Genomic DNA, 60,948 nt, shown 5'->3' with positions numbered 1-60,948 from the left:
GCCTGTTACATGCATTGTCTGTTTTCAAAATACCCTTTCGTTTTCACAGGAAATGCAGTTCGCATACAGTCTCTTTCAAAATAAATGTACTACATTGGTACAACACTGCAAATTTACCTTTTTTCCTCAACAACTAATGCACATAGTTACATTTTGCCAACACGGGGACATGGTTGGGTTTAGGAAAAAAGAACAGGGTTTGGCTATACAATCACATAGGAACTGAACACCAGCCCACTGGGTGAAAGTCAATGGTTGCTGGACCCATCCACCACCCTTCCACACAGACTGTCCTCCTGAGACCCTGTGTCCTCATATGAGGACATTACACTGGGTTTACTGGACCTTATACTTCATTCTGCTTAATTTAGACCTCTTTTCATTCCCTTTTGTCCCATCTAGTGGTAGTAAGAGCACAACTTATCCATGTTAAAACAAGATGGCAGCCAATCAGTCAGTCTACAGCTGACCCTGATGCAAAAGTGGACAAGGTACAAAACCATCTAATTGTCTAAACTTGTTTATTTAGGACTTAGTATGACTAATATTTGTAGTTTGATATGGCAACAAATTTGAACAATTTTAGCAACAGTAACAAGCTAAGAGGCTGTTTATTAGAAAGTACTCACCTGAAGATACTGGGAATTTATCATCAGCTCATTGAAGGGCATTGGGACTTTATTGTCATCTCGTTTGTGGACATTGGGACTTAATTATCATCTTGTTTGATTACATTGGGACTTTATCCTCTCGTTTGATTACACTGGGACTTTATCCTCTCGTTTGAGGACATTGGGACTTAATTGTTGCCTCGTTTGAGTACCATTGAACCTTATTATCGTCTTGTTTTAGGACACTGGGACTTTATTATCATCTTGTTTGAGGACACTGGGACGTAATTGTTATCTGCCTTCTGTTTGTTATCATTGATAATGTTTAGTTTTCTATACTCATGAGGTCCCATATAGCTAGGAGAAATTAAAAATGCTTACCAAACAAAATTTTGGGTCTCAGGAGGATATGCATGTTGTTCACCTAAGACCAATGTAATTTGTGGGTTGGTTCAAGTTGTCACTGATTAGATATTGTTAGCTAAAGATGCAAAACTGATTTTGATTTCAAAAGTTCCAACTTGAAAATCTTTTAGGCGGTGCAGTGGAAATTGACTCATTATCAGTGTTTTGCTGTCAAAGTGTTTGGATTAAAACTATAATAACTCACATGAACACACGTGTTCCCTTGCAGAAACCATCCCGGCTCTGCATAGCACCTTTCTTTCAAACGCGCTTAAAGATTTAAAGAACTGAATGTAGTCCCCCTTTTTCCCCTGCACATGACCATCAGACCTGTGCTTCATCATATCTGGTAAGTCTTGATTTCCACATGACAGTTAACCCTCCTGATATGGTGATGAAGAGCATCCAGCAGTGGATGAATAATGCGTGCGTGGAATTAACCCCAGAGGATGTGACATGATTTGATTGTTGAGGATGAATGCTTGGCAGATTTCCATTCTATAGCCTCCTTACATTTGGCTCTGCGGCTGAAACTCCCAGCAGATTATGATGTCACAGCGGAGTGGGAATAGCCCTTCATCTAGAGCAAGGGATCACAGTCAGGATTAAGTACATGGGGGTAATGGTCTGCAGCCAGTGAATGCTCAAGAGCAGTAGAGCTGAGTTGATGCAGTCCTGCTGGCTTCTCTCCTGTGGATTTTACAGGAAATTAAATTGTGGATTTTTTTGCTGTCTGAGGATGAAGAATGACACAAAGACAATGAGAGATATCTGAGATTTGTTTTTCCTCCTTTGGTAAGCTAAATGATTTGATTTGCAACTGTTTGTGAGAACTAAAAGAAAGTCTTTGTCAAATGACATGAAAAAACTGCCTGAGAGGTTTGTGCTTTATGCAGGGTTCCCACAGTCATCGAAGACATGGAAAAGTCATGGAATATCACAATAACATTTTCCAGGCCTGGAAAAGTCATTGAAATAGTAAAAATTATTGAAAATTTTGGAAAAGTCTTGGAATTTTGTTGTGTATATTGAAATTGTTACAACAATCTTCTGTGGATAACATATAATGGCACATTTACTTAGGTACCAACATAAATGGTAATGGTAAATGGACTGCACTTATATAGTGCCTTTTTAGTCTTCTGATCATTCAAATTGCTTATTACACTACAAGTTACATTTGCCCATTTACACACTGGTACCTGACTACCATACAAGGTGCCACCTGCTACTCAGTTTTTAACACATTCAAACACAGATGGAACAGTGATCGGAAGAAATCTGGGGTTGAGTATCTTGCTCAAGGATACTTTGACATGTGGACTGGAGGAGATGGGTGTTGAACTACCAATCTTCTGATTAGTGGACGACCTGCTCTACCTTCTAAGCCACAGCTGCCCCTAAAGCATAACATAACGTAGTTATAATGTGCTGATGTGTGACAACATCTTGTTCACCATCACGTTTCTTTATTTTTCTCCCCGCTCTCTGTCTCTCCCCTCTCTTCTCTGTATGCCAGCTAGCTGAAATTATTTTTGAAGAGAGTTTGAATCTAATATGTTTGAAAAAAACATGGGAAAAATATGTGGGAACCCTGTTTATGTTGAGGTCATTCTTCATTATGTTTCAACAAACTTTTTTTTTTTTTAGACTACATCTGCAGCCCATAACAACCAGTAAGCAAGATGAAGGTGAAATGGACCATGCTGGGCATGGTCGTCTTCTTCCTGCTCTCTGTGGTCATGATCTGCTGCTTTATATGGCAGTATACGATGCCAAAGCTGAAAACAGGTAAAGTTTATCCAGCCAACACAGATTAACACCATCAGAACACCCACACACAGACTCTTTAAGACATTGGTATGACTTTCCAATCTGGCTTTTGGACCAGGGACTTCCTTAGCCTGCAGCAGGATTACATAAAGATGGAAATAGTAGCAGCAGGATTAGCAGCCATGATAAAGCAGACTTTAAGTCCTGCTGAGAGAAGTGGAGGGGGGGGGGGGGGGGGGGTTGAGCAAAGGTGGAGCAGAGCTGGGCATCTGAATCTGACAACTGCTGCTTATGTGTTGTATGTGACATAAATCTTATGGCAATCTTCATGGCTCCCAGGCTCAGTGGTCAGGGTGCACTGTCTGACTGACTCCAGTGCTGTGTTGTGCTGTTATGTCAATAAATTACATAATAAGAACACCAGTTTTATAATCTCCTCCCCGTGGGAAAATAAGAGCAGGCTGACATATTCACAGCACTTTATAACACATAGCACAATATGATTGTTTTACAGCTAGTGTGTGCATGCTGGATTTTTGCTTTAGCAGAAAAATGCATTGTGCTACCCACTACCACCTCTGCTATGAATTATGTTTTTGGTGCTGTGATGGAAATTTACAGTATGTCTGTATTAATTCAGCACAGCTATTCTACAAATTGAAGAATATTGTCCTAATAGATTGATAACTTTATTGTCCACCTCAGTGGAAAAACATTCATAGATCACAGTGTCACTGTCACTATAATCAGGAGGCCATGAAATTGGTAGTGACCAAAACAGGTGCTGACTGGCTCTCTTAAAAATGGTCTCAGAGTTTTCATTAAAAGTTAGGGTTTGATTGATAATTGTGGCCAAGTGCTTACATTGTTCTACTCCTTCTACAGGCTGGTTATTGAGTATGGCAGAGAGGATATGACTGGTTCAATTTGGTTTTGTTTGTATCATAAGTTATTTTGTTTTGGCCACATTTGTTTACAGTTTACTTGCCTGACATAAGTCCTGAAGAAACTGTCAATGAAACTGTTGTGTACTGTATTAGTAATATTGTACTAATGTATTAGTACAGATAGGTATTAGATACAAGTAACAAGTTTAGAAGAGTTAGATGTGTGTCATCACAGTTAACCAACCATCCAACTACACAGATGTTTTTCTTACTTTAAGGATCCTGCTAGTGGGGCGCTGGTGGCTTAGTGGTAGAGCAGGCGCCCCATGTACAAGGCTGTTGTCGCAGCGGCCGGGGTTCGACTCCAGCCTGTGGCCCTTTGCTGCATGTCACTCCCTCTCTCTCTCCCCCTTTCACGCTTGTCTGTCCTATCCATTAAAGGCTAAAAAGCCCCAAAAAATATCTTTAAAAAAAAAGGATCCTGCTAGTCATTTACTGTTACTGAAGAGTCAATAAAAAATAATCTAGTGAAGATACAATTTATTGAAAATGTTAAACAAAATTCCACTCACTCCCATTGTATTGAGGTTGAGACAGAGATTTCAGAACGTGGACATATAAATATATAAAAAATATATATAAATATAATTTTAGTGAACCAGGCCTTAAACATGCGTCTGTGTGACAGATGTTTCATGCTCTTGCTAGCTGTGTGTCTGCTTTTTCCTGTCTATTGGAGAAAGCTGATCAAACTAAATTCCAAAAGCTAAATGCTGAACTATTATGTTTTGGTTTCTGCTTGTCGAACACACATGATACAGCATGAACAATAGACAGCACTGGAGTTGTTGGATATATATATCACTTCTGACTGAGATAGGCTAGCAGTTTTCCCCTGCTTCCAGTCTTTGTGCTATGCTATCCTAAGCAGGTGCTGGAACTAGTCTATCATGCACCACGAGATTGACAACAAACAGCTTTTCACATTCGATTAAAACACATTTGATCAAAATCGCAAAGTCCTTCAACATCAAGTTGAAAAACTTATCCATAGTCACACCTGAGACCTGCCAAAACTGTTTAAATTTGTTTATTTGTAAATTTAGATATAGAAGAACAGGGAAAAAGTAAAATAAAAACAGTTTACATATGCAGGTGAGGTAGAAACCCAGACAGGGCTTTTCTTGGTACGTAACCTAAAAGGAAGAATAAAATCTAGATTTAAAAATACAACAAGATGCAAAGTAAAATGTCAATAAAGATACTTCCACACAATCAGCACTAGTGAGGAGAAATAAACAGAACATCAAATAAATCAATACTATGCAGAAACATAGCAGCTACACAACACAGTGATGATCTATACAGCACCAAATCTTTTTGTCATCAAACCAAGTTCCTTTTTGTATTGGGACAAAGACATTGAGTCAGTTAAAAAGTTCAAGTTCATGTTCTATAGTTGGGCTCCATAGCATTTCAATGAATACTGCCCTCTTGATGTACGATACGTTGGTAAATAAAGGTTATTGGTTTGTCTAGTTAGATAAAAATTAACCTGAGATTTACAGATAAAAAAATCATAAAGGTTTCTGATAAGTCAGTGTTCAAATACTTTGAAAATAAAAGTACATATTTGCAGAATGTTAATATCAGAAATGGCTGGTACATTATATTTCAAGAAAAGAGAGGTTGTAGCACATGACTTGGAGCAAGTTGCCATTCTAATAAAACGTTTTTGCAGCATACAAATTTTATCAAGTGCTTGCCCTGACAATATTACAGCAAGTAAGAAATGGATATGTAAACCGTAATACAATCTTAAAAAACAATATGAATGTAACAAAGGGCACATTTTTCGAATATTTCCCAGATATTTTGTGACCTTATTACAAACAAAACCAGTGTGAGTTTCTAGTCAATTAAGATTCCAAGAAATCTTGTTGATGTAACTTTGTAAATTTTTTCCCCATTAATATGTAATTTAGCTTATTAGGGCCCGAGTGACGACGAAGTCGTCCGTGAGGACCCTATTGTAATCGCGCTGTTTATTATTAGGACCCGAGCGATGACGAAGTCGTCCGTGAGGACCCTAGTGTAATCGCGCTGTTTATTATTAGGGCCCGAGCGACGACTTCGTCGTACGTGAGGACCCTAGTGTAATCGCGCTGTTTATTTTTAGGGCCCGAGCGACGACGAAGTCGTACGTGAGGACCCTATTGTAACCGCGCTGTTTATTATTAGGGCCCGAGCGACGACAAAGTCGTCCGTGAGGACCCTATTGAAATCGTGCTGTTTATTATTAGGGCCCCGAGTGACGACGAAGTCGTCCGAGGACCCCATTGACATCGCACTGTTTATTATTATTATTATTATTATTATTATTATTATTATTAGGGCCCGAGCGATGACAAAGTCGCCTGAGGACCCTATTGAAATCGTGTTGTTTATTATTATTATTATTATTATTATTATTAGGGCCTGAGTGATGACGAAGTCATCCGCGGAGGACCCAATTGAAATCGCGCTGTTTATTATTAGGTCCCAAGTGACGACGAAGTCGTCCGTGAGGACCGTATTGTAATCGCGCTGTTTATTATTAGGGCCCGAGCGATGACGAAGTCGTCCGTGAGGACCCTAGTGTAATCGCGCTGTTTATTATTAGGGCCCGAGCGACGACTTCGTCGTACGTGAGGACCCTAGTGTAATTGCGCTGTTTATTTTTAGGGCCCGAGCGACGACTTCGTCGTCCGTGAGGACCCTATTGTAATCGCGTTGTTTATTATTAGGGCCCGAGCGACGATGAAGTCGTCCGAGGACCCCATTGAAATCGCGCTGTTTATTATTATTATTATTATTATTAGGGCCCGAGCGATGACAAAGTCGCCTGAGGACCCTATTGAAATCGTGTTGTTTATTATTATTATTATTATTATTATTATTAGGGCCTGAGTGATGACGAAGTCATCCGCGGAGGACCCAATTGAAATCGCGCTGTTTATTATTAGGTCCCAAGTGACGACGAAGTCGTCCGTGAGGACCCTATTGTAATCGCGCTGTTTATTATTAGGGCCCGAGCGATGACGAAGTCGTCCGTGAGGACCCTAGTGTAATCGCGCTGTTTATTTTTAGGGCCCGAGCGACGACGAAGTCGTACGTGAGGACCCTAGTGTAATCGCGCTGTTTATTATTAGGGCCCGAGCGACGACTTCGTCGTACGTGAGGACCCTAGTGTAATCGCGCTGTTTATTTTTAGGGCCCGAGCGACGATGAAGTCGTACGTGAGGACCCTATTGTAACCGTGCTGTTTATTATTAGGGCCCAAGCGACGACGAAGTCGTCCGTGAGGACCCTATTGTAATTGCGTTGTTTATTATTAGGGCCCGAGCGACAATGAAGTCGTCCGAGGACCCCATTGAAATCGCGCTGTTTATTATTATTATTATTATTATTATTATTATTATTATTATTATTCTTATTAGGGCCCGAGCGATGACAAAGTCGCCTGAGGACCCTATTGAAATCGTGTTGTTTATTATTATTATTATTATTATTATTAGGGCCTGAGTGATGACGAAGTCATCCGCGGAGGACCCAATTGAAATCGCGCTGTTTATTATTAGGTCCCGAGCGATGACGAAGTCGTCCGTGAGGACCCTATTGTAATCGCACTGTTTATTATTAGGGCCCGAGCACCTAGCGGTGCTAGGATTTTTTATTATTATTATTATTATTCCTCCAAATGAATTGCCTTTTTGGGAGGCTTAACATACCCGAAAACTCATGAAACTTTGCACACATCTCAGAACTGGTGAAAAATTTGGTATTTTAAGGGTCTCATGTTCGGGTTCCAAAAAATGGCTCAGTAGCGCCCCCTACAAAAGTTTGAGGAAACAGTCCCTGAAGCTAGTTTAACCTACATATATGAAACTCGGCAGGCTTATGTAACGCCCAGAGACGTACAAAAAAGCTTCTTGGAGGCATGCTCTAAACCCAACAGGAAGTCAGCCATTTTGAATTTACTGTGTAATTTTGATGCATTTTTGGCCATTTCCAGGGCTCATAAATGAACGAACTAGTCCTAGAGATTTCATCTGACTGACTTCAAACCTTGGTCTGTCCCATCCCAAGACCTTGAAGATGAAAAGTTATCAAAAGCTTGAGTTTTCGTCAATGCGTGTGACCGTGGGATGGCGTCAAAGTTAGGGGTCTCGCCACTAAACAGGAAGTAGTTTATAACTCCAGCATACATGGTCCAATTTTGCCCAAACTTCACAGGATTGATGACAGTCCCGCCCTGAACACATCTACATGTCAATAATTAGAGATAAACATAGCGCCCCCTACTGGCAATGGGAAATGTCATGTTTTAGACTTTAATGTACATCTCCTACAGACTTGACCAGATCCACTTCAAACTTGGTGAAAAAACGTCATAAGACATTGATGATGCTTTATTGTGGAAACTGTGAGTTTTCGTCGAAGGGCGTGGCCATGGCCTGGCAACGAACTTTGATGTTTCGCCGTGATGATAAACGTTGCTGTAACTTGACTCCACGTGGGAATATCTTGCCAAAACTTCACACATATGATGACAGTCCAGCCCTGAACACATCTACAGAGGAATTTTGAATCACCGCCATAGCGCCACCTTCTGGCAACAGAAAGCTACTTTATACATTCTTTGATGTCCCGCTTCTAGCAGGTTAATCAGACCCACCTCAAACTTGCTGGTCTAAGTCCTTAGACCTTGATGATGCTTAAAAATGAAGCTTTTGAGTTTTCATCAAACGCTGTCACCGTGGCGCCGCCTTGTTCGCCATCAAACACGATGTTGTTTTGAAGGGACAAGGGATGCTTGAAAACTCACCAAACGTGGCATACACATCACAGGTCACAAGTCCTGTTGTCTGATGTGATTTTTGTGCTTTGATGCACCAAGATGGCTCAACAGCACCCCCTAGAATATTTCAATTAAGCAGGCCCCAAAGCTGCTTTTACCTGCATGTATGAAACTTGGTAGGCACCTGTAACACTCTATTACGTACAAAAAAAGCCTCTTGGAGCCATGCTCCAAACCCAACAGGAAGTCCGCCATTTTGAATTTACTTGTGCCACTTTTGTGCATTTTTGCCCATTTCCAGGGCTTGTAAATTAACAAACTTGTCCTACAGATTTAATCAGATTGGCTCCAAACTTGGTGTATGTAAGCGTGACTACGTTGTGACCAAAAGTTATCACAGGATTTGCCCAATGTTGAATAGCGCGCCCGCTGCTGAGCGTTGAATCTTGAGGTCTCGCCATGAAAAACGAAATTGCTGTAGCTCTGGCATAAATGGTCCAAACTCCACCAAACTTCACATGATTCATATTAGTCCCGCCCTGAACACATTTTCATTACCATATTGCCTGATAATCATAGCGCCACCTAGTGGTGAAAGGAAGTGCTTCTTACCAGACACTTATCTTTGGATTCACCTGAAATTTCAGTGCTGTGGTGTGTATTTGATGTACACAAACATGACATATCATTAGTGTCTATGCGTGCTGCAGAGGGTTTAATTTTGATGTCTCACCATGAAACAGGAAATTGCTATATTGTTACCATAAATGTTCTGATCTCCATCAAATTTCAGATGATTCATATTAGTCCTACCCTGAAAACATTTATATGACCATATTTCCTGATACTCATAGTGCTACCTAGTGGTGACAGGAAGTAGGTCTCAAACACTTAACTTTTGGTTTATCTGAAAGTTAAATGCTGTGGTGTATATTTGATGTACAAAAACATGATGTATAATTACTGCACTCTCCAACTCCCTCTAGTGGAAAGAGGAAGTGACACAAAATGTGAAATATGTCATTCCACCACTGTATCAAGGAAATGCGGAGTCAGTCCTGCATGCGATGTCTAACTTTGACAGAAATTAACTGACGCGTCAGAAGGCGTCCTGCCAGCTCCCCCGAGTTGCATGAAGGTGCGAGGGCCCGTTCATCGCTGCTTGCAGCTTTAATTATTATTATTAGTTTTTACCCGACTTCGTGCCCCAATTTCGCCAATTTCCCAAATTTCAAAATGCTTCTAATTTTCCACATTTGTCCGGCCGCATCCGAAATTCGATATATTTGGACGTTTGCACATGGTTGACGCGAAATGCCGAAATAGTGCCCCCTACAAATTTTCAAAAACCCCTCCCCTTGAGGTTAGTTTGTCGTAGGCAAATTAAATTTGGTACACACGTATCATACCGAGACGCACAAAAAAGTCTCCTGATGTCATAGTAAAATCCCAACAGGAAGTCAGCCATTTTGTTTTGAATTTTTTCGTTACAGCGATTTCCACAACTTAAATTTGAACTCCTCCTCCTATGGATTTCATCCAATCGACTTCAAATTGGCTACAGATCATGCTGACAACATGCTGATCAAAAGTTATTAAAAGCTTTTCTCTACATCAAGGGGTGTGGCCGCTAGGGCGTGACAAATTTTGGTGACTTTTCTTTTTCTTACCATCGTATTTCGAACAGACCTCACGTCCACATACTTGATCTCAGCAGCTTCAAACTTGCTGGACATGATGATGGCTCCAATCCGAACGCCCCGATATGTTAATATCCCACCTTACTCATAGCTCCCCCCGGTGGTAACAGGAAGTGACCAGTTTTTACTTTAACATGTACTAATGCCACAAACTTGACCACATCAACTTCATTCCACTTCTCATGCATGCAGAACAAGTTGGTGAAGCTACCTTATGAACGCTGTGAAGCTACGTCTAATGGTGTCCATGTGGCGGCGTGGTGACTATCGATCCCTCGCCACCAAATACGTTTGGCATTTTGATGGCTTCAACGATCTCATATCCTCATGAAAATTGATACACAGGTCAAGAATGGCGAGCTCTTGCATCTGATAGGGGCGTCGCCCATGGGGGGGACAAAATGCCTCTATAGCGCCCCCTTGAAATTTTCAAAAACCCCTCCCCATAGGGGTTTTTTTGGAGTTGGAACATGAAAATTGGTACACATGTGTATATTGTCCAGACACACATAAAAGTCTCTGGCACCAATGGTCTACTCCAAACAGGAAGTCGGCCATTTTGATTTTGACTTGTCATTTTGGCGTGATTTCCACGTTGTATTTTAACGAATTAGTCCTAGGGATTTCATCCCATTGACTTCAAATTTTTTACAGATCATCCAGAGACCATGCTGATCAAAAGTTGTGCTCTGCATGTCTGTAGGTCAAAGGGCGTGGCTGCTATGGCGCTGCCATTTTTGATCCATCGCCATGCATATTCAAGCAGCTCTCTCTCCCACATAATTCATCCACACTGCTTCAAAATTTCTGTACATGATAAGAGCCCCGCCCTCAATGCCTCCATATGCTCGTGGGCAATGTTGCTCATGGCGCCCCCATGTGGAAACAGGAAATGCCATGTTTTACACTGACAAACACCTACCTCAAGCTCCTGACCTGATCAACTCCATTTTGTGGCCACATGACGATGAAGTGGATGAATCTCCACAGTGACACATGTGTTCTGTCATGTTGCAGGCAGCCGCGGAGGCAGTGGCGACTTTTCATCCTTCGCCACGGAACATCAACTTGGTATAAATCCTTCATGCATTGTCCGATTTGCTCGAAATTTCACATGTGTGATGAGAGTCCACCCCTGAACACACCTGCCCACATCTGGTTACACTCGTAGTGCCACCTGGTGGATGAACGAAACATTGCTTTTTTTCACTCCTGCCAGGTTTTTGTCCCTTCTCGCTTTGTGCAACAGCTCCCACGTGCCTCAGGCCCCGACGGTTGCATGGGGGAGCGAGGGTCCGATCACAGCTGCTTGCAGCTTTAACCCTTTAAAACCGGCGGGAGCATCCGCGATCCCATTTGCATATTGATTTTTAAATGCCAGTAGAATTGCAACCAAATAAGATGGAACAATAATTCTTTTTGCATTTAAAACCGGAGGAGTTACTCTAACTTACCATGCATTCATCATGTCCCAGAGTGCTGTTTCCTTGCACTGACAGGTTTGTAGAAAAACAGTAAAAAGCACTAAGAACAAAAGCATTATAATCCTGATCCCGGGTATTCACAGCATTTCCTATGTTGGACTAAACGTCATCACGTTGTGAGCATGAACTGTCATGTTATTTTCTTGTCTTTCTCGCGACACTACCCGAGGCAACAAGGAGTGAAGTCATTTCCTGGGAAATTCCTCTCTTTCTTCCGTGGTAAATATTTCTCTCAGCTTGCAGTCACACACTCGCTCTCGCTCCCGTTTTGTATTTTACTCTTTCACAACAACACTTAGACACACACAGACACACACACACACACACACACACCAGACACTCACCACACACTCGCACACATATATTTATGGAACCGCAACAACCCGGACGCGCGAAACAGTTTTTCTCCCGGCACGAAGCTTTCAAGCTAATTACAGCGTCGGATGAAGATTCACTCCACTCATCTGGTCCGGATTCTGCCGAGAGTGGAGATGACGCCAACCTCATCCAAGGGAGAGATCCTTCCTATGACATGTATGTATATATTCATGAAATATTGTTTGTTTATGAGTTAGAGTAAAGTAAAGAAAATATACATGTAACACAACTGAAAGCATTTTGCACTAAATACGCACCATTATTGTATTACTCTCATGTTGAACACATCTAACACACTGTAACGTCTGTGTGCAGAGTTGACGATGATGAGGAGGAGGAAGTGGGGGGGGTCTCCTCGCCCTGCACCCCAGAGGGAGGCAGAGGGGGAGGAAGGAGTCAGTCTCCAGCAAACAGAGGCTCCAGGTCAGAGACACTCCCTGGTGATGCAGCTGGCTGGAGAACCGAAAAGGAGCCTGACATCTTGCCACATGCCCTACCACATTTTCTGCCCAAAAGGAGGCCAGGTGTGCAGCCACCTCTATCACAGAATGTGGACAATCCCTCGCCATCTGAGCTGTTCAGGATGTACTTTCACAGGGCTGCCATCAAAACACTGTGTGCCAACACCAATAAAAATGCAGTAAAAATATTGCTCATTGTGGACAGGAACTGTCACAAGACCTATCACAGCTCCCCTGGTGCTATTGAAAAGTAATGTTTGACTTTGAACTTTGGTTGTTCTATTGTAAATAGTTTATTTTGATGTACCTATTGTATTTTTTGCTAATTGTGCACAATGTGCATTTAACTTTAGTTTTTGTCACATTTTATAAAAATGAGTGTATCTCAAAAATTAAGTTATGAAAACACTCAAAATAAATTTTCTGTGGTTTGAAAGGATTTTGTGCAACTTTATTACATTTACAATTTTGAGGGATACAGCCATGATATTTCTGTATTTAGAAAAATATGTGTAAAAACAAAAACGATTTTCATTTTTTTAGTGGTTTATTGCACTTTTTAGCAATTTCTTTAATTAGTATGGACATATGTGCACACATGTTTTTAAAATTTGAAAGGGGTTGTATTGATGTATAGCATATTAAAATACTCCAAAAAATGGCTCTACAGCAGGTAAAATTGTAAAGATATGCTCTGGCGGACTTGTTCTATGGTAGGTCATAAAGGGTTAATTATTATTATTCTTCTTTACCCGACTTCGTGCCCCAATTTCGCCCCTTTCCCAAATTTGAAAATGCTTCTAACTTTCCACATTCGTCCGGCCACATCTGAAATTCGATATTTTTGGGTGGTTGAACATGGTCGGCGCAAAATGCCGAAATAGCACCCCCTACAAATTTTCAAAATACCCTCCCCATTGGGGTTAGTTTGTCGTAGGCAAGCAAAATTTGGTACACACATGTATCATACCCAGACGCACAAAAAAGTCTCTTAACGTCATGGTAAAATCCCAACAGGAAGTCGGCCATTTTGTTTTGAATTTTTTCGTTACGGCGATTTCCACAGCTTACATTTGAACAAACTTGTCCTAGGGATTTCGTCCGATCGACTTCAAAGTTGGTACAGATCATCCTGAGAACATGCTGATCAAAAGTTATTAAAAGCTTTTCTCTATGTCAAGGGGCGTGGCCGCTAGGGCGTGACAAATTTTGGCGACTTTTCGTTTTCTTGCCATCGAATTTCGAACAGCTCTCCTGCCCACATACTTAATCTCAGCAGCTTCAAACTTGCTGGACATGATGATGGCTCCGCCCCGAACACCCCAATATGTTAATATCCCACCTTACTCATTGTGACCCCGGTGGTAACAGGAAGTGACCAGTTTTTACTTTAACATGTACTAATGCCACAAACTTGATCGCATCAACTTCATTCCACTTCTAATGCATGCAGAACAAGTTGTTGAAGCTAACTTATGAACGCTGTGAAGCTACGTCTAATGGTGTCTATGTGGCGGCGTGGCGACTATCGATCCCTCGCCACTAAATACGTTTGGCATTTTGATGGCTTCAGCAGTCTCATATCCTCATGAAAATTGATACACAGGTCAAGAATGGCGAACTCTTACATCTGATAGGGGCGTCGCCCATGGGGGGGACAAAATGCCTCTATAGTGCCCCCTTGAAATTTTCAAAAAAAACCTCCCCATAGGGTTTCTTTTGGACTTGTAACATGAAAATTGGTACACATGTGTATGTTGTCCAGACGCACATAAAAGTCTCTGGCATTAATGGTCTGCTCCAAACAGGAAGTCGGCCATTTTGATTTTGACTTGTCATTTTGGCGTGATTTTCATATGTTGTATTTTAACGAACTAGTCCTAGGGATTTCAACCAATCGGTTTCAAATGTTTTAGAGATCATCCAGAGACCATGCTGTTTAAAAGTTATTAAAAGCTTTTCTCTATGTCAAGGGGCGTGGCTGCTATGCCGCCTCCCTCACCACCAAATACGTTTGGCTTTTTGTTGGCTTCAGCGACCTCATATCCTCATGAAAATTGATACACAGGTCAAGAATGGCGAGCTCTTACATCTGATAGGGGCGTCGCCCATGGGGGGGACAAAATGCCTCTATAGTGCCCCCTTGAATTTTTCAAACACCCTTCCCCTTAGGGTTTTTTTGGAGTTGGAACATGAAAATTGGTACACATGTGTATGTTGTCCAGACGCACATAAAAGTCTCTGGCACCAATGGTCTACTCCAAACAGGAAGTTGGCCATTTTGATTTTGACTTGTCATTTTGGCGTGATTTCCACATGTTGTATTTTAACGAACTAGTCCTAGGGATTTCATCCAATTGGACTTCAAATTTCTTACAGATCATCAAAAGTTATTAAAAGATTTTCTCTATGCGAAGGGGCGTGGCCTCCATGGCACCACCATATTTGATCCATCACCATGCATATTGAAGCAGCTCTCTCTCCCACATACTTCATCCAAACTGCTTAAAAATTTCTGTACATGATAAGAGCCCTGCCCTCAATGCCTCCATATGCTCGTAGGCAATCTTGCTCATGCCGCCCCCTTGTGGAAACAGGAAATGCCCTATTATACATTGACATTGTCCGATTTGCTCGAAACTTCACATGTGTGATGAGGGTCCACCCCTGAACGCACCTGCCCACATCTGGTTATGCTCATAGCACCACCTGGTGGATAAATGAAACATTGTGTTTTTCGCTCCTGCCAAGGTTTTTCTCCCTTCTCGCTCTGCGCCACAGCCCCCACGTGCCTCAGGCCCCCGCGGTTGCATGGGGGAGCAAGGGCCCAATCACAGCTGCTTGCAGCTTTAATTATTATTATTATTCTTACGAACATTTAATCCCCAATTTCACCCCTTTCCCAAATTCAAAAACTCACCAAATTTGGCACACGCGTTCGGTCTGGTGAAAAATTTGATATTTCGGCAGCGTTGAATGTGGACGGGGCCAAATGGCGACATAACGCCCCCTAGAAAGTTTCGTGCCTCGAGCCCCGCCTGTGAGTTTCACCTACACGCTTGGAAATGGGTGGGCTCATAGAACATGCCAAGACGCACAAAAAATCCTCCTGGACCCATGCCATAAACCCAACAGGAAGTCGGCCGTTTTGATTTGAATTTTTGACATGTTTGAACAAACTCCTCCTAGGGATTTTGTCCGATCGACTTCAAATTTGGTACAGATCATCCTGAGAACATGCTGATCAAAAGTTATTAAAAGCTTTACACTATGTCAAGGGGCATGGCCGCTAGGGCGTGACAAACTTTGGTGACTTTTAATTTTCTCGCCATCGAATTTTGAACGGACCTCACGCCCGCATACTTGATCTCAGCAGCTTCAAACTTGCTGGACATGATGATGGCTCCGCCCCAAAAGCCCTGATATGTTATTGTCCCACCTTAATCATAGCACCCCCCAGTGGTAACACGAAGTGACCAGTTTTTACTTTAACATACTGATGACACAAACTTGACCACATCAACTTCATTCCACTTCTAATGCATGCAGAACAAGTTGGTGAAGCTACCTTATGAACGTTGTGAAGCTACATCTAATGGCGTCCATGTGGCGGCGTGGCGACTATCGATCCCTCACCACTAAATACGTTTGGCTTGTTTATGGCTTCAACGATCTCATATTCTCATGAAAATTGATACACAGGTCAAGAATGGTGAGCTCTTGCATCCGATAGGGGCACCGCCCATGGGGGGGACAAAGTGCTTCTATAGCGCCCCCTTGAAATTTTCAAAAAACCCTCCCCATAGGGTTTCTTTTTTTGGAGTAAGTAGATGAAAATGTGTACCTATGTGTAAGTTGCCCAGACGCACAAAAAAGTCTGCCACCAATGGTCTACTCCAAACTGGAAGTCGGCCATTTTGATTCAAACTTTTCATTTTGCCGTCGATTTTGTGATTTTCACACCTTGTAATTTAATAAACTCTACAGATACATAAACAACAATCAGTAGTCATTTATTTTTTTAATGTTGTCAACAACTCCCTTTCCATGTCTGTGTTTCTAATTTGCTGCAACATTAAGGGTAACATTAATAGCCTTTAATGTAGGTCCTGGGGGTGAGATGACCTGAGGTTCTGGGCCCAGTATTTCAAAACTTGTAATCCGGATCAGAATAATCCGGATAATGAAATCCTTCTTCTCTCAGTCAGGGATCAAGGTGATCCTGCTGACTTTATCTGGGTATTTAAAAACATTGGCAGGGTGGATCACTTTGATGCCAATCTGACTAGATACGGATTTCCAAATCTCTCGACTCCGCCTCCGGATCTGAAACGATTCCCCTTTGGGGGCGTGGCTTTCAGATTATGACCCATTGCAATGTGTCTACATGGCGGTCTACTTCACAAAAAAAGCAGTTGGTAGCACAGTTTTCGCATCAAAATGTAAGTATACCGTTGTCTAATGTGTAGCGTTTTAAAGACCATACAAAGGCCACTCACCATCTGATGTGAGCCAGCTATTTGAATTGTCACCTACTTAAAACGTGGGCGTACCGATCTCTAATTGAGCCGAGGTCATGCTAACAGTAGCTAATGTGGCTCCATTGACTGGAGTCAGATGTCAGTCAGTGTTGGAGCAGAGAGGTGGAGGGCGTCCCCGCTTGGTACTGTAAGTGAGTATGTGTGTATGAAGTGTATGTTACACTAGAAGAGTCAGAGGACAGAGTCTTTTACATGCTACCCCCTGGAGTGTTACCGGAGTTTTTGGAGTGCTCAAATAAACGGGCCTTTTTCCCGAACACAAGAACAGGATGTCACGCAACACCCCGTACAGCTTTCATAGGCTGCCTTTGTCGGACGGTGAGATGCTGAAGTTGTGGCTAGTTGTGCTACAAATGGATGCTAACACTCCTGTCCAGACACTGCGCCTTGCAGACCATCGGGTCTGCAGTTCTCACTTCTCCCAAGATGACTACTGCCAGCCGAAGAAGAGAAGACATCCAATCCTGAAACACGTCTTCCTCAAGGAAACGGCTGTCCCACGAGTAGAGAGAGCTACAGACACAGTGGAGCAAAGCTCATGACATCACACAGCCCAGAGGTAAGGGAAAGGCTAGTATGCTATTTACAGAGATAGCACTGGTGATCTGAACCGGTCAGTGGCGAAAAAAAGCACTTTTTTAATGGCCCATTTATTTGAGCACTCCAAAAACAGGTAACACTCCAGGGGGTAGCACGTAAAAGACTCCGTCCTCTGACTCTTCTAGTGTAACACACACATTTCACACACACATACTCACTTACAGTACCCAGCGGGGACACCCTCCCCCTCTCTGCTCCAACACTGACTGACAGCTGACTCCACTCATAGCACTGGTGATCTGAACCGGTCAGTGGCGAAAAAAAGCACTATTAATGCGCAAACTTATACGGGACACATTTGCCCCCGTTACCGTTTTAGCTCGTTTCGCGGCTCCAGTTGCATCCGCCTCCCTCAATACTGGACCAATTTCAGAACAAGTGGTACCCATGAATCATATGCACACATACACATGGGGAAACAGGTTGAAAAATTCCGAAGTTGTCCTTTAACGTTACCAGGCCCTATTAGCAGCCGGCATCTTTTAGTAACGGGGTCTAAAATTTTTTTAATAAATAAACGCCGGCCTCTTTTATAAACCGCACGTGTTTATGTGAGGTTTTGGCATGTATAGAGCGCTAGACCCGGATTACACACACAACCAGACACAGAGACACACATCCACACACACATAAACCCTCACCCAGACACATGCGCAGTTGCGCACTCTCCCACGGCGTAAAACTAGCCAGGACCGCCCCTGGCACTGATATTTTTACCGTAACCATCTTTATCTATGGAAGCCCATTTTCGCCAGTAATGGAAAAAAAATCGCCATTCCTAATCAAAATTGTGAGATAAAAAGTCATAATTATGAATGTAGCCTAGTTTTAAAATTAATTTGTGGCATGTTGTCTTGTAAGGTGTGTGGCATCACGGTGGCTGCAGATGGGACAGAGGATGAGATGATTCAGTGTTTCAAGGCAGGACAACTAGTACACTGTGCTGTAGTAAATAGTAAATAGTGGTGATTTACAAAAACACCAAAAACTATTTTTACTGTTAAAGTAAAGTTTGTTACTGTTGATAATACAGTACTTTATTTGTAATACTATATAGAAAATATACATTTTTACTGTAACGACAAGTTTACATAAATATTTCTGCTGTTTCAATTTAAAAAAAAATGCAGTATTTGTATTTTCATATTTGGCTGTGATTTTTTTTTTGTTTTATTAAAAGCCTCCTTCAAATAGTAGTCTGCCCCTATTTGTAGCCTGGTCCCAAACTAATTTTTTGTTAATAGTAGTACTATTTGAGGAAATCTGTATGTATGTAACATACAGTCACTGGCCACTTTGTGTACACCTGTGTAATCTAATGCAATCCAGTAAAACGACTATACCATGATTTTTTCCCTGAAGCTTATAAATTTTCGGTTATTGTTGACATCGTCTAGAAAGTGATGATTCTACTTTGTTTATTATTGAGGTCATAGTGAATGGTGGTGGTGTACTGGGGTGGCCTCCTAATTTTGTCTAATTGAGGAGGACAAAATATTAGGAACACTTTTAAATATATTGCACTCCAGTACACCAACACCACCCACTACGACCTCAATAATAAAGTAGAATAATCACCTTTCTGACAAAAGCTGAAAATGTAAAAGCTTTGTAAACGTAGAATGTGTGGCAGAGCTGTTGTATTGGATTGTATTAGATTGCACAGGTGTACCGAATAAAGTGGCCAGTAAGCCCCACATTTACACCACCAATCCATGCCTGCTCTGGGTCTCCCTACAGCCCCTGGTTGCTCGGCAGCCTCAGCCCCTGAGACCATGCTGATCAAAAGTTATTAAAAGCTTTTCTCTATGTCAAGGGGTGTGGCCGCTATGACGCTGCCCTCGCCACCAAATACGTTTGTTTTTTTGATGGCTTCAACGACCTAATAACCTCACGAAATTGATACACAGGTCAAGAATGGCGAGCTCTTACATGTGATAGGGGCGTCGCCCATGGGGGGGACAAAATGCCTCCTTAGCGCCCCCTTGAAATTTTCAAAAACCCCTCCCCATAGGGGTTTTCTTGGAGTAGGAAGATGAAACATCACACCACTTCAGGGTTAACTTACTCTGAGTTTTCACATAACTGCTTCAGTGATGTGTGCTGCTGGCCCCCCACGGTGGCGCAGGTGAGCGAGGGCCCGATCACAGCTGCTTGCAGCTGCTTGCACCAGTTGTAAAAGGGACATGTATGCTGTGTGATTTTTGCAGAATCAGTACTGGTGATCATGAAGTATTTTATATATGTTCAAAAGTAAAAGAATGTGCCTATAAACTAGTTTATCTAAAATTTTGAGAAAACATGGAACAACTGAAATAGGATGATAATCTCTGGTTGTACAATGGGAGTGTATCTCAACAAGAGTGACAGATAGAAAATTCGTGTTTTCATGGTACATACATGATAAGTCTACCTTGTTCCCCTTTCCCACAGAAGTGGTTGTAAAACAAGCAACAGCAGAAGAGATGTGCCCTCTCTTCCCTGAGCCTGTGCCCCTCAAACATCCCATCACATCTCTGAGGGTAGCCTTAGAAAAGGTGAATCTGTCAGCTAGGTTTTGTCATTCATATTAAAATGTTTGGTCGTGTAGATACTTGGGATATATTTATAGTGACTGAAGTTTCTCCTAACAGATAGATACACTTCTGAGGTCAAGCGTTCACAGCACCAAGCTGCCAGCACTATCAGCCATCGTGGTTTTAAATGACTCTGTTCTGTGGAATGGAAACTTTGGCAAGAAGAACAGTAGTGACCCCTCCTCATCTGCACCCAATGAGTACACAGTGTACAGGTGAGATTTACAATCACACACAGTGTGGAGGAGATTAACATGAAATATGACAGCAATATGACAAAAGGGAAGTGGGGATTTGTCTGAAGGCCAAATGCTTAGTTATTGGTCCTAAAAGCTGCTCAGCCAGCCCATAATTTTAGCAAGTCTGTCTGAACAGTAATCATTGCTACATGATGTAACCTGCAGTCTAATTCTTCTATTGGATAATGCATTTGATCTGAGGCTTACAGTTAGTTAGTTAGAGTTAGGATTAGACCCTCATTGTATCAAATAAGCTTCATATAGGACCTGAGATCAATCAGACTGAATCATCAGTTAATGATCATCAGTTAATGAAGTGCTTAAATGTGATTTGTGCAGCAGCAGTGGGAATGCTATGTATTCTGAAAACAGGATACATTTATTTAATCATTGGAAAATGCATGTGTTGCACTCACTTTAATCACTGTGATTGCAGAATTGCAAGCCTCTCTAAAATCTTTCCCACACTGATGCTATACAAGCTGTGGGAGGATGGCCTGGTGGACTCTCTAGATGACCCTCTGGAGAAATATGCGGACAACTTCACCATTAAGGACCCGCTGCGGAAAACTGGGGGACCAGCATCCTCGTCAGCCAGGAACCTTGGCATCCAGTCTCCTGCACTCACCCTGCGCAGGATGGCCAGTCAGCTCTCTGGTAAGCACACAAGTTTGAATGTTTTTCATGACCTGGTGGTAATCTTTGATAAATCTACATTAAAGGAGCAAACATCAAAGAACTGTGTAGCCTGGATCGAGAGCTCTGAACCACCACCAACATCTCACATGTGTTCGGTCAATATTCTCCCAGTGGAGAAACACTAAACCAACTATAGTTTTACAATATAGTTAGAAAGCTGCCTTACTTAACCTGATCAGCAGAAAAAAAAAAAAAATGTTGCCATTCCATTCTGCAAACCACGCATATGTTATATTTGTACATTATAATGTAACCAATACGTTGACATTTTATGTTTTAAACAACAATGTGGTTAACGTGTGGTTATATTTCAGCACGAAAAACACTTGGTAATTGCTTAAAATACCTAGTTTGGGGGCACAAGCAGGAAAACCGCTTTTCATACCTGAAAAGTTGCTGAAAACAAAGCAATGGCTATCTAAATCACAACCAGTTTTGTTGTTTGTTGGTCTATAGCTTGATAGGCATCCAATCTAGGTGTCACATCATCCACCATCCCCTCCAAATCCAGATTATAAAGTCATCTCACATATTACATAACTTTACAAACACTGATATGGTATGTATAAAATGTACACATGTATGTATTTATGGATTGTAGCAACCTACAATGCCATTTTCTTCAAGTGACTGCGCTGATTTTACTACATTAATGAAAGCTAGTAATGGAAAAATGGACACAAATACACAACAAGCATGGATGAGAGGGACAGAGCTGTAAAGGTGGTTGTAAGTCCACTTATAAAATTAATTTTATAACAACATCTTTCTTTACTAATCATGAAAAACTTTATTTGATACCGTGTAGCAGTGGACCGACCTGGAGAATGTGTGTCTTTGGAGTGTCCACTAATAACCCAGGAACAAAGCACACTTTCAGACAGACCTTGAAGGCATTCCCTCTGTTGCACGCTGTTGTTTACACAACTAGAATTACCACCCCACAGTTGTATGCCTCTGCTCACCAGTCAAGTTTCTCTTACAGTTTACGTCCATGTCTGTGAAAACATACACAATTCACTCACATCTTCCCCCCAGCAGCACAGAAGATCTATACAATCGGCGCAGTTTCAAGATGGACACCTAAGATTAGTGTCAATTCAGTATCTGACTCCGGGTCATGCAAGAGTGATGTGGCTGTGAAGCTCTCGCTCTAAACCCTCAAATGAAGTATATTTAAGCTGAAGGGATTTATGCTGCAACTCTGGCAGAAGTATAATATTGGTTGTTGGCAGTCGTGGCATGAACCTTAGATCGGGTCAGGAAACAAGCACCCAGATTTTTTCAAAAATACGCCGTGGGAAAAACACAATGGAAGAGGCCTTGAGGCTGATGCTGAATGAGATGGAGAGGAAAATCTCCGGTCAAATCAGCGGGTTCAGAAGTGAGTTTCATGTTTTTCGCACTGAGATGAAGAGGGGCTTCAATGAGCTACAAAAAGAAGTGACATCTCTGGCTTCGGATCTAAAGGAAACTACTTGCAGAGTGGCTGACGCTGAAGAGAGAATAAACAAAGTTGAAGAGCGAGACGGTATTGTTACCGAGGCTCTCTCGCACCTGTTGCAGCAGCGTCAGCTGACAGACTGTGTGGAATATCTTGAAAATAAACCACGCCAGCTAAATATAAGAACATACTGGATGAAAGAAGAGAGTGAAGGCAATGTCATGGTGGGCTTTCTGAAAACTCTCTTTACTGACGCATTGGGAATCTCCGGTGATGAGCTCACTATTGTGCATGTGCACAGGTCTGATGCAAATAGACCGGTGACAGATGAGGACAGCCCCAGGTCCATTATTGTCCGCTTTTTACGATGGGACATAAAACAAAGAGTGCTGAAAGCTGCATGGGGTAAAAAAGTCTCCTATCACTTACCAGGACCCCCGGTTTCCTGGCACCAAGATCCGGATCTTCGTGGACCAGGACTTTTCTACCAAGCTGCAGCAGGAGAGAAGCTTCTATGCGCCAATCAGAAGGAAGCTTAAAGAAAAGAGGTTAAAGCCTTTGTGATCTATCCTTCCAAGCTGAAAGTCTTCACCAAGTACAGTATCCAGTTGTACAACACTGCAGCAGAAGTCTTGCAGGATCTCATCTCCAACGGTCTCATCAAGAGCGATGGCAGCAGACAGCAGGTGCAGGTGTCCTCGTCAGACCAGGAGGACTCCAGTGCAGCAGGATGGTCCGTGCAAAGCTCGAAGACCCAGGGCAAGAATCGGGATACACGTGGTAAAGTTGAGACTTTGCTTTGAGCTCTGGAAACGAAGTGAGTCTTCCCGCACGTAAGTAAGACTGAGGGCCTGAATGGAAACTTGATTTGGTGATGGTGTTTGTTAAACTGCGGAGTTAGGCTGAATAGGCTGAACTTGCACTTGGGGCTGTAGCCTCTTAGAACTGCTCTGTCTGGTTGTTTGGGTATTAAGTAGGCTAAATCTATCACTTTTATTTAAGGAATTTTTGTCAATGTTGTAGCCTATAGCCTATAAGTAGCCTAAACTGTGTTACATGATGTAAAAAGTAGGCTAACTTCTTTTCATTGGAGTTGATAAATCGGCCAACTGGCTGTAAATTAAATGCTGAGTGTTTGTTAATAGTTTAATTTATTAAAAATCAGCCAATGTGGCTGCATATTATTTCATTGTTTTGCTTATAGAACTAGTCTTACTTTCATTTTTAGAGAAATGGGATATGAAATCTGCCAATGTGGCTGTATATTATTTCATTGTTTTGCTGATGGAACTGGTCCTACTCTCACTTTTAAAGGAACAGGATATGAATCTGCCAATGTGGCTGTATATTATTTCATTATTTTGCTGATGGAACTAGTCCTATTTTCATTTTTCAAAGAATAGGATATGAAATCTGCCAATGTGGCTGTACATTGTAAATGTGCTGTAAACATATTGTTTCTGGCTATTTGCTTTCTGTTAGCCTTGCAATTGGTCCAAGTGGCAAATTGGTTTGGTTGCTAATTTTAGCATATTATTGTTCACGTCTGCAGCATCAATACTCTATTTCCCAATTTGTAAATTATTTTATTTTGAGGATGTCACAATATATTAGTTTATGTTTTTCTGATTCTGTTGTTTCTATATATGTTTGTATCTGTGTCTGTATGTTAGTTTTCATATGCAGGGGAAGGAAATAATATACTACCAAAAATACTATGCTGAGTTTGGATAGCTTGCCAAGAAAGGGACTGAGAATGGCTCATATAAATATATGCAGTCTAAGGAATAAAGTAACTGATATTGCGGAGATTTTGTCTGAAGGTGTTCATGTTTAAGCATTGTCTGAAACTCTCTTGGATGATACAATTAATGACTCTGCAGTTAGTGTTCATAGGTACACCATATTTAGGAGGGATAGAAATGCATTTGGAGGTGGTGTTGCAGCCTATGTCAAGTCTCATATAGCAGCTAGAATAAGATATGATTTAATGTCCGCTGACACTGAAGCACTCTGGATTCAAGTTAATTTACCTAATTTAAAGCCTTTGCTGATAGGCCGCTGCTACAGACCTCCCAATGCACAGGTAAATTATTTTGATGTAATATGTGAGATGTTTGATAAAGTGTGTGATCTTGATTATGAAATTCATATATTGGTAGATTTGAATATTAATTGGAATATGGATGGCTGTCCACTCAGAGATAAGCTATTGGGTGTGGCCAACGCCAGCAACTTAATGCAAATTATTGATAAGCCAACGAGAGTGTGCTTAAGAAGTTCTGGATCTGCAACAGCAACTTGTATTGATCATGTATTCACTAATTTTACTAATTTCTGCTCAAATCCATTATACATTCCAGTGGGGTTCAGTGATCACAATTTGATTGCTTATGTGAGGAAAATGAAGGTGCCAAAAGCGGGACCTAAAGTTGTTTTCAGGAGATCTGAAGTTGTTTAGCCAAGAGGCATTTGTAGATGATGTTGGAAATATATGTTGGGAATCTGTATTTGTGAAGCAGGATCCAGATGATGATGAAGTTCAATAGTTGTATTCACAAGTGTTAGAGAAACATGCCCCTCTAAGGAAATTTACTGTGAGCAGCAAACAATCACCCTGGCTGGACAGTGAATTGAGAAAACTAAAGATGGCAAGAGATGAAGCAAAAAAAGTTGCTGTTCAGTCTGGTCTTCAGTCGGATTGGCAAAATTATAAGAAGTTAAGAAATTATGTTAGTGCTGCTATTAAAAAGAAAAATAACTTATTCTATATAGCTAAAATTGAAGATGTGAAGAATGATAAGAAAAAATTATGGAATGTGGTGAATGGCGTAGTGGGGCGTATGCCTAGATCAAATCCTGCTTATCTTGAGGTGGACGGTAAATTCATATGAAAGCCTTTAAATATTGCAAACCATTTTAATGATTATTTTTATGCCAAGATCAATAATTTGAGGAGAAATATGACACACGTAGATGACAATGTCTCATCAACACTAATTAAGGATTTAATAATGATAAATAAAAATTGTGAATTTAACATCGAAAAGGTGACAATCAATGAGGTTGTTAGGCTTCTTTATAAAGGGAAGGATAGTCCACCAGGGGTGGATAATTTTGATGCTAAATTTTTTAGTATTGCTGCTGACTCTATTGCTGTTCCTGTGTCATATTTTTAATTTATGTATTGACAAAGGTGTTTTCCCGCAGAATTGGAAAATTGCCCAAGTTATGCCATTAGCAAAGTACCCTGCTGCACCTTTCTCTGGGGCGAATTGCCGACCGATTAGTTTGTTACCTGCTCTAGGTAAAGTCATGGAGAGGGTTATGTTTGAACAAATTCAATATTATTTTGATATCAATAATTTAAATAGTGATTTTCAACATGCATTTAGACCAGGAAACTCCACTTGTACAGCTCTGACGCATATGACAGATGAATGGCGTATGGATATGGATAATGGGAAATTAGTGGGTGTCGGTCTACTTGATTTTAGTGCTGCATTTGATGTTATTGACCATTTTTTGTTATTAGGAAAACTAAAACAGTATAGTTTTAGTTTGTCAGCAATGAAATTGATGGAGAGCTATTTGACAGTCAAACTGTTTATTTTAATGGTAGTTTGTCTGATATTAAATATGTTGACTGTGGGTTGCCTCAAGGGAGTTGTCTTGGACCGTTATTATTTTCTATTTTTGTGAATGATCTCCCACTTGTGCTTGAAAAAACTAAAATTGCCATGTATGCAGATGATAGTACAATATATGCAGCAGAGTCGTCTACAGTGGAGTTAAATAATAAGTTACAATACGATTTAAGGTTAGTGGCAGAATGGGTAACTAAAAACAAACTGGTCTTGAATGTGGGGAAAACTAAATCTATTATTGGGTCAAGGTATCTGCTGAGAGATGAACCTTCCTTGGTATTGGAAATTGATAATATTCCTGTTGAACAAATTTATGAGACTAAACTTATTGGTATAACTGTTGATCAACATTTAACATGGTCTAAACATATTGGGTCTCATTCATGAAAAGTTAGTAAATCTGTGTGTAGATTTGCACATAAAAGCCTACGCTACTAAAAACCTACTCCGGATTCAGGAACGCCGCAGGAAACTCAGATTTGATCGTAAACACATGTGTATGATCATGAATGCCAATCCATCGTAAAGTGACAGTGCGCTCCTGATAATCAGCAATTAGCATAAATCCCCGCCCATGAATAGCCAATGACCACCATATGACCTGTCAGTCATGTCACAAACAAAGAAAGAGAGAGAAAGAAAAAAGAATTTTTCTGAAGCAGAGATCAAAATAATTTTGGGTGAAGTGGACTGAAGAAAAAACATTTTATTTTCTTCAGTTAGTAGTGGTGTGACAGGGACAGGCAAAGTGAAGGCCTGGAAGGAGGTAACAGATGCTATTAATGTTGTCTCCGTAGTACAAAGAACCATGTCAGAGGTGAAGCGTAAATGGTTTGATTTGAAACTGGAGGCAAAGAAACACATAAGCGCACACAAAAAAATACAGTAGCCACAGGAGGAGGAGGCTCACAGTCACAACTATCTGCTGCAGATGAGCAGAGCCTATATTTTTATTATCATCATTCAACATGTAGAAAGAACGTGTAATCTATTGAGTCGATTTACATAGATCATACTTGCCAACATTGGGTTGTGAAAAATAGCTCCATGGCTCCGTCGTTTCAGCGTCTGGTCTATTTTCTGCGCGAGCCGCGAGCGAATGTGTCAAGCCGGGTGACAGAGACAACAGCTGGGAGCAGAACCGCTTGTCGACCAGCGTGGAGAAATGCGCGTCTGATGTGAACGGAAGTGCTCCGGCTCGCGCAAGAATTTTGGTGCACCGCGCTTCGCAGCACTTCCGTGGGCGGTGTGGCCCTGGTGTCTCTCTTTCTCTATCCATCTCTGTCTGGTCGCTGAACTGACAATGCTACTTGGCGTATCACTACCTCCAGCGAGTGACTGAGTCACGTCACCGGCTTGCCTCATACGCGCAGGCAGGCCAGGGTTGCCAGATACTGTGACAAATATCCCCCACAATATTACTTGTTTCCTTCACTGTAAAATCGGGAGATTAGCGGGAGAAATTACTGACCTGGAGCATCGCGGCAGATAGGGTTAAAAATCGTGAGTCTCCCGCGTGAATCAGGAGAGTTGGCAAGTATGATAGATAATTCACAATCATGAACCTAATCTGGATCTTAAACCTGCTGCCAACTAATTTAACTAAATGTGTTATATTTTTAATATTTTTGTCATGTTTAGATTACGTGTTTCAAAGGCATCTGTGTATTGTGTACATAACAGAGTGCAATACGAATTAAAATTGTAATTTCTAATAGTGACAAGTAATATTTAGGCTTTGTGCTTTACTAAATTTACACAAGCACTACGAGTGGTCAGGAGCAGGAGTAGATTTTGTTAGCTACAAAAAGATCGGAGCTACTAAAATATTGATGAATGCGGACATGCAAGTAAATTTCCGTCTGCGAACAGTTTACACACAAATTCCTTCTGCTCATATTTCATGAATGAGACCCATTGATCATATTGTGAGTAAAATGGGAAGAGGGGTCTCAATGGTAAAAAAGTGTGTTAAAATTCATACCACAAGATATTGCCAAACAAGTAGCAAATGCATTAGTTCTGTCACAGCTCGATTACTGTTTTGCAATTTGGTCTAGTGCCTCAATGAAGGATTTAAATAAATTACAAGTTGCTCAAAATAAAGCAGCATGCTATGTTTTACAGTGCTTTTACAGAACTAATGTGATACATATGCATGATAGACTGGGTAGGCTAACTGTCACTCAAAGAACACTTGCTCAGGAATATTATTGTAAATAAGTCTCCGAATGATTTGTATTACATTTTTTCTTGTCAGTTTAGTCGACATGGTTATCTGACAAGAAATGCTACTGAGGGGAGGTTCATCTTGCCTAAGGCTAATACCAATGTGTTAAAGAAATCTGTTTTGTACAGAGCCATACTGGGATGGAATTCGTTGCCACTTTATATTGTGTTGGTAGATTCCAAAGAGAGGTATAAATTCTTACTTAAACAGTTTTTTTCTAATGTTGCAGCTGCAGTAGCTGTGTAGATGCACATTACTGATTGACTCACCTTGACTTATTTTAAGTGTATGCCATACTAATTATATGTTATATGTTACAAGTGTTGTTGTTATACTTATTGATATATGATATGATGTAGTGCCTGTTCTCTTCCCTGCCTTGTGGTATTGTTATTCTGGTATCTGTTTGTATGTTTTGCTGTATTGTTCTTAATTGACTTTACACTGGCATTGTTTCCGTGGTACCGGTACATAATTTTAACTCATTATGTGCTGCCACCATGGAATGCGGTGTTAAGAGGTCGTGGTCATTTCACGTATTTCTGAGAGATCAGGTTGACCCCGGTACTACTGCAGCATAACAAAGTCCCACTCTTTGAGCATAATGCAGGATCATGCATATGCAGCATCACGGGAGACGGAGTTCTCGTTGCCATGAAAGCACAAAACGGAATAAAAAAGGCAACGTGACCAGCGAATTAAAAAAATGAGGGTCAACATCGGGGTTTCCCAGGTGGAGAGAGCTGCTGAAGGAGAAAGGTAATGCAATCACAGGCCAGTGCCGCTGTTAGCTGTTAGCAGTGATGCGAGGAGAGGGAGATGTGTGAGGTTGAGCCACTTGTTGCTGTTAGCGGTTAGCCGTTGTTAGCTAACAGCGGCACTGGCCTGTGATTGCATTACCTTTCTCCTTCAGCAGCTCTCTCCACATGGGAAAGGCTACCCCGCTGTTGCCCCTCGTTTTTTTTCATTTCGCCGGTCACGTTGCCTTTTTGATTCCCTTTTGCGCTTTCTTGGAGACAAGGATTCTGTCTCCCGTGATGCTGCATATGCATGATCCTGCATTATGCTCAAAGAGTGGGACTTTGTTTCAGATTTGCCAGGGTAGTAGCGAAACGCCTTTTGCTCCTCTCTTTCGGCTTCTCAGTTACGCAGCACTGGCCTGGCTCTCAACGAAAACACCAAAGACGATGCTGAATGTCCCTTGCTGGCGAATGTATTCTCAAGATGGCAAAACGTTATGGAACTACCCAGACGACTTACCCGCACAATGTACATACAAATCAGAAATTCTTTTACGAGAATAAGTCGGATTATTGGTGGAGGTAATAATACACCAATGATGACTTTATGAATGCAGACATCGATTTTTATTTGCCAATAAACAACTGAAAATGTTACACAATGTCCCTTTAATAGTAAGTGGACAGATTTGTTTGCTTTCACCACCAGTGCTGCAAAGTTAAAGTAACAAATAATCATAAACAGCCCCCTGCAGATTAGCTACTAGCTGTGGTAAAACAAATATTTTTGAATGCTCATTTAGACCTATTTTTAATGTCGATAGTCTAATTAGACTTAATACGCAGTGTTACCATAAGGTTTAAATATGTTTTGGGGCTCCAGGCAGATTTGTTTTTAATTATTTTTGGAAAATGGCTCTTTTGATAGTAAAGAATGCTGAACCCTGGTCTAGACTATCATAATCACCATGTCATTCCTGCTAAGGACATGTCTCCACCACCCACCACAGCACCTTAGCTAACCTAGGCTTAAATGGACAGAAAGAGGAGCTATATTTACACTGAGCTGTTTCCAGATATAGAGCTAATCAGCTCTGTGCATTCAGAAGGAAAAGAAGAGATTAAGAGAGGGGGAGGCCCTGCTGAGGCCCTGAACAAGTCTGTCAGGATCAGTTATTACAATTTAGCTTTAAGGACACATGTATGTATACCAAAACCCATGGCAACTCATCCAGTAGTTGTTAAGACATTTCATTCTTAACAGAAAATCACCTTCATGATAAAAGTCAGTAAGATACATTGTCTGAGCATGAATGTCTGTACAAAATTATGGGACAATCCATCGGGTAGATGTTGAGATATTTCACTGCATAATTATAGATGATATGAGTAGATTTCACCTTGATTGTGCAAGGTGAAAGTCAGAGGCTCACCAGTGTTATTAGGACATATCATGTTAGGACCTTGAAAGCCTCAGGCGTTTCAATCTTGACCAACCAACCGACTGAATGACTGACACTGCCATCCCTACAAAGTCTTATTGTAAATTTTATCCAAGCCAATTCTTGAAAAAGAATATCAAGTCAGCAGTTTTGAATTCATCTGTAGAACGAAATCTTGTGTGGCATATATAACCAAACAACCTGCTGGTGATGTGTGTGATATCAGCGCCATTCAAATACTGACAGAAACACTGTACCAAAGTGCACACACTCATCTGAGGCTCCTCTGGGTGGATCCCAGGCAGTTTTGCTATATTAACCTGACAGTAGCATAAACTCTTTCTTTACTGAAAGCAAGTCTTTCTGCTTGTTCACTTGCATGCACTGTTTTAAGACATATCGTAATTCCAATGCTAAGTGATGGATTAGGTTCTTATACAGATGCAGTGTACCGTATCTGTGACTTATTTTCATGTATGGCTGTTGAGTTTAGTCCCGTCTTTTAAGCAGCCAATACATTCATTAATTCATAGACAAAGCTGTCCACACATTTACTCAGCAGTTTTACTCACTAAGGTTTTCTGATGTTTTCACAGGGTTGCCCCGAAGATTAAGGTCAACTAATCTCCTTTGGAGTGGAGACACGGAGGCAGCCCTCACTTTGTTAAAGGATGATGTCCTTGTGACAGATCCAGGCACCAAGTAAGACTGTTTCCTTCCTTTGTTGCCCTATTTTTGACTGTGACGACTTTTGACACTGTGTGCATCTCTGTGGCCTGAAAGAGAAGAGGAGGTTCATGTCCATGTATAGACCAAGGAATCTTTAAGGATTTTGTATCCAGAGAGAACTTGTGAACATTTGTGACATTACTGTCTCTTTTCCCTCAGATGCCACTACAGCAATGTTGCTTTTTCCTTACTGGCCAACATCTTGGCTCACAAGGTGACTGGCTCAGACTTTGAGAGTTGGGTGTCAGAAAATATCCTGGAGCGGCTCAGTATGGAGGACACTGGTTTCAACTTAACTCCAGCCATTCAGAGGCAAATGGCTGTAGGTGTGTTCAGCAATGGCCAGCCAGCTCCCCTCTACAACCTTGGCTGGTACCGACCTGCAGGCCAGATGTATTCCACAACAGCTGACATGGCCAAGCTCATGATGGCTCTTCTAGGTGCATACGGTGGGACCCTGCTCCGCCAGGATACTCTGAACACCATGTTGACCCCAGTCTTCCGATGCCACGGTGGCTACTTTGCCAACTTCACTGGCACACCATGGGAGATCAACGAGCATTTGGGCTATGATATGGTGAGGAAGGATGGTGACCTGGACGGTTATGCAGCCACCCTGTCTCTGGTGCCACGACTCAAACTGGGAATGGTAGTGCTCATGGCCGGTGTTCGGCCTGCTGAACAGGACCTTGTGAGCCAGGCTTACAGCTATCTCATCCCTGCAGTGGAGAGGGCTTTCAGAGATGTTAAACGAACTCTCAGACCGCCACCCAATCCAGCCCCTTATGTGGGCTTTTTCACTTACAGGAATATGACTTTCTATGAGATTAAGGTGGACTCAGACGGGGTGCTGGTCATGCAGCAGTTTGAACCACAGGTGGACACAACCGTGCCGTCCAAGTACCGAACTATTCAGCTGGATTACCTGCAGGACAGGGTGTTCAGGGTGGTGTTTGAGAGCCCATACCCTTGCAAGCTAAAGGTTAACAGTGCCTCAATCTCCCTGGAGGCACAGGACAGACAGCTCTTCAACTTTTACCCCTTCAACAAGAAAGGTGTGTCACCAGGGTTTGATTCTCCAGGACTCAACACTTACAGGGTGATGAGAATAGCTGGCAGACCATACTTTACTTCATAAAGACAAGAATTCAACTTACAATAAGTCTGACACTGTAACTGGAGGATTGTGTCAAGGACAAATGCAGTGGGGAGTTTGACATTTTAAATGCATGGCAGTTTTCAACTGCTGGTTCATGTGAGGCTTCCTGGCTGCAGTTAATATGATTATTATAAACTTGGATTTTAGTATTATTTATTTTCTCTGCTTATAATAGCAATTGTATCATTTGGTCTTGTCCAAATCTCTATCTAAGCAGTCCTCCCATAACCATAAACTGATGACAGTAGTACTGTATAAATGTGTCTTAAGACGTGGTTGATCAATGGAAAATGTGGCAGTGCTCCTCTTTAACCTCTAAGTGCCTAAAATGTGACTTAGAAAGTGGAAAAAAACAACTGATTGAAATATCAAGTGGTCAAGTTTCTTAAGACTCAGATCCACCAGGGAAGCTTGTGGACATGTTATGAGCAGTAAAGAAGCAAAGTTACAAGAAATATGCTAAATAAAACTCATATGGAATAACAAGTGTTTATCAAGTGTTTGTCAAGTACAAATGTACAGGTAAACATCAGGACTTCCCAACATGGCAGATGTAAAAGTCCTTAGATTTTTTTTTTAGGAATTCTGTGCTCAGACTTCTGTTACTACGCAAAATTGTTTTACTTGTGCTTTGGGATATACCATAAAGACTGGCATGGTGATATCATCTAAATCTAAAGCAATATCATAGCTTCATAGAAAAAAACTTTAGTATGTCAGTCCTACATTTATTGCTCTGGACAAGGGGAATTGTAATGTAAGTGGAGGAAGTAACTAAGTACATTTACTTACTGAAAGTAACATAAGTAACTGGACTTAACAAATGTACTTGTTACTCCACAATGTTCATTTAGTAATGTTAGTTTGTAGTTACTTTACAAATTCAGATTTATTATACAAAATATAATCACCAAATAAATCATGATGTTTTATCTTGATGTTTTATCATAGGTTAAGATAAGATTATAAAAACGGTTATATTGATCTGGAGGGGGAAATTCACAAGCTGCCAAACAAAGTCATTAAATTAGCTTCACCTCTACCAGCTGCAACATTAAAGTGTTGGTTGTACTCATTAATGCATCAATGATGAGAATCTATAATGGCCTGGAAGGTAAAAACCAAACATTTCACAACACAGTGACATTTTAGACAACACAAGAACATTTTATAAAACACAGTATTTCACAAAACACAACATTTTAGACAATGCAGTAACATTTCACAAAACACAATGACATTTTAGATAACAAAACATTACACAAAACACGACAAACATTATGGACGACACATTTCATTAAACATGACATTTCACAAAACACAATGACATTTTAGACAACACAACATTTCACAAAACAGCATTTCAAAAAACACAAGAACATTACAAAACATAACATTTCACTAAATTCAACATTTTACATGACACAGCAACTTTTCAGAAAACAACAACATTGCACAATACACAACATTTCACAAACCACAACAGGAAAAAGGAAAACGTTTGGTGAGACTCAACTGGAATAGGTAGGTATGTATTTAACAATAATTCCTTGTCACTGTTAAGATGCAGATTGGAGTATACAACAAATGGAAGTAATTCCTTTTGCTGTGTTTTCACTGCGTTATTCTCATTTTTTCTGTAAAGTTGTTGTGTTTTGACTCCCAGGGCCACCATAAGAATCCCAAAATATAATATACATTATTCTGAAATGGGCCATTCTGCATAATGAGTACTTTTACTGTTGGTATTGAAAAAATATTTTGATGCTAATACTTTTGTACTTTTACATAAAGTACATTTTAGTATAATGCAGGACTTTTACTTGTAACAGTCATAATGTGTGTATGGACAGCCAAAGTCCAAATGCCATCTTTTTTGGACTTGCTTTCGTTGGCCCTTGTGAGAAAATGAAACCTGTTCCTAAGGTTTACTTTCTGTGTTCTAGGACAAGTTGGTATCCACTACAGCAGCTGAACTTTAAAACTTTGTGATTTTAACAGACTTAACCATGTAATAACTTGTAAAATAAGTTAAAACTTACAATTAGCTACTATGTCAGTGTACATAAAAAACTATGGCTCCCCAAAAAATTTATAGGCGTGGCAGCATGGGTACTTTTGTTTTCGTAATTTGGCATCCTTCATATCTATAGATTTCACCTCTCCTTTCCTTTTTTCAATGATTAAGCTGTAATCTCTGATGTCTAAAACTTTCACAGTGTTCAGTCCTCTCTGTGTTGCTTTTGATACAGACAGATATGAGCTACCTCTTGAGTAGTTTCTTTTGTCAGTACGGTTAACCTGTGATGGTCTACGCTTCAACCTGCCTCAGGAGCTGCTAATCCAGTGCTACACTGCAATCATTCAGTCTATTGCCTGCACATCCATCAAAATATTACAAAACAAGCATACACAAGGACAAAGGTTATGATACTGTAACCCTACTTCTATTAGCACAGGCAGAACCATCTACTTGACTCTAGGTAATACTCTCCTCCAATCACAAGCAGCCATTCACCAAATGACATTCAAGACTTGTTTTGTTTCCGGTTCTGGGGAAAACTCGCGCAAGTTCGTAGTTTTCACCAAAGTCCGTACATTTAATGGAAACACACAGGATTCGTATTTCTTTTAATACGCATTTCCCAATGATTCGAATCACTTTTGGATGGAAACATAGTGTCTTTAGAGAGGAGCGCTCCAGATCTCCAAGGGGTCCTTCACTAAGGCCTTGAGCAGTAATGGCAGGTCTCATTGCAGGGAAGAGGCACATATCCAGTGTTCATTTTGACAGCTATTTTAGATTTTAGAGATATTTATCCTTCACAGTTTGTAGTCAACTTTTAATCATTATGTTTTCTATATGTTTTTTTTTTTTTTTTTACCTTTAAATTAATCCAGTTAGGCTAGTCCATGTATCAAAAATTAGAATCAAGGTGACAGGTTGTGTAAAAATTTAATTTAGATGTTCTTTTCTACAACTACAAATAATTTCTGAAAAGTTACAAACCCCAGCAATTTTTGACAGGGTTAAGGGGTGACACACTTTAAAGGAGCAATAAGCGAAATTCATCATTTCTAGATTGAAGGAATTAAAAAATTGCTATGTGAAGAACTCGAGGTGTAATTTCATCTGGAATATAGCATGACCTCACACACCCTCTCTCTGTGTTGATCTCCAGCCCATTGTTTACAAGCTGGTCCGGCTGCGCATTCATGTAAGTTCATGTGAATCCCCCCCCCCCCCCTCCTCCTCTCGGAGCCCTTGGCCCTCCCTCCCTATAAAAGGCTACAGCCAGCCACAATCCGGAGCTAGCTGGGAGCGGCTGGCGAGGCGTTAGCCACAGCATATGACCGGAGGGAAGCACAGCCAGTTAGCCTCCGCTAGTCTCTGAGCTAGCCCCGGCTCTCTGTTTGGATCCAACCAGAGCACCCAGACCTGGTTTGTTATTCAGGTTAATGTGGGAAGAAGCAGCGGGTTTATCGGGCAGCTGAGTGAAGCTGGGTGTAGTGGAGGCTGCGGAGGAAACACTGGGATGGGTTAATGTCTGGAGCTTGAGTTATTAGTGGCTCGGTCCCAGCAATGGGTCAGACGTTACGGTTGTGTTAAGTGAGTAAATTAGCCCGGCAGCCCAGCTAACATTTTCAATTAGCATTGTAAAATGCAGCCTCGCGGGCAGCCTGGCGAGCCAGGCGTTTAGCCCTCGAGGCTACATTTTTGTAATATATTTGCTGAGATGGAGGCAAGGCTCAGTGACTAGAAGAGCTGGTAGAAGCGCTTCATAGCTGTAAGTTACTCCAGTAGCCTGTATTTTAGCCTAGCGGGCAGCTGGCTCGGGGGCTGCCCGCTAGGCTAAAACTTCACTTCAGGTTAAAGTGGGAAGAAGCATTAGGTTTATCAGGCAGCTGAGTGAAGCTGGGTGAAGTGGAGGCTGCGGAGGAAACACCGGGATGGGTTAATGTCCGGAGCTTGAGCAGCCCGCGAGCCAGGTGAACCGACTCGGCTAGAGCCATCGCCAGATCCCGGCTAGTGCTAACACCAGGAGCTAACGCTAACGTTTCTACTCTTCTCCATGAGTGAGAGCGATGTTTTAGCCTAGCGGGCTGCTCAAGCTCCGGACATTAACCCATCCCAGTGTTTCCTCCGCAGCCTCCACTTAACCCAGCTTCACTCAGCTGCCCGATAAACCCACTGCTTCTTCCCACTTTTTGGAGAGCAGAGGTAGAGGGAGGAGTGGCTCATGACTCACTTTGTTTTGGTCTACAGGCAGTGTACAACAGCAAACCTAGCGGTGAAACGATTTCGCTTTTTGCCCCTTTAAGGCACACACTTAGTGATTATCACTTGAAAAGCTCAACATCTCTCTGTTTATGCTCTCAAAAACTTTGACATCACAAATAACTAATCTGAGACAATTAGGATTTGTACCCAGATTCATCATAAACTCTGACTTATCCATCTCAATGTTAAGAAGCAGAAAAAGCAAACAACCAATTCATTTGACATTTTGTTAAAACTGTGAGTGCACACACTTTCAGTCACAGTGGAGAGATAGACAGAAAACAAAATGACTGACTGATGATGGGGAAATGCATAATGCACGCACAGATTAATAAATTACTGAAGGGGCCTACTGGGCACAATCCCAGGGGCCTTAAAGCCACAGTGTGTAGGAATTTCTCCCATCTAACGTTGAAATCATATATTGCATTCAAACTAGCACCTCAGTGTTTCAAATGCGCATTGCAACAACGGTAGCTGTTGTGTACCAAAAAGCTATGATAAAATTGATGAAACCATGCCATCCGATACTTCATGGAGTAGTTAAGGCTCCTACACAAACACACACGATGCGAGTTTATAAACCCCCTCCTCACCATAGAGACAGAGCGCAACATGTCATAATCGGAAAGCCACGCCCCCAAAGGGGAAACGAGGCCCGCTTTCCCCTCCGCTTCCTCCCTTGTTCGCTGTCATTCTGCCTCCGCAGCCGCGCCTTCAAGTCTTCACGACTGAATTGCTAGCTAGCTAGCTAAAATTATTAGCTACAGCTAGCTAATAATTAGCTAATAATAAGATGGCAAAGGATTATTTTAGTACGCTATGCCTACCATAGAGACAACGGTATATTGATAAGCTTAATATTGCTATCTACCTCAGTGTCCCTTCTCCTTACCTTGCTCGTCTTGGAAAAAACATGATGTGGAGATTCTTTTTTTAAGAAGATGAGCATTTCGGCATGCCCAGCCATCAGCCTGCTCCTACTACTGGCACACGTTGTTGTTTTGAGACATGCCTCTACATGCTGGTAGATTGAGTGTGCTAGAGCGGACCACTGGAATGGACTGCTTGAATCGCGGAGCGCTGGGCACAATTATAACAGAAGCTGCATTCATACTGTCAATGCTTTAGCTTAACATACATAAATACAGTTAACTGTTACTCTAACAAATACATTTGGAGGGTTTGACAAAGTGTTTGCTGCACACATAGGCATACCGAGTGTCAGAATCCCACAATTTCTTCCCTGTTGAAGCCTCACATTTTATTGCCTGTATCCACTTTTGTCTTCTACAAGGCTCTGTTTTTCTGCTCGGCAGCTGATAAAAGCTAAGCTCTGGGTTTTTATTGGCCGTGCAGCCCACCACACAACAACTTTTCGGCTTTTGGACTTAGGGAAGACTCAGCAGGCTTTCCCCTTTGTTTCCCCTTTGGGGGCGTGGCTTTCAGATTATGACGCGTTGCGTTCTGTCTCTGTTGGGGCGGGTGTAAATCGAAACAAACCAGTCACGCCTTGTCTTTTGACAACTGACAAGTGGCTCAACCTCACACACCTCATCCCTCTCCTCGGATCACTGCACCGCTGACAGCTGTTAGCCACTGTTAGCAGCGCCGCTACTACCCCGGCACTACTGCAGCATATCAAAGTCCCACTCTTTGAGCGTAATGCAGGATCATGCATATGCAGCATCATGGGGGACTGAATCCTCGTCACCAAGAAAGCACAAAAGGGAATCAAAAAGGCAACGTGACCTGCGAATTCAAAAAATGAGGGTAAACATTGGGGTAGCCTTTCCCAGGTGGAGAGAAGGAGAAGAAGAAGGAGCTTGTTAAGGAGAAAGGTAAATTGCAAAAGGCCAGTGCCACTGTTAGCAAGTGTTAGGAACGTATAATGTGTAGGAAATATTGATTGTTACATAATTTATAATTTATTCTGTGGCAGCATTTATTAAATAAATGCTCGCCGAAATTCTCCACCATTACATATGTAAATTTTTATTTGATTATAAACAGTTTAATCAGGTGCTTACGTTTTTCACCATGAATACTGTAGGGTTTGATTAGCTCAATGTTAGGAAAAAGTGACGTTAATAAGAATTATTAAACATAACCACTTTAAATATTCGTCCAGCGATATAATTTCATAGTCAGACTAATAAAACCACACCTATTGTTGATCAGACAAGAATGTTTAACGCACTTTGGGGAAATTATTAATTATCAATTATCAATCCAAATAGAGCTCAAATAGCCAGGATCTTTGCACCCGTAAAGTGACTGAATGTAATCGTACAGAAAACCAAGACAACGGCTTTATAGACAAACATTTATTCTAAACTACTGACACAGAAGACCAAGACACAGTACAACTAACAACAGACAAGACAATGAGTAAATGCAACTATGAGTGGCATGAAATGAATACAGCGATGCTAATGAATGTATGAATGACCAGAGTGAACCAGATGAAGCAGTGAGCAATGGTAAGATAATTATCAGCGGAAACTTTGACATGAACTGTGAAAAGCACCATTTAACAGCTGAGAGGCATGGGAAGCAAAAAATGATACATATGAAAACTTAGGGGAAATCCTAGTTTTATCTAATGCTCACTACCATACTTATTAAACTACGCATCAAACCCCAGCACAGGAAAATTATGTTGTTTCACCTGAGGTTGGTCCAGGACACAGGAGTTAGGCAGACCTTGTGGCATAAAGTTCTTTCTGTTGGGTTTTAGGATGTTCAGTTCTGCTCAGGATGCAATCAAATTGCCCAGCGGTGCCACGCTGGATGTTCTTCTTTTTCTTTAACTTCTTTAACTTTTTTAACTTAACAAGACAACAAGTCTCTTCTCATCTTATAGTTCTTCCAAGGGGTTGAGACTGGCAGGCAGGCTCCGGCCTCTGTGCTGTGATTGGCCTTGCCATCTGTCTGCTTCAGACTGGTGTCCAGTAGGAGCAGTTCACTGTCACTGGCGGGACATTTCACTCCTCCCCTCCTGTACCTTTGCTAGTTTAAAGTTTAATTTACTTTAATTGCTTCCTAGATGGTTAATGAAGCTTGGAACATTTCTAATGCTTCCATATTTACCAACGAGGCGCTGTCTGCTATTGAATGGTACCAAACACACATTGTCTGCAACAGGATATTACCAACTTATAAATAAGTGGTCAACAGACACTACTAATTCAGATTTAAATGTTATACATGGTGATCATGTTATAACATCATATATATATGTACATGTGTATGTATATGCACTGAAATAGAAAGAAAGGTGAAGCATAAAATTACAATCAACATGTTGGTTCCTGGAATCCGCATTTCTGTCTGTCCTCTTAAAAGACAACCGCAGGGAAAAGTGGGTGTTATCACATTATAGCATACAGTACACACAGACGTCTGCACCATAGGGGACCTGGTGTCAGAGTGGCATCTCAACTTGAATCTTCTTCCTGGATAACACCAACACCAACATGTTAAATAATAAAGTTACGTTTGAAACACCTTTCAGACCATGTGGCTGAGTCTGTCTCTTTGTTTCGTTTCCAGAGTTTGTGAAGTGTCGTAAACTCTCCAGCCACATCTGGTGATGTGGGGGTTGTTGAGAGCTTATCAGTTGAGTGAAGGTCTATCTTTGAAGTGACCCAGTGGTTGGTCACCAATTCTTCTTTGATGTCAGGATGCTGAGTAAAAGTCCATTAGTGTAAATCCAAAATAAACAGGCTTGATCACTCTACAAATGTCTACAATGTTCTGAACTAATATCAGATCAGATATCCATGCATAAAGCCGTTCCAATGAAAAAAAAAACAGAAGCCTAACCTTAATGTAACTATCTTGTGAAAGGGGAGTGGAATGTGTGAAAGCTGTTCTAATCTGGAACCACTTAACCATGTGTACAACGCAGAGTACTGAGAGTACTGTACACATAATAATGTTGGGATCAACATATTTTTAGGCCTCACCAAGGGGCATCAAATATGTAGGGATTTAAATTCGGGCTTCACACGAAGGCACCAAATACGTTGGGAACATAATTTTAGGTCTCACATGGCAGCACCAAATATGTTGTGATCAACATATTAGGGCATCACACGGAGGCACCCAACCTGATCTCACAGAAATACGTGAAATGACCACGACCTCTTAACACGGCAGCATGTAATGGGTTGAAATTATGTGCTGCCACCACAAAAACAATGCCAATGTAAAGTCAATTAGGATCCTCTCCTGTGGTGGACACACGGATTCCCTGATTCAATTACGCCACGTCAACCTCATTTTCCTCAATGATATCTTTAACATTCCTGTATACACACAAAACGCGGAAGTGTCGCTGATATTAAAACGGCAAATATATTCCTCTGTTATAATTTCCCACCAATAACAATAATAATGATAATAACGTGATAGTTCGGCTGTACTAGATATTTGTTACAGCCTATTCAAATATTCAGTCCCAAAAACGCCATTTCTAGAGAACTTGCTAAAATATCTCAAATTAACCATCATGCCTACTTTTTCTTAACATATTTCATCTAGGTGCAGTGTCATTACTAGTTCAGCTTTACTAGATATTTGATATATGCAGTAGATGTATTTTTTTACGACTCTCTTTTACAACAAGCCGCAAAAAACCTACTGTCCCAAAAACGCCATTTCTAGCGTATTAGCTAAACTATCGAAAATTAGCCGACATCTGTACTTTTTTCTTAACATAGTTCATCTAGATGCAGTGTGATAATTAGTTCAGCTTTACTAGATATTAGATATATTCAGTAGATATATCTTTTTACAACCCTATTTAAAGCCCTACTTTGCAAATCAGAAGAACTACAACTATGTTGCTGATATGTATCAAGCTGCATGGCGTAGTCCCAGGGAATTGTAGTTTTTAAAAAAATCTTGTGTTTTTCCCAGATGTGGAAGTTGTAAATACTGAATTGAGAGTACACTGTGGACTTTAAGGGGATGGTAAACACACACAGATTTTAAATATCTAATTTCTAAATGGATGGAAATTAATTTTGTCCATATTTTACCCAGCACCCCCAGTTGTTGACTCTACTCACATGATAGTTGAGGTCAAGAGGTCTCTATAACAGTTGGTCCCATGTCTGTACCCCCTTTAGTTGCTGAGTTATGAGCCCTCAAACATGCACTGAGGTCAAGGTTCAAAGGTCAATGGCTGAAAGCAGGAGCCATGTAGAATCTTCATACTGGCATATGTTACTCTCCAGGTTGAGACCTTTCCAATGATGTATTTGGTTTAGCTCTACGACAAAGTTTTGATTTTTTCAGTTTTTGGACACAAGCCATGCCAGGTGTAGTTTCAGAGAGCACTTTGAAGGCCAGTGTAAAAAATGATTTTGTTTGTTTCTTTGCTTGTTTTTTTTCTTTTTTAACCCTATGGGCCCTAGGCATTTTTTGGGTATTTTTACTGCCTTTACTTTTAAGCTCATATCACAGTCATTATAAAGGCTACATACACATGCTATATCTTGTTTGTTTTTTTTCAGGACAATCTGGGCTAACCAGATTTGCCATCATTTCATGTCCTACTATGTGCCTGTATTTTATATTAATTTTTATATCAATGAAAAAAACAAATCCGTGTTACTAAATTCTTACATTTTTACATGTATCTCAGCATAGCAAGTTGGAAAAAGACATATTCTGCCATATATGAAGAGGGGAGACTCTCTGGAATCTGGCAATATAAGAACCATGATGGTGGGACATTCTGTCACTTCACAGCTGTCCAAAACATGTGGTTTGTGCCAGGCGGACATGATTGCCAGTATTTTTTCATTATTGCAAGAAATTCCATTGACTCATTCACAAGTCAAAAATGTGTTTTAGAAACATGCAATATTTGCATCTAAGATAATAGAAAAATAGTCAACCCAGTGCAATGATGTCCGCCAAGATAATATTTGCCACTTTGTTTGCAGTAAACAAAGTTTGTTGTTGTTTTTCAGTTTCAGTTATATATTGGGGGGCATTTTGGGCATTGGGGGGGGGACACATGTCCCCCTCAATGTATATGGTGACTACGGCCCTGTCATGCATGCATAATTAGGCTACAGTTGTCTGGGTGCACAAAGGTGAAGTGGCTAGTTTTGTCATACAAAGTTTGATGGAGTGTCAACTGGACAATATGGAGATATTTGCATCTTGAAAGCTGGACTACAAATGTGGATAGACAGGGAGAAACACACGCAAGCCTAAGATGTGGTAAGATACGATATTCCTCACTATATGAAGTGACTGATAACAAGATCTGTATAATGGATTGTAAAGAAATTCGTCAGGTTTTTGTTTTGTAGACAATTGATCTGGATTTATAGCATGATGGGATGACAGCACAATGATGTGTGTGGTATTATGGGAAGCTCTGCTCCTGTGCTTTCATGTGATATGCATGGCATTTCTGTGCGACCCTGCATTTGCGAGTAATCCATCCAAGAGTAATGTGTGTGGAGAGCTGTATGAAAGCTCTGTTATACATCATTTTAATGTAACTTTATCATTTTTTTTCGTTGGGAAAACATTGGACTACCGACAAGTGCTTGACCTTGTCGGAAAGCTATGATTCCGCTGTTTCACGTGATATGTGTGGCTTCTTGCTATGAGGTCGGCTGATGTTACACAAACACACCTGGAGGTCTGCACAGAAGAGTCCTGGCTTTCCTTTTCCTCGTCCTCTCCTGACGACCACTCATAATTTAATTCAAATGTAATTTTGGGGAAAATATCCATCTTCTTGGTGCAACGCTATCGTGTCAGTTTGCGTCAATGTAGCGAGTGTGACAGCTGGTTAATTAACGGTTGTATTTATATTTATAACACCTGTGAGCAGAGTGATTTTTACATGTCTCAATGATGTTATACTCTGTATCAGCACTCACGGACGGAATGCCTCTCGTCCAATCAAATTACCCAGTCAAAACTAACTGTTGTATAATTGCCTATAGCGCATCAGTAGGCTTGTTATTTTGGTTATGGCGGATGTACGATAATTTCCCTCAAAATACGATAATTTTGAGTCTCTGGTACGATAATCCTACATTTCCCACCTGGCAACGCTGGTTAGCCATCTTGATGCTCACTGTTCTTTCACCGGTCAACCTAGTGCGAGCTGCACTTTAGAGAGTGAAAAGAGAAACCTACCACAAGCAGCAGTGGGACAAAGGCCAGATGCTGAATTTCTCAATAATGGGAAAAGAGTAGATCTGCTTACAGCCCCTTTCCAAAGATTTTTTTTTTTTTTTTTTTAACTATTGTGTGGAAAAACCATGTTAAACTAAATGTTGTTATTATCATACATAACAAGGTGTCTGGAGGGTGACTTTAAAGGTTCAGTATGCATATTCATACAGTATGCATAATGGAGAAAGATAGTAAATTGTTGAGTCTCGTTCTTAGGTTGTCACATAGTGATGTTTAGGCTGGTAGTTGGACCACAACACCAAGCCTAGGTATACCCAAGTTTAAAGTGGCAAAAAATGGAAATACTTAAGTAAGTACACGTACCTCAAAGCGTACAGTACAGTACTTGAGTAAATTTACATAGTTACCTTCCACCACTGGAAATCAGACCATCAGAGAATTTTCTTTTTAAAAAAAGGATGTTACCCAGCCTGGCTAGAGATGCTCCAGCATCTTTCCTCAGACACAGAAGTTTGAAGTCTGCAGGCAGAGCGGGGTGAGAGCACACAGCTGCTGCTTTGGCATCCACCAGCTGGAGCTCCTGTTTTGCTGATGCATCATCTCCCGTCATCAGAGCCCCCAGTGCTTTCACTAACTCCAGAGAGTAGTGAAAGTCTCCCTCCTACAAGGAACGACATGTTGTTAGCTAAGGAGCCAAAGCACAGCAAGGCTGGAGATATCAATAGTCATTTATTTGTGCTACAGTAATTTTAATCCTCCCTCATGTTAATAATGATCCATAACACAGTGGCAAGTGACTTATTAAGCATCAATAAAGCTAGTTAGTTACAACTTACTGACCCTATAAAAATTGTCACTTGTATTGCCCCTTAGGTGACATGAGCAGAAACCTTTTTTGTAAGTTTCTAGTGCAAATGGGAAACTATGTGATTTGCACAAAAAAGTATTTATTTTAAAGTGTGCACCAGGATCTGGAAACTATGGTGCACATTAAAAACTACCTAGTAGTCACTTGAAACTGTCTGCAATTTTTCACATAGTTAAAAGGGAGCCACAAAGTAAAAACAATGCTCCACACCAGCATGAATCACTATTCATGTTCGTGATTTACAGAGTTAAGGGGTTCAGTAGGGTTTGAACTTGTCTCATCTCTCTTTTTTTCATTCTTATCACAGCAGTCACATTTTATAAGAACAACCGAGTGCAACACTATAACTGTATTCCAGGACGATACCAGGTCTGGTATTACGCCCCCCTTTTCTTTGATGGCCGCCTTTTTGCTCCGCCTTCTAGTGTGGCCATATGGAAGGCTTATAAACACTTTGTGTACTGTCATGGTCTGACAACACGTGGTATTAACTAGTTCTGATTGAGTATCCTCTGGCCCTTAACCCTTTACAGAAGATAGGAAAGTAAGAAATGAATCATTTAACTGAATAGTTTTTATAGTATATTTATACATTTTTTTGGCTTATATAGAAAATGCATATACATTTGTTTTCACTACAGACTATTTAAAAAAAAAGAAAAAGTAAAAAGAAAACCATGATATAGATGGGTTTGCCTTTTTTGAGGACATATATAGCAAATGGCACTGTCTTAATATTAATAATATTCTCTTTTTTTTAATCATTTATCTTTGAACACAGGTATATTTCCAAGGTGGCAATCTGAATCACTTGCAAGTGCCCACTCTCTACGGGCCCCTCCACCCCAGGGGCCCCAGTGCATAATTATGTCTCTGCCCTTCAAAATAATTTGTGATGAGAGTGCTCATCAAAGTCAGTGCCAGAGAAAGCAATACCAACAACTCATATATGACTGCCTTCCTATAGACAGAATTCCAAAAACAAAATGACAAGAAAGCTCAGATGATATTCTGACAGGAGGTTTGGTTGTATGCCGGTGCTTTCCAGGTGTCAGATGTTCTTCCCATGACAGTCACAGTGCTGGAGGCCCAGAACAGAACTATGAGGAGGACGAACACACAGATAGTGGTCTTCATCTTGCTGCCTTGTGTGATGTATAATGAACTTGCTGTTGTTCCTCTTGGAGTGTCTCTTACTGTAGCTCTACTCTGTACATTGCTTCAGTGTATTTATAGAGGGTTTGGCTGGTACAGCCTGTGGGTGAGGTCTGAAGGGTAGTTAATGATAAGCAACACATACTGTTTATGATGCCATATAGCTGTACTGTTGTCCTGCACTGTGAACAAATGAGTAGAAAAATATTGGGTAGTCATTATTTTATATAAATAATAGTGTTTATTGTTGGGGTTGGGTATGATTATTTGTCATTTGGTAAAATCTAAACTGCCTTCCAACAGATCCCTCTCTTGCTCCAGCTGCTGAACAGTTCACACCTCTTTCCAGCTGGGCCTGGAACAGCCCAGAGGCCCAGACTTTGCTCTGCAGCCCCAAACCACTAAAGGGAGGGCAATTGATCATAGACTCTCTTGCAAACACAAGATTTACAACTAGCTTTCCAGCAACAAAGAGAACCAAGTGAGTTAGCATCCAGCGTCTAACTCTGCTAAACCCTGAGCGACCAGCTTCCTTGGAGTTTCACCTTTGGAACAAAGGACACAACAAAGACTGCAGCTGGAACCACAGCTCTTCCCAGCCTTCTTTTGCCGGCTAACAAAGCAGCACACCACCAAGTGACTCTTTCTCCCATCCACTCAAGGATCGGTAATGTAACAACTGGGCATAGCTTATCACAGCTTTACAGGCTAAGCAAGACTGTTTGACTTGTATGTGATTTAATGCTGTCATTGGGTCATTGTTGTGATAGTTTGCAGTTAGGTCATTGATTAGTTGGCTTCACCAAAGCAAAGTGTTTAGTTTGCTAATACTGTTCACAGATTCTTGCACACAACTAAACAATCTCTGCACTAATCCAGACTGTTTGCAACACAAATCACACTGACATAGACTCATTAAGGCTTGTTTATACTCCCTTTACATACAAAAATAGATACAGCCGTTAAATACACCGTTGTTGACGGCGGAAGTCACAAAAACATGTGGACAGAGAATTCTTTAGACTAATTTCACTATATATTATTCTATATTACTGTTTTGTTCTGTTCCACCATTATTCAGATTTCTTCATCGTCTCCTACAGTCATATCTTGCTTGAACTATGCTACAGTGCCTCCACAATCCCTGGTGGTACTGCTCCGTTTCATGTGTATCTGCAAGCTTTCAGAAAACATGCACAAATACAGACAAATAGAACGCAGAGTACGGACCGCCCCTCTCCGTATCTAATGTTGAGTGTAAATGAACCCTTAAAGCGACTGGGAGAGATTCAGCCATTCAGTCTGAGCCTCAGTCAGACTCAGACTCAGCTGAGGAGTCTGTTATGTACTCAGATTGGTGACTAGCAGACGTACAAGAGAGGTTAGTGTAGTTAGAATTTTTTATTTGTTTATATTGTTTATTAGCTTGTTGGCTTGTAACTGGCAGTGGCTGAGCCTTAATGGTTGTGAAATGTACTTGTACCATTTTATCCGTGACAAAGTTACTGTGTGTTCACATTAAGCCGGTTTACATCCAAAAACTCCACAGTCTACCATGTTTGCTGTCAAACCTTTCACTATGGCAGTCAGCAGCATATATTACCTGGTTTTGCTGATGCTCTCAGTGGTAATCTTATACCCCAAAAATGTCCTCCCAATTCAGGGACAATGAGGGAGTGTATCAGGGCAAACACACTCACATCTAAGCAAAGGTACTGGTTTAATGGATAATTTGAGTTTATTACAATTTAGATATTTTTATAGATTATTTTTGTCCATATTTTACTACTTATAACAACATTGTACTCACCAAGTTAATAGCAGAGAACTGGGAACACAGTAACGTAACTACAACCCCAAGTCCAAAAAAGTTGGGATTCTGTATAAAACATACATGAAAACAGAATGCAAAGATTTGTAAATTCTTTTTGACCTATATTCGATTGAATAGAGCACAAAGACAATATACTTAATATGCAAACTGATAAACTTGAGTGTATTTTGGAAATAAACACACATTTTGAATTTGATGCCTGCAACACATTGCGAAAAGTTAGGACAGGAGCATGTTTACCACTTTGTGTGACATTACCTTTTCTTTTAACATTCAGTAAGTGTTTGGGAACAGAGGGCACTAACTGTTGGGTCCATGTCATTGGTTCGACAGCCCATTGGTTCGACATCCCATTAGTCCGACTGTCCACGGTGCTGAACGGCTTGAGGCGGAGCAGGCTCACGGCTCATGTGTTTGTCACTTTCTTTTTCATTTTAACCCACACCATGATCTTTCCTGACCCTAACCAAGTGGTTTTTGTGCCTAAACCTAACCAGACCTTAACCACAGGGCATCATGATGATTTCAGAACGGACTTGGGAACAATGAGTTTAATATGGTCGGAACAATGGGATGTCGAACCAATGGGCTGTCGAACCAATGGGCAGTTCCCATAACTGTTGAAGTTTTGAAAGTGAAATTCTTTCCCATTCTTGCTTGACATACAACTTGAGCTGCTCAGCAGTCCAGGGTCTCTGTTGCTGTATTTTATGTTTCATAATGCGCCACACATGTTCAATGGGAGTTGGGTCTGGACTGCAGGCAGGTCAGTCTAGTACCTGTACTCTTTTACTACGAAGCCACGCTATTGGAACATGCAGAATGTGTTTAATTGTCTTGCTGGAATAAGCAGCGACGTCCCTGAAAAAGATGTTGTCTGGATGGCCAACCTGATCTCACAGAAATACATGAAATGACCACGACCTCTTAACACCGCATTCCGTGATGGCAGCACGTAATGGGTTGAAATTATGTGCTGGTACCACGGAAACAATGCCAATATAAAGTCAATTAGGATCCATTGTCATGGTGGTCACACGGATTCCCTGATTCACACACACATACACACAAAAACACAAAGTGTTCTTGATATTAAAACGGCAAGTATATTCCTCTGTTAGAATTTCCCACCAATAATAATAATAAAAATAATAATAACAACATAGTTCGGCTGTACTAGATATTTGATATATTCAGTAAATTTACTTTTTTTACAACACTATTTGACAACTCTACAACCGGAGTCCCAAAAACACCGTTTCTAGAGAACTTGCTAAAATATCTCAAATTAACCATCATCCTTACTTTTTCTTGACATATTTCATCTAGGTGCAGTGTCATTAATAGTTCAGCGTTACTAGATATTTGATATATTCAGTAGATGTATTTTTTTACGACTCTATTTTACAACAAGCCGCAAAAAAACAATGATCCCAAAAATGCTGTTTCTAGAGTACTATCTAAAATATCTGAAATTAGCCAACATCCTTGCTTTTTCTTAACATACTTCATCTAGGTGTAGTGTCATTACTAGTTCAGCTTTACTAGATATTAGATATATTCAGTAGATATATCTTTTTACAACCCTGTTTAGAACCCTACTTTGCAAATCAGAAGAACTACAACTATGTTGCTGATATGTATCAAACTGCATGGCGCGGCCCTAGGGAATTGTAATTTTTAAAAAATCTAAGTGATTTTCCCAAATTTGGAAGTTGTAAATACTGAATTGAGAGTACACTGTGGACTTTAAGGGGATGGTAAACACACTTGTGTAATCAGATTTTAAATATCTAATTTCTAAATGGGTGAAAATTAATTTTATCCATATTTTACCCATATCTGACAGCACCCTCAGTTGTTGACTACACTCACATGATAGCTGAGGTCAAGAGCTCTCTATAACAGTTGGTCCCATGTCTGTACTAGGGTTGTCACGATACTAAAATTTCAAACTTGATATCTATACTCAGGAAAATATTCAATACTCGATACCATTTTTGATACAACAGCAAAAAATTAAGAGGCATGTCATTTTTTAAATAAGGATCAGAACAGTAACATCAATGATAACAACAAAAAATCCCCCCAAAATAAATAACAACCAGAAACAAGATCTGTCCATAAAAATGTATTTATCTACAGCCCTGTTTATTTTCTGTGCTTCTGGTGAACTGGCACCATATTTTCGTTGCTGATCAAATAGAGTTGGTAGTTTAGGCTCAGGAGGCTCCTGTTTCTACCTCACTATGTGATCAGAGTACCAGGGGTTACGGGGGAAACCAAACGTTTTTTCAGCTTCAGTCCGTGACTTTACAGTTAACATAACTTTTCAGACACACATAATTGTGTTGTCCTGTTAAACTAACATTGTCTATTAATGTTACAGATGGGCAGGACTGATAAAGTTTTCTGCTTAGCTCCCACATTAACGTTACAAGTTCTATTTTAGTTTGATGCTGGCGACACCAGCTGTTCAGCTGCTAGTGAGGGGAGGGGCTGTACCTGCTGTCTGCAGCGTGCTGTGTTCACTTCACTAAATATTTCCAAAGAGCGCTTTTTCCTTTATCATTTTTGACCAAAACTGGCTGCTCTGATCCTCCTGCAGCCGCGCTGGCCATATTACAGCAACAGAAATGTGTGCATTCATGCACACCGACAACAACAAGAAGCCGGGTTGCAGCAAGGGCTCTGTGCCTGCACAGCGCGTGTCCGTTGGACCCGTCGCACAACAGGCACTGAGGTGGCGTGCACTGTTAGTATCGATACTTTTGTAAATTAGTATTGTATCCGGATACAGCGTTTGAGCTTTTGACAACCCTAGTTTGTACCCCCTTTTGTTGCTGAGTTATACGCCCTCAAACATGCACTGAGGTCAAGGTTCAAAGGTCAATGGCTGAAAGCAGGAGCCATGTAGAATCTTCATACTGGCATATGTTACTCTCCAGGTTGAGACCTTTCCAATGATGTATTTGGTTTAGCTCTATGACAAAGGTTTGATTTTTTCATTTTTGGACACAAGCCATGCCAGGTCTAGTTTCAGAGAGCACTTTGAAGGCCCCGTGTATAAAATGAGTTTTGTTTGTTTCTTTTTTACTGTAGATAGTTACTAAAATGAGTCATCCTCAGACAATACAATACTACTAAAAAGTAAAACCAATAATAACAATAATGAAATAAGCAAAAATAATATTAACATTATAGTGAAATTTTAAAATCTATTTACAGAGTGGAATGGTAGCCTAATAGATAACTTAGATACAATTTATTATTGTTTAGACACTTTATTATTGCTTAGATACTATTTAGCCTGTTATTGTATTTACTTATAGCATGTTCTACTTTTATCTACTGTAGGCTGTATGTTTTAATTTATTTAATAACGAATTTATTTTATGTTAGGCCTACATCTTAATATTTTATGTAATCTATCATAGTTTAGTTCTTAACTCCAGTGTTTCCTCAGTGGGAGCTGTCTGCACCGGGTGGGTGGGGTGGTCGCTGGTTCTGTGGCGCTGGCTTAGGGTCCGCTCTCCCCTGGTGGGGTGGAGGGTGGCCGGGTTGCCGCCTCCCGATGCGGACGGCTCCATGTGATGGTGTTTCCTCTCTGGTTCTTCCGTGCTTAGCCTTATTTTTTCCTTTTTATTTATTTATTTATTTATTTATTAGCGGCATTTGGATTTGGTTAAGGCAGACGGATGGTAATTTGAAATGGAATGAAGCCCACAGATGGCAGACAGTAGCTACAAAATGCACCCCATCCGCCCACAGCAAAATGCTCTTAAAGCCCTACGCTAGGCTGACCAAACGTCCTCTTTTGCCCAGACATGTCCACTTTTCACGTCCCGTCCGGGGGTCTTTTATAAACTGATGATAATGTCCAGTTTTCTGTGTGTTTGTGTGTGTGTGTGTTAGAGTGCGGCACGAGCAGCATATTTCTGTCCGAACCCGAACCGAGCCCGACATTATTTAATGACCAAAGCACTGAGTTTGTGTCACACAGTGGTTACAGGCTATTTAACAGGCCGGGCGTGCGCCGTGGGTGCTCAGCTGCGGAGAGGGAGACCTCCGTGTTTGAGACGGGAGCGGGAGGCGCGAGGTCCGACGCTTCTAGCGAGAGGAGAGGGAGAAATATAACAAAATAAGATAAAATAGGAAAAACCTGTCTCCCTCTTTTATATTATTTTCAGCGTTTAATCAAGGCGGAGGCGGGCGGCTGGAGGTCCGAGACTTCCAGCGAGGGGAGAGGTAGAAACAAACAGCCAATGTGTGTCTGTGTGTGTTATGTTCAGGTGTTGTCACGTAAATAACAGTGCCCAAGCAATAAACAGGACAGACAATAGGATTTTATTTATTTTTACACTACATTTTCACTGAAAGCTGACCGAATCCGACCCGAGCCCAAATACAATTTATAGCTACATTTTTGACCAAACCCGGCCCGACCTGTCGCTTACCATCGGGCTCGGATCACCACACTCTAGTGTGTGTATGTGTCCCCTATTGGAGCCTATCTGAATTTCTGTCTTTGAGAGATATTATTTTGTAATATAACTGAATTTTCTATACATATCCATACATCCATACATATAAATTTTAAATATATTAAAATTATAAGGCATCTTTGAGTAAACTGCAAGTATCATTTAAGTAGGCTATGTTGTGGCCGGCCGAGTGTCCTCTTTTTTGGAAATCAAAATATGGTCACCCTACCCTACGCTATCAAAAGCTGGCAAAATACATTTATTTTATTTTATGGCCTTGACATTAACCTGTCATATTGTTGAGTTATCAAGGACACTTTCGTGTTTCTGTGTGTACACAGGAATGTTAAAGATATCATTGAGGAAAACGAGGTTGACGTGACTTTGTTGAATCAGGGAATCCGTGCGACCACCACGACAATGGATCCTAATTGACTTTACATTGGCATTGTTTCCGTGGTACTGGCACGTAATTTTAACTTATTACATGCTGCCACCACGGAATGCAGTGTTAAGAGGTTGTGGTCATTTCACGTATTTCTGTGAGATCAGGTTGGGATGGCAGCCTAAGTTGCTCTAAAACCTGTATGTTCCTTTCAGCTGTAACGGAGCCTTCACAGATGTGATGTTACCCATGATGCCATGGGCACTAACACACCCCCATACTATCACAGATGCTGGCTTTGAACTTTGAGCTGGTAACAATCTGGATGGTCCTTTTCCTCTTTAACCTGGAGGACACAACGCCCATAATGGACTCGTCAGACCACAGCACACTTTTTCACTTTGTGTCAGTCCATCTCAGATGAGGTCGGGCCCAGAGAAGTTGGCAGTGTTTCTGGATGTTGTTGATATATGGCTTTCACTCTGCATGGTAGGGTCTTAAAGGCTCTCTAAATCTTCCTAAGCTTGAAAAGTTTTTGTCACATACAGCAAACATCTCCTCACGATCCGCTAGCTACATGTCCTCTGAATATGCTGTGAAAAAGTCTGGCCAAGGCTCCGCAAATGGCAACACAAACACTTCACTTCTGTTTACGTTCAACAATGTTATCAAACACAACGGACCTAGCTCGCCTTTTAGCCTCATTGTAGCCTGTAGCTCTAACTGCCTCTCTGGGCACCGCGTTCACTTATGCGTGCTTGTGCGAGACCGTGAGACATGGGTACTGAGGCTAAAAGGCGAGCTAGCTCCGTTGTGTTTGATAACATTGTTGAACGTAAACAGAAGTGAAGTGTTTTTGTTGCCATTTGTGGAGCCTGGGCTGCTGACAGAGACTGAACTTTTTCACAGCATATTCAGAGGACATGTAGCTAGCGGATCGTGAGGAGATGTTTGTTGTATGTGACAAAAACTTTTCAAGCTTAGGAAGACTTTGAGAGCCTTTGAAAGATGAACTGTGTTTACTGACAATGGTTTTCCAAAGTGCTCCTTAGCCCATGTAGTAATATCCTTTATACAGTCATACTGGTTTTATTGCAGTGGTGACTAAGGGGTCAAAGGTAATGGCCATTCCATGTTGGCTTTGAACCTTGCCCCTTACGTGCAGAATTTCTCTGGATTCTCTGAATATTTTGATGATGGATTGTAGATGGTTGATTTCCAAAATTCTTTGCAATTGCATGTTGAAAAATGTTCTTAAACTATTAAACTTTTTCGCTAACGGTGAAACTTACACTATCCGTGCTAGTGAAGAACTCAGCCTTTCAAGGATGCCTCTTTCATACCCAATAATGATACTACCACCTGTTACCAGTTAACCTGTTCACCTGTGAAATGTTTCAAACAGGTGTTTTCTGCATTCCACAACTCTTGTTGCCCCTGTCCAAACTTCTCTGTAACACGTTGCAGAGCTCAAACTCATGAGAATATATTTACAAAAACAATAAGGTTTATCAGTTTGAACATTAAGTATTTTGTCTTTGGACTTAATTCAATTGAACATAGGTCAAAAATGATTTGCAAATCACTGCATTCTGTTTTTATTTACAGTTAACACAGTGTCCAAACTGTTTGGGATTGGGATTTTACAACTAAGTGTAACCAGTCAAGAAACACATTAGTCAGACAATCACAAACAAACCAATGATTAATCCAAATTATCTATATGGTGCCCAGCATGGGGGTCATGATACCCCAGGGCTTTATACAACTGTGAGATACATACAAAATGATTAAAGAGATAATAAAGAAAAAACCCAAAACTATAACATCTACTCAAAGTTATACCATATTATGATTATTTTACTGGCTTTTTTCAAACATTTTTTCTTGTGAAATACTTAATTCATCAAACACCTTAAATCCTTCAAAATGAAACAATTGCACATGATGATGTGTTGTCTGACCACATCTAAAGATAAATGCGTTAATAGTTGTTCTTTGAATGGCCACACTTTGAGGCATACTGCTGTTTTGGTGATGTCCATCAGTATGTCTATGTCTTGGACGTGCTGATGTATTGCGGTAAGCGCATTGTGTCATTTCCGGCGTTTTCTGTGACAGCGTCTCTGTGCTGCTCTAGCGAATTCTACTAGCCTGCTTTCTGCTTTTCTCACCTCAGTGTCTTAACATCTAATTCAAGACTTAACCCACACTAGTTCTGTTTAAGCACTTATAGCTCTCCTCCTTTTACGACTTCCTTGCTAATCTCTTAGCTGGTGTTGGCACGTTACTAGCCTTGTTAGCTACATTAGCTTAATAGTTAGCGATGGCTTCTCCCTCTGCTCTTTCTTGCTCAGTGTGCCAAATGTTCAGTTATGCCTCTGCCTCCTTTAGCGACAGTGGTAATTGTAAAAGTGTAGCTTATTTGCTGTGTTGGAGGCGAGGCTCAGTGAATTAGAATCACTCGGTAGCTGCGGTAGTTAGCCAGTCCCCTGTAGCCAGTGCGGAGCCACATAGCATAACCTCTGCTAGCGGTCCTCCGGTAACACCCGTGCAGCCGGGAGGCTGGGTAGCTGTCCGTGAGAAGCATAGCTCCAAGCCAAAGCCCACGGTTCACCACTAGCCTGTTCACATTTCCAACCGCTTTTCCCCACTCAGCGACACACCCGCTGAAGAGAAAACTCTGATCATTGGCAGCTCTATTCTGAGGAACGTGAAGTTAGCAACACCAGCGGCCATAGTCAAATGTATCCCTGGGGCCAGAGCGGGCGACACTGAATCAAATTTAAAACTGCTGGCTAAAGCTAAACGTAGATATAGTAAGATCGTTATTCACGTCAGCGGCAACGACACCCGGTTACGCCAGTCGGAGGTCACTAAAGTTAATATTGCCTCAGTGTGTTGAATACGCACAAACTATGTCGGACTCCATAGTTTTCTCTGGACTGCTCCCAAATCTGACCTCTGATGACATGTTTAGCCGCATGTCATCATTTAATCGCTGGCTGTCCAGGTGGTGTCCAGCAAACGATGTGGGTTTCGTTAATAAATGGCAAACTTTCTGGGGAAAACCTGGTCTTATTAGGAGAGACGGCACTGATCCCACTTTGGATGGAGCCGCTCTCATATCTATAAACCTGGCAATGTTTATTAGTAATTCAAAACCGTGACAACCCAGAGTTGAGATCAGGACTCAGAGATGCAGTCCTATATGCTTCTCTGAGTTTCTAGTGCAGTTACCCAGCCATAGTTTTATACAAATGGTGTCTGTCCCCCGACCACCTAAATTATTTAAATCTAAAATTAAACAAAGAGGAGTTGTGCATAACAACCTCATAAAAATTAAAACCTCTTCTGTGACAGAAAGACAAAACAGGAGAATTAAATGTGGACTGTTAAATATCAGGTCTCTATCGTCTAAAGCAGTGTTAGTAAACGAATTAATATCAGATAATCACATTGATTTACTCAGTCTCACTGAAACCTGGCTGTGTCCAGATGAATATGTTAGTCTAAATGAATCCACTCCTTGATAACCTAACAGTCTTTCCACAGGATCCCTCGCTATCGAATCATTATTTGATTACTTTTGATTTCTTTTTACCTGATTACACGCCACTCAGCAACAGTTACTATTTTAGACGTTTATCAGATAGTGCTGTCGCAAAATTTAAGGAAATGATTCCTCCGTCGTTAAATTCAATACCATGTCCTTCAGTAACAGAGGTTTCCCATACCGACTTTAACCTCTCCCGAATTGATCATCTTGTCGATAGCGCCGTAGGCTCACTGCAAACAACACTCGACTCTGTAGCTCCTCTTAAAAAGAAGTTAACAAAGCAAAGGAAGTTCGCTCCTTGGTATAACTCTCAAACCCGTAAGTTAAAACAAATATCGCGAAAATTTGAAAGGAATTGGCCATTAACTAAACTGGAAGAATCTCGTTTAATCTGGGCAGACAGTCTCAAAACTTATAAGAGGGGCCTCCACAATGCCAGAGCAAACTATTACTCAGCATTAATAGAAGAAAATAAGAACAACCCCAGGTTTCTTTTCAGCACTGTAGCCAGGCTGACTGAGAGTCACAGTTCTATTGAGCCTTGTATTCCTTTAGCCCTTAGCAGTAATGATTTTATGAGCTTTTTTAATGACAAAATTCTAACTATTAGAGGCAAAATTCATGACCTCCTGTCCTCAGATAGTACCTATCTAACCTCAAACACAGCTGTAAGACCTAATATATATTTAGATTGCTTCTCCCAGATTTCTCTTCAAGAATTGACTGCAGTGATTTCTTCATCTAAATCATCAACGTGTCTCTTAGACCCCATCCCAAGTAGGCCACTTAAGGAAGTCTTACCTTTAGTTAACACTCATATATTAGATATGATCAATATATCCTTATTAACAGGCTATGTACCACAGTCTTTTAAGGTAGCTGTAATTAAACCTCTCCTAAAAAAGCCCACCCTGGATCCAGAGGTGTTAGCCAACTATAGACCAATATCTAATCTTCCCTTTCTGTCAAAGATCCTTGAGAAAGTAGTCGCAGATCAGCTGTGTGATTTTCTCCATGATAGTAATTTATCTGAGGAATTTCAGTCAGGATTTAGAGTGCATCATAGCACTGAGACAGCACTAGTTAAAATTACAAATGATCTTCTAATTGCTTCAGACAAAGGACTCATCTCCATACTTGTTTTATTAGATCTTAGTGCTGCGTTTGACACTGTTGACCATCAAATTCTGCTTTAACATTTAATTGGCCTAAAAGGTTCTGCACTAAGCTGGTTTAAATCTTATTTATCTGATCGTTTTCAGTTTGTTCACGTTCATAATGAATCATCCTTACATACTAAAGTTTGTTTTGGAGTTCCGCAAGGTTCTGTGCTCGGACCAATCCTATTTACTCTATATATGGTTCCTTTAGGTAACATTATTAGAAATCACTCTGTAAATTTCCATTGTTATGCGGATGATACACAGTTGTATTTTTCGATGAAGCCAGAAGAAAGTAATCAATTAACTAAACTTCATAACTGCCTTAAAGACATAAAAACCTGGATGAGCACCAATTTCCTTATATTAAATTCAGACAAAACTGAAGTTATTGTTCTTGGCCCCAAACAACTCAGAGACTCTTTATCTGATGACATAGTTTCTCTAGATGGCATTGCTCTGGCCTCTAGCACTACTGTAAGAAACCTCGGAGTAGCATTTGATCAAGATTTGTCTTTTAATTCTCATTTAAAACAAACCTCACGGACTGCATTTTTTCATCTGCGTAATATTGCGAAAATTAGGCCTATCCTGACCCGAAAAGATGCAGAAAAATTGGTCCACGCTTTTGTTACCTCAAGGCTGGATTACTGTAACTCTCTATTATCAGGTAGCTCTAGTAAGTCCTTAAAAACTCTCCAGCTAAGAAACGAGATCATATTTCCTGTTTTAGCTTCTCTGCACTGGCTCCCTGTAAAATCCAGAATTGAATTTAAAATCCTACTGTTAACTTATAAAGCTCTAAATGGTCAAGCTCCGTCATATCTTAGTGAGCTCATAGTGCCATATTATCCCACCAGAACACTGCGCTCTGAGAACGCAGGGTTACTCGTGGTCCCTAAAGTCTCCAAAAGTAGTTCAGGAGCCAGAGCCTTCAGCTATCAGGCTCCTCTCCTGTGGAATCATCTTCCTGTTACGGTCCGGGAGGCAGACACCGTCTCCACATTTAAGACTAGACTTAAGACTTTCCTCTTTGATAAAGCTTATAGTTAGGGCTGGCTCAGGCTTGTCTTGTACCAGCCCCTAGTTAGGCTGACTTAGGCCTAGTCTGCCGGGGGACCCCCTATAATACACCGGGCACCTTCTCTCCTTCTCTCTCTCTTGTGTCCTCTTACTGCATCTTGCTAACTCGGCTATACTGCATGTCACTAACTCGGCTTCTTCTCCGGAGCCTTTGTGCTCCACTGTCTCTCAGGTTAACTCATATTGCAGCGGTGCCTGGACAGTGTGACGTGTGTGGTTGTGCTGCTGCCGTGGTCCTGCCAGATGCCTCCTGCTGCTGCTGTCATTATTAGTCATACTTCTACTGTTATTATACACATATGATTATTGTCACATATGTATACTGTCAGATATTAATATATACTTTCAACATATTGTATCACAGTAGCCAGAACTATAATTATAATATTATTACTTTCATTGAAGGGCCAGTGTGTAATATTTGGCATGGTTTATTGTCAAATCTGAATCTGAATATTCTACCCATTAATATGTTTATATGTGTATAATCGCTATAAAATAAAATTCGTTTAGTTTTCGTAGCCTTATAATATTACTTATATATATATATATATATATATATATATATATATAATATATATATATTATATATATTATATATATAATATATTATATATATTATATATATAATATATATATATTATATATATATATATATATATATATATATATATATATATGTATAGCAAGGGCCTTGCTTTAGAGAAGTCGCCATCTTGCGCCGCCATGTATGTACGGCAGACCTAGTGGACAATCCAGCCAGCCAGAGAACGCGTTTCGCGTGTATAAATGAACCAACGAAGACAGCGGAAGGAAGGAAGAAGGAGGAGGAAACAGCAGAGAGTGTTAGTAGTTCGTCGATAGAGTGGTGAAAAGTTTTTTTAGTTATAAAGTTTGCGAATGGACCACACTTACCACGCAACAGGAGAGAATGAACCCGAACCGTCATCTGCGAGGAAAAGAAGACGCAACTTCACTCCTTGTGATGCACTCTCTGTGGCGCTTTTCCTCCTGGTGATATCTCCCCAGCGATGGTAGCACTGAATCCCATTCTGTGCAGCAAAATGGGAACGGAGGATTCAGCCTCTCGTCTCGCCCGCTTAGCGTCCAAGTTCCTCATCTGTATGCTCCGGCTCAAACAGGTATGGCTCTGGGTTTGTGTCCGCTACAAGAAACTCTTCAAAATCGCGTTCAAAGTCATCCATTGCAGCTACTATAGTCCGGAGATATTGCTAGGCTAAATAAACAGCTGAGCTCTGTTTACAGGCTACACTGTCAGTCAGTGTGCGGGCTGGAGATTGGTGGAGCAGAGACATCATTGTGCTGTCATCCCATCATGCTATAAATACAGATTAATTGTCTACAAAATAAAAACCTGACAAATTTCTTTACAATCCATTATACAGATCTTCTTATCAGTCACTTCATATAGTGAGGAATATCGTATCTTACCACGTCTTAGGCTTGCGTGTGTTTCTCCCTGTCGATCCACATTTGTAGTCCGGCTTTCAAGATGCAAATATCTCCATATTGTCCAGTTGACACTCCATCAAACTTTATATGACAAGACCAGCCACTTCACTTTTGCGCACCCAGACAACTGTAGCCTAATTATGCATGCATGACAGGGCCGTAGTCACCTTATACATTGATGGGGACATGTCCCCCCCCAATGCCCAAAATGTCCCCCCAATATACAGTACAGGCCAAAAGTTTGGACACACCTTCTCATTCAATGCGTTTTCTTTATTTTCATGACTATTTACATTGTAGATTCTCACTGAAGGCATCAGAACTATGAATGAACACATGTGGAGTTATGTACTTAACAAAAAAAGGTGAAATAACTGAAAACATGTTTTATATTCTAGTTTCTTCAAAATAGCCACCCTTTGCTCTGATTACTGCTTTGCACACTCTTGGCATTCTCTCCATGAGCTTCAAGAGGTAGTCACCTGAAATGGTTTCCACTTCACAGGTGTGCCTTATCAGGGTTAATTAGTGGAATTTCTTGCTTTATCAATGGGGTGGGGACCATCAGTTGTGTTGTGCAGAAGTCAGGTTAATACACAGCCGACAGCCCTATTGGACAACTGTTAAAATTCATATTATGGCAAGAACCAATCAGCTAACTAAAGAAAAACCAGTGGCCATCATTACTTTAAGAAATGAAGGTCAGTCAGTCCGGAAAATTGCAAAAACTTTAAATGTGTCCCCAAGTGGAGTCGCAAAAACCATCAAGCGCTACAACGAAACTGGCACACATGAGGACCGACCCAGGAAAGGAAGACCAAGAGTCACCTCTGCTTCTGAGGATAAGTTCATCCCAGTCACCAGCCTCAGAAATCGCAAGTTAACAGCAGCTCAGATCAGA

General features: G+C 40.9%; 2 protein-coding genes across 3 annotated transcripts; one reads left to right on the top strand and one right to left on the bottom strand.

Annotated features, from left to right (window-relative positions):
* Positions 1 to 1,638: 1,638 nt before the first annotated feature.
* LOC117258926 (putative beta-lactamase-like 1) lies at positions 1,639 to 34,394 on the top strand. The gene is made up of 7 exons (XM_033630170.2): positions 1,639 to 1,811; positions 2,667 to 2,807; positions 20,114 to 20,217; positions 20,314 to 20,471; positions 20,932 to 21,152; positions 31,294 to 31,399; positions 31,586 to 34,394. The coding sequence occupies exons 2-7, from the start codon at positions 2,702 to 2,704 to the stop codon at positions 32,562 to 32,564; spliced, it is 1,674 nt and encodes a 557-aa protein (XP_033486061.2). The 5' UTR covers positions 1,639 to 1,811; positions 2,667 to 2,701; the 3' UTR covers positions 32,565 to 34,394.
* A 4,785-nt stretch (positions 34,395 to 39,179) lies between these two features.
* Positions 39,180 to 60,324, bottom strand: LOC144464186 (uncharacterized). 2 transcript variants are annotated; one of them, XM_078170376.1, is made up of 2 exons: positions 45,986 to 48,847; positions 39,180 to 44,707 (listed from the first exon to the last, which is right to left on the bottom strand). In XM_078170376.1, exons 1-2 carry the CDS (start codon positions 46,049 to 46,051, stop codon positions 44,450 to 44,452), a joined length of 324 nt encoding a protein of 107 aa, XP_078026502.1. In that variant the 5' UTR covers positions 46,052 to 48,847; the 3' UTR covers positions 39,180 to 44,449. The 2 variants fall into 2 exon arrangements, 1 of the variants encoding a protein (XP_078026502.1); XR_013491973.1 differs by lacking the exon at positions 45,986 to 48,847 and adding an exon at positions 59,490 to 60,324 and having other exon boundaries at positions 44,624 to 44,707.
* Between the last annotated feature and the right edge of the window lie 624 nt (positions 60,325 to 60,948).

This window comes from Epinephelus lanceolatus, chromosome 8, assembly GCF_041903045.1.
Source record: "Epinephelus lanceolatus isolate andai-2023 chromosome 8, ASM4190304v1, whole genome shotgun sequence".
In the NCBI taxonomy this organism is placed as follows: Eukaryota; Metazoa; Chordata; class Actinopteri; order Perciformes; family Serranidae; genus Epinephelus; species Epinephelus lanceolatus.
The sequence above is the reverse complement of the archived record's forward strand: the minus strand, read 5'-3'. Positions and strand labels throughout refer to the sequence as shown.

Coding starts and splice junctions, on each gene's coding strand:
- LOC144464186 (XM_078170376.1), bottom strand. CDS start 46,051: ATGAAGACCACTATCTGTGTGTTCGTCCTCCTCATAGTTCTGTTCTGG. Junction 44,708..45,985: donor GGGCCTCCAGCACTGTGACT/GTCATGGGAAGA, acceptor CGTTCCTTGTAG/GAGGGAGACTTTCACTACTC.
- LOC117258926 (XM_033630170.2), top strand. CDS start 2,702: ATGAAGGTGAAATGGACCATGCTGGGCATGGTCGTCTTCTTCCTGCTC. Junction 2,808..20,113: donor GATGCCAAAGCTGAAAACAG/GTAAAGTTTATC, acceptor CCTTTCCCACAG/AAGTGGTTGTAAAACAAGCA. Junction 31,400..31,585: donor GTGACAGATCCAGGCACCAA/GTAAGACTGTTT, acceptor CTTTTCCCTCAG/ATGCCACTACAGCAATGTTG.